A 67321-nucleotide genomic window follows, 5' to 3' on the forward strand; every position below is an offset into this window, starting at 1 on the left:
GTCTGCAAAGACAGCGTAGTAAACGGCGTCCAACTTATGTCAGACTGTACTCGACTCGGAAGACGCTGATGAGCTCTGTATGAAAGATGGGTCAGGGTCATGCACTACGCAACTTAGTACACACATCGTCAAGATTTCGTAGGCGTAAACGCAAATTGACGAGCAAATGCGCGGCCATTTCTTGCGGCCGACGCGGCTCCGCCATTTGTTCAATGCGTAGTTTTGCATGCAAGTCCGGCATCTCCCGATGGATGACACAACTTCGTTACCGAGGCTGTTTAATTACCTGGAAAAATGGCGGCCATAAGTGCCGAAGGCCTGCCAATGCGACAGACATCAGCCTCGATCCTGTTCCAAACTTACGATAATTACAACTACCCATGAGCGTCTATTTGGTGGAATTAAATATCAAGGAACATCACCTTAATATTTATAAAGAAAGTATCGTCATTAATATGCTTCCGCCATTTTAAACCTTAAATCAGTGGCAGGTGAAGAGGGCAACGTTTCCTTAGGCCACCACTCATTAAGGCGATATGAAAGGGTCGTTTTATATATTCCAAACTTACGATAATTACAACTAGCCATGAGCGTCTATTTGATGGAATTAAATATTAAGGAACATCACCTTAATATTTATAACGAAACTATCGTCATTAATATGTTCCCGCCATTTTAAACCAGTGACAGATAAAGAGGGCAACGTTTCCTTAGGCCACCACTCATTAAGGCGATATGAAAGGGTCGTTTTATATATTTAAACATCGAAATATTTATAAATCTTTTCTCCAAACTGAGTGCACCGAATTATCTGAAACATTAACACGTGATTATGGAGGCCCTAAGGAAGAACGCGATGCTCGTGAAATTTCATTTTTCTAAAAAAAAACGTCTTTTTTTATTCTTGTTCAAGATGAGTAGACATTTTTTTCGAAAAATGAAATTTCACGAGCATCGCGTTCTTCCTTAGGCCGTTCGTAATCAGGTGTTAAAATTTCAAACGATTCGGTGCACCCATTTAGGAGAAAAGTTTCATAAATATTTTGACTCTTTGGTGTGTATAGGTGTATCACACTTTCATATCACCTTAACTGTTGAAAGAAAATCTGTACCCAGGTTAGGTGAGTTGTAAGAAGGGCACCCACTCAAGAATTCATACCTTTATGGAATATAGAAGGAAATATTGTCACGGTTTGCGATATTTCTGTTTAATGGGATTAAGGGCCGGTGCAAATGTCGCGTGAATATGAATACTATTGAAAGTGGATTACTTTAAAGGACCACCGGCCATCTTGGACGGTCAAGGCCGGAGGGACGGAGCGATTGCCGTGAACCCTTTAAAGCTTAGGGGTGAACTTAAGGATTCGCTCGATAAAGACGACGCCGACGTCGGAGGACGCCGAATTCATTAGAGGCCAAATCTGGGAGGCTTAAAAATTAAAAGGCTCTCAAACAAAAACTCTGAGGCTTTACCCTTTCCCCCGAGTTCGCCTAATCCTGCCTTCGGCCTCGAGGAGACGCGACCTCCTCGCGACCCCTGTGCCGCCATTTTTTAATTAATCCTTAACATTATTCTCGTTTACTCCTTAAGAAGGCTTCGATCTATATACCACGACGTTTAAACATACAATTAAAAATTTGCTTGGAGGTTGAAAGTTTGATCTAATTGCGACCCCTGCGCCGCCATTTTTTAATTAATCCTTAACATTATTCTCGTTTACTCCTTAATAAACCTTTGATCTATATACCACTACGTTTAAACATATAATTAAACATTTGCTTGCAAGTTAAAAGTTTGATCTAGTCGCAACCCCTGCGCCGCCATTTTTTAATTAATCCTTAACATTATTCTCGTTTACTCCTTAAGAAGGCTTCGATCTATATACCACTACGTTTAAACATACAATTAAACATTTTGCATCAAGGCTTTTTAATGAAAATATATTAAACGAATAAAAGATCAAAAAAAAGTCCTGTACACCCATTTAGATAAAATGTTGAATTTTCAAGACAATAGCAGGAAATTGTCTGAATACGGTAAACTGCATCTTGAAAGATGCGATTTTATGAACATTTTCATTGTTTTTACGTCGCCTAAACAGGCAATTATATATTATATAGTTAATAGTTTAACTCGCTCATGTTCCAACTTCAAATATGTCTTGATAATTGTTTCTTGGTAGACCTAAAACTGATTTCGTCGGGTCTACAACATATGATAAGAGTGCATGCGATAAGGAACGAGCATGCAACAGCACATTCCAAACAGCTGATTGATCAATATTTCGAAATTTCGATGATATCATTTCTTCAGATCTACGTATAAATAATGCCGTCCCTGTGATACTTAAAAACCATTCCAATATAAATTTAACTCATAAAACATTAATTAAAGTAGATTTCCAAAAATCTTGAAAATAAATCCAACCATTAATTCTAACAAGTTCACAAAGCCTCTTTGTGTACTTAAAATGTAAAGAGTAAATTTCGACATTTCTTTCTACCGAATTTAGACGCTTTCCGATGAAAACCCACTGTAAAGAAAATTAACCAGTGTTAATTCCCTCCCCGACAAATATTCGATAAACATTAGAAAATATTGTAACAGGAATGAAATTGGAATTAAAAAAAATCCAAAATCGCTTCCACATTTTAGCCCATTTTCAAAATTGGCGTTGCTAGTCATTTCGTATAAATCACTCAAACTAAAAGGAATAAAAAAAAATAAAGACAACTAATGACCGCAACAGTCGACATCGATATTAAATTAAAGAAAAAAAGAAATTCAAGAAAGGATGACATCGTGGAGACAGGATCTATGGAATTCCCACCAAGATTTAACAACGAAGACATCAGAATCGAAAGCGAGAAAAACTCTTGAGAACTATTTCTTTTTTCTTTTCTTTTTTCCGCCATTCCTCTTTCTTGTCATAAGTGAAACAGTTGCGCAACAAATATGGCGCCGGTTTAACAAGAGAGTGACTTAAATGAAACTTCATTGTCTCCGGAAAAATATGAACAAAATGGCGGATGGTCTCCATATATCCTACGTCCGTGGTTGAACGTAACGACGTACAAGTTTGTTCCTTAAAAACGTTAAAACTTTTATTTACAAAAGATGCATCTTCTACGCGTTCTCCCGCGGCTTAATTCGAAAGGACGCAAAAGTAATCCCTAACAACCTGCGTTATAGATTTTCAAAATTCATTGTTACTGAGCTGATTGGGCATCCCCTTCGCGGTTCCTTTCTATCCTCTGACTTGGATTCGCACTTCCGTTCACTTCCAGCCTTTGATTAGTGTCAAGAATCGTCGGCAGATCTTCCTTCACAAGCCGTCTGCGTCCATCGTCCTCTAATGCGCCGTAGAGATCCAAATCCTTGCCCAAGTAGCATACAACAATGTCGAAAAGAACGCCCAGAAAGGAGAACCCTGAAAGCGGACAAGACAAATGTGTGTATCTGTGTTTTTAAGGTGATATGAAAGAGTGAGCATATATATATGTCTGATAAGTCAAATCGGCGGTGCAAGTAGTCTCCGAATTGGGTGTAACGATTTGTTTCAAATTTCACCATGGGAATATGGAGGCCCTAAAGTAGGTCCTGGAACTCAGGAAATTTCATTTTTCATGAAAAAATTGAGATTGACAGTCAATTGTCTGATGCCGATACTTGGATGCGACGGAATTACCCGTTGCACTGCCAATTGAGCTGTCGATTGCTTATGTCGAGTCATACTGAACAAAGTAGTGCAAAGATCTTGAAGAAAGAAACGCCATAGTCCTAAAGTGTGTAATCCCAGTATGTAATAAAATTGATTTCTGAATAAATTTCACCATTTTCCAAAACGCTCATAAGCCCAAAATGTACAATTTCAATTCCTACAAATCCTTGTATCTGCATCAATTGTCCGATGCCAATACTTGGATTTGCAGGTAATTACTCTTTGCACTCCCAATTTTTGGCTGTCGATTGCTTATGTCGATTGTGTATTCCAAGTATATAATAAAATTGATTTCCAACTAAATTCCAACATTTTCCAAAACGTTCACCGGTCCAAAATGTACGACTTCAATCGCTGCAAATCTAAGTACCGGCATCAGACAATTGTCCGATGCCGATACTTGGATTTGCAAGTAATTACCTGCCGCCGAAACATTCACCAAAAAGCGGAAGTTATCCCGGTGATAGAACCAGCAGTTCCCCCTGGTACCACAGGACTCTTCCCAGATCAGACAAGTAGAGTCGATGATGGCCCCATAGATAATGGGACCTGGTATCAGAGCAAACAGGGAAATGGTCATCAAGGTAACCCCTTGAGCGAAGCTCTTATCCTTCTTATCGACACTTCTGTAGTTGATCAAGACGTTTCCGATCTTCCCTGAGCATGCCAATGTCTGAACGATGCAGGTCAGCACCGTGAAGAGGATGTATGGTGTCCGGCAATCTGATGGACAAGGTCCAGCACTGACTTTGTCCATGACTGGGTCCTGAGGACTACTTTCTGGCAGTAAATAAACGCGTTCATTGGCAGGCCACGAATGGCTGGGATCCCCAGATCCTGGGAGTTCGAAACGACCTCCGAATCCAAAACCAACTTCGGCCATTAGTGGCCGAACGCAGCTGCAGTTTCCAAATTGCTTGTCGTCCAAAATGGTCATGCATCCGGCATGGCAAGCCGAGTAGTATGTCGTTCCTGATGGTTCATGGCAAACTGGAGCATACTTGATGCCCTCGCAGCCACAATTCACGTTGCAAGCTGCTGTCAGGTTCAGTCTGAAAAATCGCATTCTTAGTCAAAAGATGTCGACCAATATTTTGGATACACTAAGGAATTTATGATGACTCGAGAAATGTTGAATTAAATTTAACGTTATTGACGTTATGATGAAAGAAAGTCACCAATGCCCCATGCGGTTCATTTTAACTGTCTAAAAATTCGCAATATGAGTCAAAAGATGTCGCCCAACATTTGGGATACATTAAAGAACTCGTGATAACTCAAGGACTGTTAAATTAAATTTAACGTCATTAGCGTTATGATTAAAGAATGATACCAATGCCCCATATGGTTTATTTTAACAGTCTAAATATTTGCAATCCAAGTGAAAAGATGTCGATCAGTATTTTGGATACTGTAAAGAACTCGTGATGACTCGAAAAATGTTGAATTAAATTTAACGCCATTAACGTTATTATTAAATAATGATATCGATGCCCCATATGGTTTATTTTGACAGTCTAAAAATTCGTAATCTGAGTGAAAAGGTGTCGACCAATATTTTGGATACATTAAAGAACTCGTGATAACTCGAGAAATGTTAAATTAAATTTAACGTCATTGACGTTATGATAAAAAAAAAAGTCGCCAATGCCACATGCGGTTCATTTTAATTGTCAAAAAATTCGCAATCTGAGTGAAAAGATGTCGATCAATATTTTGGATACATTAAAGAACTCGTGATAACTCAAGGACTGTTAAATTAAATTTAACGTCATTAGCGTTATGATTAAATGTTGAATTAAATTTAACGCTATTAACGTTATTATTAAATAATGATACCAATGCCCCATATGGTTTATTTTACCAGTCTAAATATTTGCAATCTAAGTCAAAAAATGTCGATCAATATTATGGATACACCAAATAATTAGTGATGGCTCGAGAAATGCTGAATTAAATTGTTTCAGTTAATTTGTAGTTGAAGTCAGATGTTCATAATGTCATTAACGTCATAACATTACATTCATAATGACAGTAACATTATGATTAATGAATGATACCAATGCCAATGCGGTTCATTGTAACGTTATACGTAATTTGGAACTAGCCTAAATAATTTCTAATTAAGGTGAACTCACTGCTCGGTTTCCAGATTGAGTCCGCTGATTCCAGGATCTGCGCATCCCAGAAATATGAAAAAGATCTGACCAGCAACGAAACAGAAGCCGACCAAGACGTTCCAAGCTAGAAGCGGCCTTGGACCAGGCTTAAATTTGCTTATCACCGCCCCAGATAATAGGAAACCCAGAACCATTCCCACCAGAGATATCGGCCCTGCAAAATGATTAACATACGTAAGAATCTGGTTGAAGGAACCTCATTACATCTAATCACCATCACGTAATGGCATAACGCTTAAAACAGTTCTTGAAGATCCTTATTGATGATGGCGATGAAGATGATGGAATTTATATGATATTCTATAATTACTTCATCGTACTCTATCATCACATTTTCATCTAATTATCTTCAATACTCCTGATAATAATAACGATGATCATTATCGCGACCTCGTAATCATCAAAAAGGATATTCCAAGTCAGTCGGATGAACTCTGAAATCAATGATGAGTATTTGCGGATCTATCGATAGGTCATACCTGCAATTACTGTGCCACCGGCGGCAGACGTACTGTACTGTACTTCAAGGTACTTCGCTAAGAACGTGATGTACGCCGAGGCACCCAGAACGTAAAAGACCGCACTTAAGTTATTGCAGGTCAGCAGCCAATTGGTCAGGAGTCTCTTCATGGCTCTCGGGAAATCTTTCATGGTGGGGACGTGGATCTCTTCAGGGGCGACTTCGGAAATAACCTGACTTATCGACTTCTCCTCGGACTTCTCTTCCAACTGCATGTCCGATTTCAGGGGCAATTCGCCACTGTCCTAATGAACGGGACAAATGAAGTCATCATCTCTTCTATTAAACATACGTATCGTAAAGAAAATGTTAAGTACAATGTAACGAAACTTCCTGAAATGATATTAATTAAGACACGACTTCCAACTGCATGTCCGATTTTAGGGGAAATTCTCCATTGTACTAATGAACGACACAAACAAAGCCATAGTCAACATCCTTTCTATTAAACATACGTACCCGAAAGAAAATGTCAAGAACAAGGTAACGAAACTTCCTGAAATGATATTAATTAAGATACGACTTCCAATTGCATGTCCGATTTTACAGGCAATTCGCCACTGTTCTAATGAACGGAACAAATGAAGTCATCATCCCTTCTATTAAACATACATATCGCAAAGAAAATGTCGAAAACAAGGTAATGAAACTTCCTGAAATGACATCAATTAAGATGATACGACTTCCAACTGCATGTCCGATTTTAGGGGAAATTCTCTATTGCACTAATGAACGACACAAACGAAGCCATAGTCAACATCCTTTCTATTAAACACACGTATCCGAAAGAAAATGTCAAGAACAAGGTAATGAAATTTCCTGAAATGACATCAATTAAGATGATACGACTTCCAACTACATGTCCGATTTCAGGGGCAATTCGCCACTGTCCTAATGAACGGGCCAAATGAAGTCATCGTCCCTTCTATGAAACATACGTATCGTATAGAAAATGTCGAAAACAAGGTAGCGAATTACCTTCGAAATTTCCTGACGAGTTCCTGACTTCGGCAGGTGACGAGGAAACATGGCAATCAGGACCGCGAACATGCTCATGGTGACCCCAAGGATGATCCAGCCCAGCCACCAGGCCCCAAGCCAGCGGGGGTCCTTCTTAGTGATGACTGGATGTAAACTGGGATCAATGTAGAGACTGAGACAGCCATATCCCAGCAGGAACCCAATGGCAGGACCTACCGTTCTCAGGGCAAACGTGAATCCTGCGGAGAAGGTCAAGCCGGCCCTGTAGATTCGCGAAATCGCTCTTTTGCAGGTGCTTTGTCTCACTTTGTTTCCCTCATTAATTCAAAGAATAATTATTTAGCTCAGATAAACTCGAATAAATTGTCACGATTCCAAAGAAACGTTCGAGTTTATTTCAGCCAAATAATTATTCTTTGAATTAAAAATATATATCATTAGTTCAATGTCATTTTTTTCTCAAGGTAGTCTCGGAACAAAGTTGACAAGACGTGTGAATTGAGTCCATTCTATTCAGAATATCCAAAGTCGTGTTTCTTATCGAACTACCCTCGTTGCATCCAATTTATTCCAGTTTATTTTAGCTAAATAATTATTCTTTGAATTAAAAAAACGTATTTTATTAGTTCAATGTCATTTTTTTCTGAGGGTAGTCTCAGAACAAAGTTGACGAGACGAGTGAATTGAGTCCATTCTATTCAGAATATCCAAAGTCGTGTTTCTTATCGAACTACCCTCGTTGCATCCAATTTATTCCAGTTTATTTTAGCTAAATAATTATTCTTTGAATTAAAAAAACGTATTTTATTAGTTCAATGTCATTTTTTTCTGAGGGTAGTCTCAGAACAAAGTTGACGAGACGAGTGAATTGAGTCCATTCTANATGATCCCTGGAAGATCACGTCAGGTCGTTGTTGTATTCTTTGGATCTCGGCTCTTTTTACTAAGGGCCATGTACCATCGTTTTTTCGCCAACGTGCTTAGAACATAAATATCTAGACCTCGCATAGAAGTTGAAAAGGTAAACTCGAATACCACATGGACCACGTGTGACGACGGAACTCGGACCCAATCTGATTTTAGACCATATATTTATGTAGACCGCCTTGTAGGGGAAGGAGTAAACGAGTATACCACTTTTTTCGAAATAAGGAATTTCATGAGCAGCGCGTTATTTCTTAGGGTTTTCATAATCACGTGTTAAAGTTTTAGATAATTTGGTGCACCCAGTTTGGAGAAAAGTTTTATCAATATTTTGACTTTTTTGGTAAGTATATATCACACTTTCATATCACCTTAAGGCCTTAACTTTGATATAATTCCACCTTCGCGAAGACTGATCCATTTAATGATATGGTACACCGGAAGCATTTATAATCTCCATATTCAGAATATCATATTTGAAACAATTTGGTATACCCAGTTCGGAGAAATGTGTCATGAACAATAGTTGGATGCAACTTTCGCACCGCCTTAAGGTCTTAACTTTGGTCTGATCGCACTTTCGCGAAGACTAATCCACTTAAAGATACGGTACACCGAAAGCACTTATAATCTCCATATTCAGAACGTCAAGTTTGAAATAATTTCGTACCCCCAGTTGGCCGAAATGTTTCATGAACGATCGTCGCATGCAACTTTCGCACCACCTTAAGGCCTTAACTTTGGTCTAATCGCACCTTCGCAAAGACTGATCTACTTTAAGATACGGTACACCGGAAGCACATGGTCCAGTTAATCTCCAAACGGTACCGCATCACATCTCTGACATCCTTGTCAGTCTGAATTGCCAATACTGCCATTTCCGAGGTCATTTAGCCCAGCCCACTTGCAGATTTCCCGCGCACTGGAACTGGCGATTCCAGCATCCAACGTTATTACGCTGGGATTGAAACGAGATGTAATTCGGCGGAAGCGTTTTCGCTCCGTTTAGATCCGTAAGAAGATATCTCCGTCAAGAACGTGGACGTTACATCGGACGTGAATGTTCCTCTTCCCCGGTTCGTCGAAGAAAAGAAAAGAGATTAACACCACTCACCAGTGGTCCGGCTGGGGATCTTGAACCTCTTCTCCAAGGTGGTGAGGGTGACCACGATGTAGATGAAGGCCATGGCCTGGACAGTCCCCAGGAGTCCATAAACTGCGATGAAGTTCCTCGGGTTCGCCCTGGAGCGCAGCCAGCCGGGATAGAGACCACACAATCCGCACTCCCCCCTCATGGCATCCACTCTCTGAAACCGATTAACGTGAAACTGGACTATTCGTGTGTGTGGTGGTCTAGGAAGTGGCTACTCCTGTCTGGATCCGATCAAGTGGGGACGAGCAAGTTCATGACCAGGACCAAGACCAAAGACCAGGACCAAGACCAAGGACCAAGACCACGGTGAACTCGGTCTTGGCCTTGTAATTGCTCATTAGTATCATGATTGGTTTAATCTTGGTCTTGCATTTGCTCATCCCTACCATGGAAGTGGTGCTGGACTTGAATTTACTCATCACTGGCATTACAGTCTTGCATTTGCTCATCCCTACCATGGAACTGGTGCTGGACTTGCATTTACTCATCACTGGCATTACAGTCTTGCATTTGCTCATCCCTACCATGGAACTGGTGCTGGACTTGCATTTACTCATCACTGGCATTAAAGTCTTGCATTTACTCGTCACTACTTGGCGATCAAATCCTAGTCTTGATCGTGGTTTTGCACAGTTTTGCAATATTCCTCGTCACTATGGAAATCGCAAGCAAAAATCCCTGGAAATTGTTGGCAATCACGGAAACAGTATCACAATTTGAAGGCCAATTGTCCCTTGTTACCGAATTGCATTGTTTATCACATGCAATCAACAGAAATCGGCTGCCAAAGAAGGAAATCACGGATTTTAATTCCCGAAATCACGTGGAAATCAATTGGAAATCGCAAGCAGAAATCCCTGGAAATCGTTGGAAATCACCGAAACACTATCACAATTTTAAGGCCAATTGTCCCTTGTTACCGAATTGCATTGTTTGTCGTATGAAATCAAAGAGAATCGGCTCTGAAAGAAGGAAATCACAGACTTTAATCCCCAAAATCACGTGGAAATCAGTTGGAAATCGCAAGCAGAAATCCCTGGAAATCGTTGGAAATCACGGAAACAGTATCACAATTTGAAGGCCGACCGTCCCTTGCTACCGAATTGCATTGTTTATCACATAAAATCAAAGGCTCTCAAAAAAGGAAATAATTTTCTCCGATTTTCTCGATTTGGACTGTAGATGTCTTTCTAGGAGACCTCTCGCACCTTATCAATCTATCCGAGGAAATAAACTAAAATCAAAGCCTCGGTTACCTGGACGAAAAGTGGAGGCACACTATCAGTCCGTATTACAGGAGCCTTGAAGATAAATCCTTGTACCCTGGAGAGGGAGATTCCTCGGAGAAAACTTCAGACAAATGCAAGCTTAGGAAGTCAACCTTTGAGATAAGTCATGAGCATCTACGAAAATGCGAGAGCACAAAGTAGCAAAGCCCTCGAGAGCTTACAAGAGCGCACAAGATAACAGAAGATCACGATAATGTCTGCAAAAATGAAGGATCAGGAATTAGGGAGAAGATGGAAAAGTCTAAGAGCAAGATTCTACTTCTAAGAAGCGAAAAATGTATAGGCGAAGAAATGAAGAAGACCTACAGGTAAATCTACAATCTACTGAGGAATCTTCCGAGGGAATTCATAAGTCCACGAGAGCGCAAGGAGAGTACCAGAACGAGTCTCTCTACTTGAAGCGCTGCGCAAGACACATTATAAATTGCGTGCAATTGCCGTGATACAGCACCGAGGAAAAACTCATTGCCTCGGCTTGAATCGAATCGGGCCAAAGCCAGGAACCGAGAACCTAGGAACGTCATAGTAAAACCTATAAGTCGTTAAAAAGAAAAAGAAAAAATGACGCCGACTAATTTCGGCAATTTCGACAACTTCGACACCCTCTTCGTCAGTTCTCGCGTCGTATCGAGATGTTCCTAAAAAACATTACGATGTTTAACAAGAATACTCAGCATTGTTAAGGTGAAGTGAAACCCCCCTCTAATCAGTCGATTCGAATAAGACTTTTTTTCAAGGGTATTGGATAGAACCGTCTGAAACTTTGACACATGACACGTGAACACCTAGGAATTATCCTGACACTTACAAATTTTGGATTTTCAAAGAAAATTTGTTAACTTAACTTGCTCCTCGACGTGTTTCACTTCACCTTAAGTCTATGTCTGAGCTGCGACGTTGACATTGTTATCAGTGTCGCAGCTTACAAGATACTCATTCTTTTCATACCTTTCTTCTTAATCTCTGCATACACGAATTCTATTTTCTTCGACATCCACGTGGAAGAAATCGCGATTCGGAATGATTAAATGAACAATTCCTCCTTAAACGTTATTTGCATAAATGCTTTAAAGTTTTGCAATTAAAGGGAAAAATTTCAACGGGCAAATTTTTCGAAGAAAATCACTCTAAATGTTGAATAATTAAATAAACAACAGACTAAGACAAAGTATTTCCATTTCCTTTCTCAGGGATCTCAGAAAAACTTTACCGAGTAGGATTGCCAAATTTATTTTCATTTTTATCAATACTTATTCGGTGATTTGTTTTACTCTCAGACTTTCAAGAGCACTTCCGTGTACATCGAGTGCGACACATTGCGGGGAATTAATTTCGCTAAAAATGGCTCTTTGCTAATCTCGAAGGAACGAGGTGATCTCTTGATCACCCTTGACCATTTGCCATTGGAATACCTGATAAGAGTCGCCGCGAATAGTCGATATCGCTGTCATGTACTCCGACGTACTTGCACCATGCAAGTATGTTGAACCCAACACGGTACGCTGGTCGAATCTTTAAACATTACCGTGCAAGAATACCAAGTATGCGAATACTAACTAACCAAATGAGCATGCCGGATACTCGAAATTCCTGCGTTGACGCGCGCCTACCGAATGCAAAACATTTACATAATTAAGGTGATATGAAAGGGTCATTCTATATATATCAAATGTTATAATATTTATAAAACTTTTCGCCAAATTCGGTGCGCCGAATCATTTGCGACTTCAGCACGTGATTATGAAGGCCCTAAGGAAGAACGCGATGCTCGTGAAATATCATTTTTCGATTTAAAAAAGCCCTTCTTTTGGTTTTTCTCCGAATTAAATACACATTAAAAAAAAATGAAATTTCAAGGACATCGCGTTCTTCCTTAAGGCCTTCATAATCTCATGATAAAGTTTTAAATGATTCGGTGCACCCAATTTGGAGGAAAGTTTTATAATTATTTTGATTTTTTCGTGTGTATATATATGACACTTTTGTATGTATATATGACACTTTGGTATGTATATATGACACTTTGGTATGTATATATGACACTACATATGAAAATGGTGTTTAGTCGAGGGACCAGTCGTTTATGAAATCTTTTCTCCAAATCTGAAGCACTGAATCGTGGGAAATTTTACCAGGTTAATAGGAAGGACTAAAGGAAGGTCTTAACACTCATGAAATTCTATTTTTCAAATTCGTTACTAAACGTTTTATAAATTTCGCACAAAAAATGAACATAAACTCGTTCAGTGAAAAATATTATAAACGATCGACTCCTCGAATGGCACTTTCATACGACCTTAATTGTCTCTTCGCTTTCATTGATTAAATTTAATCTTGATAAATAAATTCATACCTTTCAATGACGTAGGTATCCGAAAAGGCGCAATGACGTTTTCCACAAGGAGGCTTGCGTAGTTAGTGATTACGATCATGCATTAAGGTGACATGGAAATCTCACATATACATACCAAAATGTCAAAATACTTGTAAAACTTTTCAAATTACTTGCACCGAATCATTTGAAATTTCATCGCGAGACTATGGAGGACCTAAGGAAGAACGCGATGTTCATGAAGTTTAATTTTTCGGGAAAAAGAAAATTGGTATTTATTTCGGACAAGAACGAAGACATTTTTTTTTTCGAAAAGTGAAATTTCACGAACATTGAGTTATTCCTTAGAGCCTCCATAATCATGTGTTAAAGTTTCAGATAATTCGGTGCACCGACTTTGGAGAAAAGTTGCAGATATATGTTGACTTTTTGGTACGTATATATCACGCTTTCATATCACCTTAAGGATCAGCCATTTCCCCAGATTATAAGGTTCATTTTTAACAATTTTACGCGCAATTATCAGTGCTCATTTCTGCATTTAGACCACTGCATGCGATTACGGAAAACAGTGGGCGAAAGACTCGAGGTCGAGACAAGATTGACGTTCGCCAGCGGAAACTTGTAATCGCATTTCGGTTAATCGGTGACCGGTCGTTATCGTTCATACATCTCGCCGTTATCGGCAGAGACGAGCGAGGGCGAGCGGAACTTGGAGGAGACGGCGATATGTGAATATGGACGACTAAAAACAAGTCAGAAGAAGGCGAACAAAGGCAGTGGAGATGACATTGATAAGGAAACGCAAGAAGAAACGATCGAAATGATGAATTATGCGGTGTAGATAAGGAACAACTAGAGATAATGGTATTGGAAAGAGAGAGGACGAAATGAAGAAGAGAAACCAAGGGAAAGCATTGAAGACGGCAGAAAGCCAATATTAACCCTTATCTCTCCGAGAATTTTAGAATTAATAATAGAAAATGAATTTAGAATTATTAGAAGTGTATTAGAAGTTGGCAGCATTACTGCCGGTTGGAGTGATAAGGGTTAACGAGCAAAGATCAAACAAGAAACAATCTCGGCACACGACGCTGCGAATTTCTCGCTCAAAAATGTATTTGACTCGAAACTCTATCGAGTTTCTTGATAAGGTACCTCGGATAACTCGGAAAATGGAAATCACAAGAAACATGAAGATTAAGAGACAAAAAAGATCGTCGAGACTAAAAGGTAACGTATAAGGTAGAAAAACAAAATGGTAGAAGTCGAGCAAAGACAAATAGATATGGGCAGAATATAGTGAAAACTGGAAGTAACCTAAAGTCGAGAGATAATGAAGATCAGCGAGATTAGAAGACAACATATAAGGTACAGAAGCAAAATGACGAAAATGAAACAAAACCGAAGCTAACCTAAAAATGAAGAAAATCGAGAGATAAAGAAGATCGTCGAGATTAGAAAATAACGCATAAAGTACAGAAGCAAAATGGCGGAAATAAAGCAAAACCGTAGCTAACCTAAAAACGAAAAGAACCGAGAGATAAAGAAGATCGTCGAGATTAGAAAATAACGCATAAAGTACAGAAGCAAAATGGCGGAAATAAAGCAAAACCGTAGCTAACCTAAAAACGAAAAGAACCGAGAGATAAAGAAGATCGTCGAGATTAGAAAATAACGCATAAAGTACAGAAGCAAAATGGCGGAAATAAAGCAAAACCGTAGCTAACCTAAAAACGAAGAGAACCGAGAGATAAAGAACATCGTCGAGATTAGAAAACAACGTATAAGGTACAGAAGCAAAATGGCGGACATGAAACAAAACCGAAACTAACCTAAAAACGAAGAGAACCGAGAGATAAAGAAGATCGTCGAGATCAGAAGGCGACGCGGAAGGAGGTCTAGGAGTCTCCATTCGACCTCCGATTCGAAAGCGGGTCATCTCGCGTCTCCTCCTCTCTATCTCTCCTTCCCCTCTTCACTGCTCATTGCAGCTTGGAAGGTGTTCTTTACTCGTTCCACCTCACGTGACTCTCGTGATAACGGAGGAGGTATTGGCGGCCCCGCCACCTATGCGGCCAACAACGATCATCCTCAAGATGAATATCAAACGAGGACTAGTGGCTATGGACTTCAACAAGCCGCCAGAAAAATAATGCTAAATAATGAAAAAAAAAAGAAATTACGTAAAATTATCCAACGTTTAACCAAATAAAACTGTTTAACCTAACAAAACTTAAGGTAATGTGAAAGAGTGGTGTCAAAGAGGTGTTTATGAAACCTTCCTCGTTACAACCTACATATAGAGGCAATAAAAAAAGGTCCTGACCCCCGTGAAATTTAAATATTTATAAAATATGTTTATGGAGATTTAAAAATGAATTTTATAAAAAATGAAATGAAGGGAACAAGACCCAGACCCGAGAACAACAACATGAGTATCGCCCAGCCCGTCACAACTTGTTGACAAAAGAATACTTGCGATAAACGATGCCTATTAAAAGATGCAGCTGCGCGATAAGCTGCGCGAGAATCGAAGTCTAATCAATTAATGGATAAAGCGGTTGTAAACTATATAAGCCAGGTTGTTAATCCCCTCGGGTTTGTTCCTACCCACAGGCACGAAAAGTAGAGTCCCCAGGACCACCTTCGGTATAGAACACTTCGCACCAAGTACATTTCGGCGCGGGGTTTCTTTACGTGAACCTACCCAGGAGTAGATGCATTGATAATTTTAAACTCCCCAAAAGTAGTGGGGTGCAAAAACTCTCGCCAAGTACATTTAGACCGGGGATTACATTTTACAAAGTAATTTTTCTCGGTAAAAGTAATTCAGGCAATTTTCCGTCGCTTCTTGTATTGCCACCTCGTGTCTTGGCTATGAGTATTACTCAATCCCTCAGGTTTCTTCCCACCCAAAGGCACGAAAAGTAGAGTCCCCAGAACCACCTTCGGTATAGAACACTTCGCACCAAGTACATTTCGACGCAGGGTTGCTTTACATGAACCTACCCAGGAATAAATGCGTTAGTAATTTTAAACTCAACGAAAGTAGTGGGGTGCAAAAACTCTCGCCAAGTACATTTAGACCGGGGATTACATTTTACAAAGTAATTTTTCTTGGTAAAAGTAATTCAGGTAAATTTGCGCCACTCCTTGTATTGCCACCTCGTGTCTTGGCTATGAGTATTACTCAATCATTGCTGATCGCGAAGTAGATCATTGCTGTTTGGAACAGATCGTATTTCCCTTCGTCCCAGCGTACGAGTCGCATTATTAGTGGTCTCGTTAGTCGTAATTACAATGTGGACTCATGCCGTTTACCTTGTGTCCCTGGACGTTGCATCACGAGTTTCGTACAGTGCATGACCAGGATAGGTCATGAACGATTAACCTCGATTTGCGATTCAAAGGGGTCCTAAAAATCCATCTTTAAAGATGTATCCGGTGCCCACGTAAGATAAGCATTACATGAAAATGAAGAAAAACCGGCCGAAATATGAAAAATGAAGTTCACGGCGTGATATACTAATTCCCCGTTAAATTTATGATAACGCACGATATTTCGCACTTTTTTTTTCACATTATAGTCAATATTTTATACCTTTTACCAATGTTAAAGTGATATGAAAGGGTCATTATATTATGAAATTGCATATGGAGACTATAAGAAAAGTCCTGAAATTCATGAAATTTCTTCATAGATGTTCCTAAAATTTGTTATAAAAAATTAAATTCTACTAAGAGCGCCTAAAGGCGCCCGACGTTTGGTCCAATATTGCCTGCACGGTCAGACGAATTTCGACCGTATGTCGAAATGGCTCCGTGTTCAAAGGGTTAAGGTGTACAATTTTACGTGGATGAAGAGTAGAAAAGAACATAGCCCCATAAGGCACTTCTACAAATCAAGTGACGAGGCTATTAGATAGAACGTGGATGTCAACCTATCAAAGTAGCGTCGCGACGCCAACACGTGCGACAAGACGAGACGACACGATATGAGACAAAAAACAAAGAGATAAACGGGTCCCCGGGATATCGAATGAACTCGATCTGTAGATCACGAAGACCTTCGTTTTACGGATTCGATAAACTTTACTCGAGCCAAAATGGCGGCAGGTCAAGCGAAAGCATTTTGGTGCCACTCGTACATTAAGCGAAAGTTTATTTTCCAGGCGAGAGTTATTTGCATATCTAAATGCATTTCTTACCAGGTAAATTCCTTGGCTCCAGGGAAATTAATTCCCTGAGAATCGTGCCGCGTCTATGTGACAATTTTCTATAAAATGGAGACGATTTAGCGAAAAAAAAAATTTTTCACGTATTGAGTTGGTTTCAGATATTGAAAGTATTAACGGAGATTATATAACTTTTTTTGTAAGAAATGTTGCGTCTAACTCGAACGACTTGATGCTTGGTATAAACATTAATTAACGACAAATAAATATAATTGCTAGGATTCAAAAGTAACCGACCGAGTTTGAAAGAAAACATCTAATTTACCCCATAAATCTATGAAATTCTACTTTGGTTCAAGATTAAAACCTCTAATTTATCAAATCTATGAGATCTAATCAGACGCTAACTGAGAGATTTGTCGTAAGAAATCCTATCTCCAAGAAACTACTAACATTCTGCACTGTAATCACAATAAGAGCTGATTGCGCTAATACTCGAGTTAAAATCCCTAATCGGAGATCACTGAACTCGCGATTAGAGTTTGACCGCGGGTTTGAATCATCGATTAGGAATAACTTAATCATAATAGATCCAGGAATTAGACCATTAGATCCAGGAATAACTTAATCATAATAAAATCATACTTAATTCCAACAATTAGAATTACAATTCCACGCAATTCCAAGGTAATCACCACCGGCGTAAACGCACTAATAACGTAAAATATTTTTAAACATTCTTTATACCAAACTCTTTCGTTATATCCAGCCCACACGAAGTATAAAGATCTTAAATCGAGCCAAACGCCACGTTCTATTTAATATCAATAATAAATCTCGCAGAACCCTAAATTTCAAGATATTAGGTTAAATAAAATATTCCAGGCATTTGTAATGCAACGTAACGTAATTAAAACGGTGTGAACACATTCTTGAACCTAATATATCGAGTCGATTTTGAAATCGGGGACCGGAAGTGATTACTCGAGAGGAACATTCTATTTAATATCAATAATAAATCTCGCAGAACCCTAAATTTCAAGATATTAGGTTGAATAAAAAATTGCCGAAATTTGTAACGCAACTTAATGTAATTTAAACGGTGTGAACACATTCTTTAACCTAATACATGAGATCGGTTTTGGAAATCGGGGACCGGAAGAGATCACTCGGGAGGAACGGCGTCCAAGGTCAGAAGCCCTAACTCGATTCGCTCCTTCCATCAAAGCAAGACAGTAATCTGAACTAAATTCAGTAATAGACTCTCCGTCGTGTACTTATGTACCCTAATCCGTGATACTACTATATAACAGATGCACGCCTTTCGATACGAGGAGATATTTTCGAAGAGCACTGATACCACGTGGACGTAAAGAGACTCGGTCGCCCCACGTCGACGCACCTTGTCGAAAATGACGGAAAGGCTGGTCAAAACGATTTGTCTGCCTGAACGTCAAATTATAGTATTTCTATATTACATTTCATCAGTCCTACCTTGAATTATTCACCATTCAGGTATTAAAAATTAATAACTGAAAAACTAGCCGAAGAACACCCTAACGTGATGTATCGATATTTAAAGTCCTTCTAACGTTCTTTTAATTTCACACCTTAAATTGATATATTATAATACCTTGTAATGTAATATAATACCTTATGAGACCTTAAATATTTTCTTTGGCACATTTTTCAGTTCCACGATAGATATTTCATTTTTGACATTTTCCTAAGCTTTTCCGTGATTTTCGACACTGTGCGACGCCAACGCCAGTGCGGCACTTCGCAGAACCATCCACCGCGTTTCCGGACAATTGGATTGGACTTCTTTTTCCGATAATTGCGCATAAAGAAATCTCTGATTTGAAAACCCGCGACCAGAAGGTGTCGTTCGGCGGGAAATACGTCCAAGGTCTTGGTCCTTGGTGTAGGTTTGTTCGGGTTACCTGCACTTCTACACTCGAGGGTAACGAGGGTACTACACTTTTCTTGAAAGGTGCAGAAGGGTAGATACACTTTCGACGACGTCCCGAACGCCAGGAAGCTCAAGAAAGTACAAGATGGCGGATATAGCGGGACAGTGTGCGGTTTTTGAGCCATTCGAATCGGATTACGATGAAAATGAAGATGTAACGCTTCCTTCGTTACATCTTCTAGCAAATTATGATGCACTTTCTGCACTTTGTACTCTCGAGGGTAACGAGGGTACTACACTTTTCTTGAAAGGTGCAGAAGGGTAGATAGACTTTCGTCGACGACCCGAACGCCAGGAAGCTGAAGAAAGTACAAGATGGCGGATATAGCGGGATAGTGTGCGGTTTTTGAGCCATTCGAATCGGATTATGATGAAAATGAAGATGTAACGCTTTCTTCATTACATCTTCTAGTAAATTATGATGCACTTTCGGTACTTTCTATCCTCGAGGGTAACGAGGGTACTACACTTTTCTTGAAAGGTGCAGAAGGGTAGATACACTTTCGTCGACGTCCCGAACGCCAGGAAGCTCAAGAAAGTACAAAATGGCGGATTTAGCGGGATAGTATGCAATTTTGGAGCCATTCGAATCGGATTATGATGAAAATGAAGATGTAACGCTTTCTTCATTACATCTTCTAGTAAATAACGACGATAACGATAATACATGATGCAGGAATACATAACAATTGTAAATAAATAAAATGCAAATCAATACATAATTTGTAATAAACAACGATCGTACAATTTTTCAAAGGCCACGTAGAAAATTAAATCGCTAAACCGTTCCATACACGGCGAAAATGTATTGATAATTATTTCTATCTACATTACGTTGTAATCTTGGAAGAAACTTTGTACTTTCCTGTTTGTCGGTCTTTTCAATTCTTCAAATTTCCCGCCGAATTCACGACCTACACTTTTATAACGTCTTGCCCTCGCTCTGGATCGAGGGTTGAAAGTTTAGAGAAAGTGTACACTCGGGGTAGATGCCCTCGCAAAATGAACGGCGACGTCTGCGTAACTTCCGTCAAAACGAACGCCAAAGTGTACACTTTTCCGTTAAAGTGTAGAAAGTCTAGGCAAAACGAACAAACCTTGTGAGAGATCGGTCGAGTCAAACTAGACGTATAATTATTGGCTGCGGCATGGACGCCGGTTCCCGCCGAGCCCGAGCGCAGGCTTAGCGCGGATCGTCGAAACTGAAGCTCCCTTTTTGCCGTGCCGTCGGAAAGCCCGAAGCGGCCAGGGAGTTTGATTGCGCGAATAATCGCGGGATAACTGAGCGGTACCTATAGCGCCGCTTAATGTACTCCCCTACTCTCTGAGAGAGGTGAATCGAACGATGCGCGGCCTCGCGTAGCTTCCGAGGTACGCGGCGACGCCGCTCCTGGCGCCATCTCTCTGCGACTGATAGACCCACCTACTCAACGCCGGTAACGTTACTAGCAGCTCTCGAGAGATGGCGCGAGTGTGGCCTAGCATTGGCTCATAAAGGTTCTGTAAAACACCTAGTGTTTTTAAGGTGAAGTGAAACACGTCGAGGAACTTGATCGACGTCTACAAAGGTTTTTCTAAATGCCAACGTTGCGTTCGTTTTTATGTTGACAGCTGGGTCGAATTATATTGGGTATTGTACCAAATGGCATACTCCACCTGTCGCTTTCGTACAATAATTATAAAGAAATCGAAGTAAAACTCCGAAACCCTCTGGGTTCGTGCTTTCTGGGGCCCTAATTGACTGCAGAGGGACCCCCTGCGCCATCTGTGATTTCCAGGTGAATTAAATTTTCCCTCCAAGACGTCGTATTACCATCGTTTTAGCATAGAAGCGCATACAACACTTTTTTTGCCTTTATCCCGTTCAAATGCGAATTTATCGATTACCAGAGTGTTCTAAATTGTCGTAAAATTACCCTGACCCTTTCGTCTCTCATATTAGAGCCTTCAATAATTGTATATTGATCGAAATATCAGAGCTCGACGCCATTTTGGTTCTAGGCTGAGCAGAGTTAACATTTTTTTAAAAAAATCCAAATTTTGAACGTGTCAGGACAATTCTGAGATGATCAGGAGTGATGTGTCAAAGTTTCGGACAGTTTGGTCTAATACCCATAAAAAAAAAGTGTTGTATTCGAATCGACTGGTTTGAATGGGGTTTCACTTCACCTTAAATCCTTTAGAATTTATACTCAAGTAATATAACCGGAGATGATGGACGGATGTCCGTCGACAACACGACAAAACACCGACACAGGGAATAAACAGAGGAGTCAATCACGCTTTTTAACGTAGACTGTAAAAGGTATCAACATAAATATTAATGTCGGTAATGGGACGCGCCATCTTATGTTACCACTTGAGTGTTCAAAACGGCCCCTCACCAAAAAGGGTATAGATGAATTTAACTTTACTAAGGTCGATTCAATTTCATAGCGTCTTTCATATCCCCTTAGTTCCGCACATTAGAGAATGGAAACACGAGTCGATTTTGCAGGGCACTTACCACGCCATCTTGGTCTTGAAATTAACAGGGGATTCCCGCAGCTCGAAAGTGAAACGTCCGTTCTCCCTCGAGATTATTCGGTAATAATATATTGTAGGGTAATAATGAATATAACAGAGACAGTATTTTACAGAAACTAATACTAGGAGTATAGGACAGGTCCCGAGGGAAGCGCAGAGCCTTCCCTGAGAACCGAGTCATGTTTTCATCCCTAACTTTTCTCCCGAGGGCCACGACGGCGATAGATTAGCAATCTCCCTAATTCCACGTCGGGCATCGAACAATAGATAAACAGCGACAACAGGGACTCAGGGACATCGATACAGGTATTAATGGTACCTCTAATATTACCGGTAATAATANTTTATTTATAGGTATTTTAAAAATTGTTTATAAAAAAATGAAATTTTATAGGTGTCAGGACCTTCCTTAAAGCCTTAATATCCACGTAATGAAGTTTGACATGATTCGGTACTCCCAGATAGGAGAAAAGTTTCATAAACGAGAACCCTTTGACGCCACTTTCACATCGCCTTAAATTATCGAGTTAAGTGGCGTCAAAGGGATTTCATTTATGAAACTTTTCATCGAATTGGGTATATCGAATCGTTCCAAACTTTACAATATCAATGTGAAGGCTGTAAGGAAGGTCCTGACACCCACGAATTTTCGATTCTATTCAAATTTGTTTATAGACATTTTTACATTTTTTATATAAAATGTGACGTTTTAAGGATGTCGGGACCTTCAATGGGGCCTTCGTATTCACGTGGCAGAGTTAGAAACGATTTGGTACACCTAGTTCCGATGAAAGTGTCATAAACGAGACCTCTTTGACGCCACTTTTACATCGCCTTAAGACTTGCGCTACTTTCGAGTTTTTAGACGAAAGACTTGCGCAGGTCGAACTGCCTGAAATGTCTATTTTCAGTTTTGGAGTAAAAGATGACAATTCGTTGTTTTCACCTTGGACCATCCCGCTCTAAGTGCGCTCAGGGAAACAAACCCCTTTTCGTGGCCGAATGATTTCGTCAAGTTGGTACAAACTCGCGGATGAACATCGAGACCTCGTCGATGCCTTCGGTTAAGACACTTTGTGACGGATTTTTAAAAGGCAACGACTCGGATAACGAAACTATCGTCATTAATAATCGACTTTCCTCAAGCTCCCTCCATTTTAAACCTTAGACCAGTGGCAGACGAAGAGAGCAACGTTTCGCCACTTAGGCCACCACTCATTAAGGGGATGTGAAAGTGGCATCCGAGAAACCAATAGTTCATGACACTTTTCTCCGGACTGGGTGTCCCGAATCGTTCCAAACCTTACAACGTGAATATGGAGGCTATAAGGAAGGTTCCGACACCCATGAAATTTCATTTTTTATAAAAAAAATGCCAAGATATCTATAAACGAATTTTTAAAAAATTGAAATTTCGCTATTGTCAGGACCTTCCTTGCAGCCTCCATATACAAGGTGTAGTTTTACCCGTCTCGGTACACCCAGTTGGGAGAAATATTTCAAAAAACGAGACCGCTCTGACCTCACTTTCCCATCGCCTTAAGGCTATGTGCACCTCCTAGATTTAAACGCCTATCCAATGGACTCGTGTGTGGTTGCCGAAATGAACACACCGGAATTTCATAAATCACTCCGTCTAGCAATTGAACATCACTTAGCGGTCAGCTGTTTAACAACCGCAGGTGTAATGGCAACTACCTGAGAATGGTTAATTGTCTAATTACAGCTTAAAGATGAAGAGGAACGTTTGATGCAGTGTATAGTTGGGGTCGCATGCTCTTTGGGGAGATTATAGTCGTCATGGTGGATAGAAACACGGAATACCGTCTTCCTAAAATAGTAAACGGTGCGCCGAGTTTGCAAACCACACACTAGTACCAATTGCGCGTTCATACCACACAATTCTTTCACCCCGTGATGGACATTGATGGTTAAATGTCTAATTACAGCTTAAAGATGAAGAGGAACGTTTGATGTAGTGTATAGTTGGTGTCGCATGCTCTTCGGGGAGATTATAGTCGTCATGGTGGATAGAAACACGGAATACCGTCTTCCTAAAATAGTAAACGGTTCGCCGAGTTTGCAAACCACACACTAGTACCAATTGCGCGTTCATACCACACAATTCTTTCATCCTGTGATGGACATTGATGGTTAATTGTCTAATTACAGCTTAAAGGTGAAGAGGAACGTTTGATGTAGTGTATAGTTGGTGTCGCATGCTCTTCGGGGAGAATATAGTCGTCATGGTGGATAGAAACACGGAATACCGTCTTCCTAAAATAGTAAACGGTGCGCCGAGTTTGCAAACCACACACTAGTACCAATTGCGCGTTCATACCACACAATTCTTTCATCCCGTGATAGACATGATCGCCTCATTGTCACCTATCACCATTGTCGCCTCCACCGTTGAGTTCCACGTGTCCAAAGCATCAGGTCCAACTGTTTCCAGCTGCCGTCCACCACGCTTGCGGAATCCGTCCACTCTGATATATTCTAGGAAGGAAGCAACCGGTGGATAAGAAATCCCGCGAGCGTGAGGAAGGTAAAACCTTATCAACATGCTTCAACCTTAGGACTCGAGGCACCATGGCGAACCAAAATAAATGAGAGAGCAGTCTGGACGGCGGACTACCACCCTGAGAAAAAAAAAAGACCTGTCACTGAACCATAGAAATATTGGGTGCAAAAGAAATTTCTATCGCTTTTGAACACATACTTAGAAAAGAAAAAACGACATAACTTTCCCATAAACCTAATCTTCCTTTGAACAGCACCAAAGGAATACCTTGTAAGTTCAAAGAATAATTGGCTCGCATGAACTGCAATTAATTGGATGTAACGTTTCTTCAGAATTTATTCACGTTATTTTCTGTTAAGGCGAAGTGAATGTGGCGTGGAGAGGATTATAAAATTATGAAACTTTTCGCCGAAGAGAGTTTATAGAATTGTTTCAAACTCGACAACGTGAATATGGAAGCTATAAAAAAGATCCTGACGTCTATAAAATTCTCAATTTTTTGTAAATTTGTTTATAGATGTTTTCAAAGTTGTTTATAAAAAAATCAAGTTTCATGAGTTTCAGGACCTACCCTAGGGTCTCCGCATTCACGTTGTAAAGTTTTAAACGATTTGGTAGACCCAGGTCGTAGAAAAGTTGCATGAACGATTGACGCCACTTTGACATCCCCTTAAAACAGCGGGAACTTATTCCTTAACCTAATATCTTCGGTACTATTCCCAGGAATATTTCTTTGGTTCCGTGAATTCCTTTTTTTTTCCGTTTCGCAGTGCCTCGATGCAATTAAACAAGTAATGGTGTTTCAACCCGTGTAAACGGTTGGGCAGAAACACCAATCAAGGCGACCAGCGAGGAACAAAATCGGCTTTGGTCTTGCAGTCTTGATCTCGGGTAAAAAGTACAACAACCAAGACGAAGACCAAGACTCGAACGTGCAAGATCAAGACCAACACCAAGACCCTGGTACCGTTGGTCTCGCTCTATCATTTGCCCATCACCATCGCCCAACCCTGGCAAACTCCTCTACTTGGTTCCCAGTCCCCGCTCCAACGGTGCGTCCACGTTTTCGCTTACCGTACAATACTAGCCTAGTATTTTACATAAATAGTATAACTAGTTTCTCTCTTTGGAGGCGATTGGCAGCGACGCAGTCCAAACCGAGGCGCACGCACCGCGAAAGCGCCAATTTTGGCTCCTACGGAAGAGAACAGGGAAGACAGGTGTCGGATAAGAAGGTAACCGAGGCGTTTCTCGCCTATCTCTAATCGACATCTTCGAAAGATCACGCGAAGACTCGCCTTCGGCTCCGACAAGGGCGTTCCCCGGTTCTTCCAAAGAAGGTATCTAAAAGTGTTCCTGTTTCGGAAACCGCGAGCCTATCCGACGGCTCCAAACCCGAGACATCGACCTCGCAGAACGAACGGGCTGGTACACTCTTCGTATCCACCATGGCTGCCTTTTTTCCGGGTCTTGTGTGGCTCTTCTGCCGTTCCTTCGGTATAGACAGCGCCACCGGTGGCGGCGCGCGGTACTAAACGGCAAGTGTACCAAAGGCGCGCTACGAGGCCGCAGCTACAGTCGGGATCCCTCGGATGGCTCGTTGTCTCTTCTACTGGAGCCTCGCCTCCTGGGGCGTCGTTTGGTAAGGTAGACCCGGAAAAGCGGCTCCTGCTGCCGTGGCTCCTGGCAAACCTGCCGCACCTGGCAGGGTGGCGTAGGTGTAAGGTGTTACGTAACTCGCCGCTGCGGCTGCATTCGCTGAAAATCAATTTTTATTTTTTTTTTTTCATTTTTAAACAGTAATAAAGGATTGAGGGAAAGCAAAACCTCTCTTATCATTAAGGCTAAGTACAATATAAAATCATGCGATTCCGTTGGTTCATTGTGCAGGAAAGAAAGGTTAAGAACCACTGAAAAGGGGGAGCCAAACGGTAGGAATGCTTTTCTGGATGATCAGAAGCCAAAAGTCTCCTTATTAACGTTCTTTTTATCTCCGAGCACCCATAACCTCCAAAGAACTTTCCCATAAACAAACCGCGGAAAGGAAACGACGCCGCCGTTGCAACATCCATCCCACTACGCAAACGGAACCTCTAATTTGCAATCATTACAAAATCTACTCATTGTAAGAGTCATGCGAAAGAGAAATGACGAGTACCGCCATGAAAAGTGGACCCAAGGCTTGAAATATGTACAATATATTGTATGAAAAAATTCACTTTCTAAACAATTACTAAAGAAATTAATTACTTGCGACCATTTAAATGTTTCCCGCTAGAGAAACGTCTTAAGGAGATATGAAAGTGTGACATATACATACCAGAAAGTCAAAAGATTTATAAGACTTTTCTGCAAACTAGGTGCAACAAATTATCTAAAACTTTAACCCGTGATTATGGAAACTCTAAGGAAGAACGCGCTGTCCGTGAGATTTCATTTATCGAAAATAAAAAAAATATCTTTTTGGTTCTTATCTGAAATAAATCCGAATTTTTTTTTTTTTTGTAAAAAAAATGAAATTTCACGAGCATCGCGTTCTTCCTTAGGGCCCAATCTCCTGATGAAATTTCAAATAATTCGGTGCCCCCAATTTGGATAAAAGTAATATAAATATTTTCACGTTTCCTCGTGTATATGTCACACTTTCATATCACCTTAATACCACTTCTCCCCGTGAAAAGCTTCAATCTACATCGTAAGTCTCATCTCTGGGTGTACCGTTGTTGCGGAGCGCGGACACGAACGGCGGCGGTAGTACTTTCTGGGGTCGGTGCGGCGTCGCGGCAGGACTTTCGAAACACCTACCGGCGGCCGCTGCGCTGCCGTACGGGTAGGCCTCGGCAAAGTTGTACCCTGCTCCGGGGTAGGAGGCCGCGGCCGCCGCGGCGTTCTGGTACTCGTAGAACTGGGACGCTGCTGCGACGGCCGCGGCGTGACTGAGCTGCGTCGCTGTAGCCGGCAGTGGCACCAGACCTCCCGGGGCGGCAGCCGCCAGATACGGCGACTGGTACACGTAACCCGGTGGTACCCTGAAACAGAAGCCATCAAGATCAGTCGCCGTTTTCCCACTCCCCGTCGACTTCCCTCCTGGTGATCCTCGACTCCCGCTCCCTTAAGGGCGACTTAAGGCTGTACGATAGTGACGTCAGAGGTCTCGTTTATGAAACTTTTCTCCGAATTGAGCCTACCGAATTGTTTCAAACTTTACAACGTGAACTTGGAGGCTGTAAGGAAGGTTCTAACATCCAAGAAATTTCAATTTCTTTTGTTTATAGATTTTTTCCAAAATCTTTCATAAAAAATGAAATCTCACGGGTGTCGGGACCTTACTTATGGTCTTTATGATCACGTTGTAAAGTTTCAAACGATTCGATACACCCAGTTCGTGAAAATGTTTCATGAACGATTGAGCTTTCGGATGACACTTTCACATCCCCTTAAGGCTGTACGAAATGATGCTTTTCTCCGAACTGGATGTACCGATTCGACTGAAACTTCACCACGTGAATATGGGGACCCTAAGGGAAGTCCTTACACCCAGGAAATGTCAATTCTAAATTCCCTTGTTATTTTATCTCGTGTGAAAAAAAATTTAAAAATTTCCTGCCTACCGGGAACGCTCCTCAGGGCGTTTGCATTCTGGTGGTGTAATTCCAAATGATGCGGTATATTCGGTTTGAAAAGGAAAATGTTTCTTGTTCGATTTGTCTCTTCGATGCCACTTTCGTATAACCTTAAGGTTCCTTTTCAATTGCTGCATCGATGCGAAATTGAACGCGGTGGAACGAGCCGATTGGGAGGAAATGGACAGATTGCCATTGTGGATGGTTAATAAAGAATTAAGACCTAATCGGTGCTTCTTTATGCCGATTCAACTTTGTGGCGATGCAACAAATGATAAGATAATTGCACTCCGCGCGTTTTCACCGCGTCTGCACGTAGGATAACATTTGGTTGAATCAAGGAAAATTCATCGGTGGGTCAACTATGGAATAACTAAACATTCGACATGAGAAAATTCTTTGGTTAATAACTTTTGGTTGATCGTGTAAAATGTTGCGGTAGTTCATATGAAATATATCATGAAATACCGAAATTTTACCAAAATATTTGGACTGCCGACTAAAATATATTTCTATGTGGAATCAAGAGAATTATTTAAACCGAGAAGATTTATTCGACACGACAAAATTCATTGGTTAATCAATTTTGGTTGATCGTGTAAAATGTTGCGGTAGTTCATATGAAATATATCATGAAATACGGTACCGTTTTACCGAAATATTTGGACTGTCGACTAAAATATATTTCTATGTGGAACCAAGATAATTATTTAAGCCGAGACGATTTTGTTGATCGGGGCTATTAGGTTTGCTCGAGTTAATTAAAATTCGCGTAACTCGAACCGATGAGGTTCTATGAAATTGACCTAAACGATTTTGTTGAATAAACCAAATTTCTTTTCCTGCGTGCTGAAGTTGCGAGTGCGAACCAAGATGGAGGCCAGAACTTTCTTCTGCACTTTTTAGGGACGGAAAATGTGGCGAATCGGTGCGTATAGAACTTATATTGTAGATAGAGAAGATGTCTTTTTTGAGATGTCTTTTAGAGAAGACATCTTATTTGACGTTTCTTCCTCATTTATTCTCTAAATACTATTCTCGCCGGGTTTTCAATGTTCAAATTAACTAATTGAAATCATTCTTTTTTCGTCTTAAGGGAAGATGCAAAAATGAACGGCCGGATATTTTTCTCGACTTCGATCTTTCAAGAAAAAGAAATTATTCGGATCTCTAGGAGACTTCAAATTAAAAATACATTTTTTTTTTTTTCGAAAAATTTATGCAAAAATTACTTATAGCCTTCTGGAAGTCACTTTGCAGAAGTTGTGGTGAAAGAAGAGGAAAAACGATATTTTAACATTAAGGAGAATGTTAATTAAAAATCAGTCGAAGTCAAACCTCCGAAACGTCACTTTCCCTCGGGCTAAAGTTTATATGCAACTAATTGCAACATTTTACGTCGTGATTTCATCGAAAAAGGAAACTTCTCGTCCCATCTTAGTGCGTTTGCGCGAACTCGTGCAAATATTGAAACGCCCGAAAAACTTGGAGTGTTCCGGGAACGGGGTTTCCATAATTTAAAAAATTCTTACATTTACATTGTTAATTTAATATACCACTCGAAATGCTCTGCGAGCTGCACTGACAAACAAATACTCGTGACTAAGGCAATGATACACATTTTTGCGATACGATAAGTGGATGAATGGGAAAAAAAAAAAGGAATTCAAAATATAAACGTGAAAACTGGAAAACGCGTCTTTGGAACAATCCAAATTTCCACGGCGTGGCACTAGCCGACATGTCGACTTCCCCGGAAAACCAAATAACCAATGACGGTACTTTTGCCATTTTCCCGGCAACGGCTCGCACGAAATTCCGGAAAATTCAGTATAAATTCAGTATAAATTCAATTAAATTAACAACATACATTTTCCAGGTTATCGACGCGTTCTTACCTCCCAGGGAAATTCGGAAATTATATGGAAAAATTACTAACACGAAGACTCTCAATTCCACCCAGGAATTAGTATCGAATTTAATTCCACTACTATTTTCCTAATATACGTTTTCCCCGATTTTTCTATTTTTTTTTTTCCAATGTTCTCGATATCCCGAATTTTCTTCCAACTTTCCTCCGCATGAATTGAATTCCGTCATAGGTTTTCAAATTTTCCCGGGAAGTGTCGAGGTAGAAAAGAAAAATAGTGCGTGAAAGTGCCGCGATTGGTCGCGTGCGTCGCGAGCACTCCGGCGACCTCTTGGCGGCCTAGGGAACTCTTTATCTAGGGAGAAATCCCCCAGAAAAAGTAACTATCGGAGTGCCCGCGGCTTATCCCTCCCGAGTCTACCAAAACCAAACACGCAACACATCAAAAGACAAAATCGGCGAGGGACCGATAACGAAAGCCCGTCAAATCCACCGACGAGGAGGAGCGAAAGCGATTCAATTGTCTTTTCAACTATTTCGTTGACAACAATGGCGAGATGATAAGAAACAACATTTTTCTCAATTTCCAAACACCCGCAGTATGCATATACCAGTTGACATGCACATTTTTAAAATACCGTCAAAATTATTCAGAGACAAAAAAGAATCATTTCAGTTGCCTTTTCAACTATTTCGTTGACAACAATGGCAAGATGATAAGAGACTCAAAATTTTTCTCAATTTCCAAAGACCCGCAATATGCATATACCGGTTGACATGCACATTTTTAAAATACCGTCAAAATTATTCAGAAACAAAAAAGAATCATTTCAGTTGCCTTTTCAACTATTTCATTGACAACAATGGCAAGATGATAAGAAACTCAGCATTTTTCTCAATTTCCAAAGGCCCGCAGTATGCATATACCGGTTAACATGCACATTAAAATACCGTAAAAATTATTCAGAGACAAGAAAAGAATCATGTAAAAGGTTAATCTGCAACCATTGTCAGAGTAGACCTGCATTGTGATATGAAAATGGCGTGAGACACCTTTATGAAACTTTCCTCCGAACTGGGTGTACAGAGTCATTTCAAATTTTACAACTTTAATCTGGAAGGCAAATGAAAGGTCCCTCCACCCATAAAATTTCAATTTTTTTTAAATTTCTTATGAAATATGAAATTTCACAGGTGGAGGGACTTTTCATTTGACTTCCATATCCAAGTTGTAAAATTTGAAACTATACGGGGCATCCAGCACGAAGAAAAGTTTCATAAACAATTGATGATCCTCTCATGCCACTTTCACATCCCCTTAATGAAAAGACAATTGGAAGGTTAATTCGTGACATGTTAAGAAATCTCGAAATTGAAATGACTGGTAGATGCATCAAGCGGTCTCAGTTTTCTCTAAACATTGTTTCAGTTGACAACAATTGAACCCTTTTCTCCGTGTGTGCGGTACGTGAGGATGTGTCGGACAATCCGGCACACTGCAAAGATGATAATGAGATTACACAATCAAAAAATTAACCGCGCATTTTTACAGTGCATGGACCGGAAGTAGGTCTCTCGCAAAGACCTCCGGGGTGTGGAGGGAAGCGGAAGGAAGCATCGATGGAATTAAGGCGATATGAAAGGGTCATATTCTGTATACATAAAACGTCAAAATATTTATATCTTTTCTCCAAATTGGGTGCACCGAATCATTTGAAACTTCACCACGTGATTATAAAAGCCCTAAGGATGAGCCCGTGAAATTTCATTTTTCATACAAAAATGTGGTTTTGTTCTAATCTGGGATAAGTAAAAAAACGAAAACTTTTTTTTTTTTTTATGAAATGTGCATCGCGTTCTTCCTTAGAGCCTTCATAATCACGTGTTAAAGTTTTGATATTATTCGGTGCACCCAGTTTGAAGAAAAGTTTTATAAATATTTTCACTTTTTGATATATAGATTGACCCTTTCGTATCACCTTAAGGTGATATGAAAGAGTCACTCACCATACATACCCTTTCATCCCACCTTAAGGTGACATAGAAGTGTCATATACACCTACCAAAAAGTCAAAATATTTACAAAGCTTTTTTCGAAACTTTGCGCACCGAATCATTTGAAACTTCATCACGAGATTATGGAGGCCCTGAGGAAGAACGCGATGCACGTAAAATTTCATTTTTCGGAAAAAAAAAAAATGTATTTATCTCGGACAAGAATGGAATAACACCTTTTTTTTTTTTTTCGAAAAATGAAATCTCACGAGCGTTCTTCCTTAGAGCCTCCATAATCGCGTGTTAAAGTTTCCGATAATTCGGTGTACCCAGTTTGGAGAAAAGTTGTACCAATATTTTCACTTTTTGATATATATATTTATTGAGTGACTCTTTCATATCACCTTAAGTCGATCGGTGACGTCGAACTCATATCAGGCGATTTAACGATCAAGAGACTCGCAGTGTCGCCAATGCAACAACAAACCAAAAACGGTATAGGTATACGTATACTTCTCGCACACGACACACCGTTAACTGACACCAACGTTAGTACTCAAGGTGCAAAAAGAGCCCCTCGGCCCCCCAAGGTCCGTCTCCTTGCTACAAGGAAGAAAGAGAGAGAGATAGTGAGAGGGAGAAAGAGAGAGACTAAAAAAGTATGCACACAGCTGAGCGTCGTTGAGAAAAATCCCGAAAAACGTTTGCACTTGCCCGGAACGAAATAACGAAATAACGAGATAATAACAAGATAATGCGATAATAATGAAATAATAACGAGATAACGAAATAATAACGGAAGAATTAAAACCGCGTTGAAATTTTCTAGATTCCCAGGGATTGTTCTATAACTATGAAACTTCTTTGTTTGTGTTGAAAATTTTGAAATTAAAAACCATAAAACAATTGACAGTATTGTTATCAAAAGATTGGCAAATTCTTCCCGAGTTTGCAATATCCCTTTTTTGTATGTATATATGACACTTTCATATCACCTTAAGGGGATATGAAAGTGCCATTCGAGGGGTCAATGATACTTTTCTTTGAATTGGCTTTATCGAATCATATCAAACTTGTCAACGTGAACATGATATAAATAAAGTGAAAAGTGATATAAATATTTTGACTTTTCGGTATGTATATATATCACTTTCATATCACCTTAAGGGGATGTGAAAGTGCCATTCGAAGGGTCAATGATACTTTTCTTTGAACTGGGTGCACCGAATCATTTCAAATTTGTCAACGTGAACATGATATAAATAAAGTGAAAAGTTTTATAAACATTCTGACTTTTTCATATGTATATATCACACTTTCATATCACCTTAACAAGTCATCTAGCGAGTGCCTCTACTTTATTAGTTGGCAATACTGTTCGCGTAATTGGTCAACAATTACAAGTCTGTCCTCGAAACTGTGAATTTCGGATACGAAAGTCGATCGTATGAACTCGGTAATTGGCTCCCAGGATCGGGACCGATTCGGACCCCCTTAAAAAAATCGAAGGCAAGCAATTGTCGCTTCCTGGACAGCCCTGAACTTTCCAGCTGGTCGATAATAGCCGGTGTCCGGTCTGCGAAGGAAATCAATATGTCCTGCGGCCTCCAGTTCCGACTCCACGGAAATGGATTAGCGGCGAAAGCGGCGGCGAAGTCGCTGCCGGTTTCGGCCTTCGCCAACCCCTTGCCAAGGTTCCCGAGAGCACCGAGGGGCGCAACCGAGGTTCCACGAGGGGCCTGTAGACCTTCGGGGGTAAGAATTACCTAGGTTTCGTGACGGAAGCGAGTAACCACCCCTGATTTCCGACGCAAAGTGGCCGCCCGTCCGATTACGATCTCGACCGCCCTCTTGGGGGTCGATTGTCGCGGCGAGGCGACACTTTTATCAACGGCGATCCTACCCCAGAACTCGGGATGAAGACTTTCGCCCCATTTCTCTTACGGGACTAGTTATATGCATCTTGGTTAAAATTTCAACCCCTCTTTGAACTTACTGCGCCTAAACAATGCTTCTCTTGGTCCAATTTCCCTCAAAAGTCAAAATATTTATACAACTTTTTTCCAAAAGGTGCGCTGAATTATTTCAATTTTTGGCGCGTGATTATGAAGGTCCTAAAGGTGATTAGGAAGATCTTGAGAATTGCGAAAGTTTATATTTTAAAGAAAAAATTGTTTATCTACCCCGGATAAGAAGGAAAAAGAGATTTTATTATCAACGGCAATCCAACCCCAGGACTCGGCATGAAGACTTTCGCCCCATTTCTCTTACGGGACTAGTTATATGCATCTTGGTAAAAATTTCAACCCCTCTTTGACCCTACTTCGCCTAAACAATGCTTCTCTTAGTCCAATTTCCCTCAAAAGTCAAAATATTTATACAACTTTTTTCCAAAAGGTGCGCTGAATTATTTCAATTTTTGGCGCGTGATTATGAAGGTCTTGAGAATTGCGAAAGTTTATATTTTAAAGAAAAAATTATTTATCTATCCCGGATAAGAAGGCAAAACAAACGTTTTTTATCAACGGCGATACTACCCCAGAACTCGGGATGAAGACTTTCGCCCCATTTCTCTTACGGGACTAGTTATATGCATCTTGGTTAAAATTTCAACCCCTCTTTGAACTTACTGCGCCTAAACAATGCTTCTCTTGGTCCAATTTCCCTCAAAAGTCAAAATATTTATTCAACTTTTTCCCAAAAGGTGCGCCGAATAGTTTCAAATTTTGGCGCGTGATTATGAAGGTCCTAAAGGTGATTAGGAAGATCTTGAGAATTGCGAAAGTTTATATTTTAAAGAAAAAATTGTTTATCTACCCCGGATAAGAAGGAAAAAGAGATTTTATTATCAACGGCAATCCAACCCCAGGACTCGGCATGAAGACTTTCGCCCCATTTCTCTTACGGGACTAGTTATATGCATCTTGGTCAAAATTTTAACCCTTCTTTGAACCTACTTCGCCTAAACAATGCTTCTCTTAGTTCAATTTCCCTCAAAAGTCAAAATATTTATTCAACATTTTTCCAAAGGGTGCGCTGATTTATTTTAAACTTTGACGCGTGATTATGGAGGTCCTAATGAAAGTCATGAAACTCACGAAATTTCATGTTTCATGTTGACAAAAATTGTTTATTTACCCCGGACAAGAAGCAACAAAAGACATTTGTTTATGTCAAAAGATGAAATTTCACGAATGTCAAGACCTTTATTAGGACCTTCGTAGTTAAAAATTATACGATGCGCCCAGTTTAGAGAAAAGTTGTATAAATATTATGACGTTTCGATATACCGTATAGAATGACCCTTTCATAACCCCTTCAAATGATAATTTATATATATATTCTATACGGATAACCCATTTCCGGTGGTTACACATCTTTTGTGAGTTCTCATGGATTCACTCATAAGACGTATGGAATAATTTTAGACTATTTTAAAATCGGCCATTTGATCGGCGAGGTAGCTTTAATGTTAACAATGTTACGTGCAATGTGGAAAAAGGATACCTTCCTAATCAGAGAGCTAATCGGATCTTTTCGCGGTGTCGCCGTGACAAGAGACATCCGGCCTCCGTGTCCGGCACGGCACGGAAGACGGTCGTTAAGGGTACATCGGGGTGAATGGGGTGAATGGGGGTGAAAAAAAGGGAAAACAGGATATACAAGAGTGGACGATGGGGTACAATGGTATACACCATAACCTGGTGAAGCGGATAAAGTTGACCGAGCCGGAACTGCCCGACTTTCCGGCGGGGTTTCCGCAAGCAATTACCGCTCCGTTAGGGGTAGAACTACTCTTATGAACGTCCATCAGGGAAGAATACAAAATACTGGCGATTGTATAATTCCGTAATTGTTTCGAGACGAGCTTCTAATTAGAGAGGAGGCATATATGGTTTTCGCGATCCTTTGTTATCCGTTGAATCGATAAAATTGTTCCAATGAAAACAACCCCCTCGATATCACTTAAAGGTGCATTTTTCTCTTATGAACAAAATGTATTGTATTCTTCGGATTGTATAATTCCGTAATTGCCTTGAGACGAGTTTTTAATTAGAGAGGACGCATATATGGTTTTCGCGATCCTTTGTTATCCGTTGAATCGATAAAATTGTTCCAATGAAAACAACCCCCTCGATATCACTTAAACGCGCAACGCTGAACAGCTGATTTCTCTATTATGAACATTCATAAGGGAAAAATACAAAATACTGGCGGTTGTATAATTCCGTAATTGTCTCGGGACGAGTTCATAATTAGAGAGGACGCATATATGGTTTTCGCGATCCTTTGTTATACGTTGAATCGATAAAATTGTTCCAATGAAAATAACCCCCTCGATATCACTTAAACGTGCATCGCTGAACAGCTGATTCCCCTCTTATGAACATCCATCAGGGTAGAATACAAAATACTGGCGGTTGTATAATTCCGTAATTGTTTCGAGATGAGTTTCTAATTAGAGAGGACGCATATACGGTTTTCGCGGTCCTTTGTTATCCGTTGAATCGATAAAATTGTCCCAATGAAAACAACCCCCTCGATATCACTTAAAGGTGCATCGATTAACAGCTGATTTTTCTCTTATGAACAATATGTATTGTATTCTTCGGATTGTATAATTCCGTAATTGTTTCGAGACGAGTTTCTAATTAGAGAGGACGCATATATGGTTTTCGCGGTCCTTTGTTATCCATCGAATCGATAAAATTGTCCCAATGAAAACAACCCCCTCGATATCCCTTAAACGCGTATCGCTGAACAGCTGATTCCCCTCTTATGAACATCCATCAGGGAAGAATACAATATACTGGCGGTTGTATAATTCCGTAATTGTCTCGAGACGAGTTCATGTTTAGAGGGAACTCGTGTATGGTTTCCGCGATCCTTTCTTATCCGTTGAATCGATAAAATTGTCCCAATGACCCCCTCGATATCACTTAAACGCGCATCGATTAACAGCTGATTTCCCTCGATTCCGCCTAATAAAGATGACAAATGCAATACTAATTATGGAGATGCATCGATTAATGTTAAACTCCACCCAATTATTGTTGCCGAAAACGATCCCGTCAAGGCTATCTAGACTAGCATTGATTAGCAACTAATTATTGACTCGATTCCTTCAAATGAAAATGATCAATGCAAAATTAATTAGAAATGCATCGATACTACCAAAATCGACCCAATTGTTGTTGACGAATACGATCCCTTTCAAAACCATTTAAACTAGCAGCGATTCCTTCAAATGAAAATGATCAATGCAATATTAATTAGAGATGCATCGATCAATACCAAACTCGGCCCAATTGTTAACGAAAACGATCTCGTCAAACCCATTTAAATCATTGACAATTAACTTCTCTCGATTCCTCCAAATGAAAATGATAAATAGAAAGTTAATTAGAGATGCATCGATTAACGAGAAACGTCTCACGAGGAGCGTCGCGATGCGCGCGCACGGGGGTCGCGGCACTCGGCCAAGCCACGCGAGACTTGCGCTCTCGGGAGCGTCGCGACGGCGTCGACGCCACTTCACGTGGCCCTGGATAATCCAATGGGATGATCCACCAATCCCGACTAAGCTAGCTCTGCCAATGAGGAATCTCGAGGGGTGGTTCCGCCGCGGGTGGGAATTTTTCTCGCGGCCACGTGGCACCCTTGGTCCACCCCCGTCCGAGTTTCGACGCCCCGAAAAGAACGTCATTTCCGGGCCGAAGGACGCCCGCTGGCAAAAAACTCCTCGGGACAAAGTTCCTCCTTGATCCGTTGCCAACAACTTTTGTAGAGATCAATTTAATGCAGGATGCATATTCTTCGCGGTAATCTATCTAAAGGCCTTGCAAGTGCATCAATCGCTGTTCTCGAGGTTGACTCCTGACATCTCCCTTCTTTTCCTTTTTCTCTTTTTTTTTCTTTTCAAGGTAATGGACCATTTCCCTTTGACGAGATGTAGAGGAGCCGGCCGGAGAAACATTTTAATTTTTATGTCGGCCGTTTTACAGAGCCCTGTACTCATCCAGGGATCTAAATTTATCCCCGCCGTGAACATCCCCTGATCTAAAAGTGCATCTTCCACTTCTCGCGGGCGTTCCGACAATAACCCTTTACGTGTCAATTCTTCGAGTGATTCTCACTCGTCGTCCTCGAGGAAAGATGGACATCGACTTTCTACCCCACTCTGGAAACACTTCGAGTTAAATGGGCCCTCTACAAAAAAAAGGGGATAAATAAACGTTCCATTTCCAGCAACGTAGTTCTACTTTAATTTTATGCTGAACTAACCTAAAAGTGAATTTACGACTTTGCGGAATAAATCCCCCTCTCACTTAAAATCTCTTCCTAAACATGAAACAAAGAAATAATTTTCTGCAACTTTCATTCCTAAAGCGACGTCGCTTAACCGCCCAAAATTAGCATTGCCAATAACCCAAGATAACAACTAACGTATAAACAAGATTTTCGAAGCAATGCAGTAAATCAACAAAACATTAATTAAATAAAAATTAATTTCGATTTGTTATAGTCTATCCCTCCTTTATATCATCCCATTAAATAAATATTTTCCTACAACAATAGATCCGAACGCGGCGTCGCTTTTGCCAAAGATCGACATTGTCTTTTAACCCAAGATCAACGTCGACACGTGAACAAGATTTTTGAAGAAATGGCGAAAATGTGCGAAACATTAATTAAATAAAAATTAATTTCGATTTGTTATAGTCTATCCCTTCTTTATATCATCCCATTAAATAAATATTTTCCTACAACAATAGATCCGAACGCGGCGTCGCTTTTGCCAAAGATCGACATTGTCTTTTAACCCAAGATCAACGTCGACAGGTGGACGGAGGAGGGTCGGAGCAATGGCGGAAATAGACGAAGCTCAAGAAGCGACCTTATATCTCGGCTCCTCTTCTCCGAGCGGAGGCGCGGGGGTTGACACAAGAGACAGGTGGATCTAAATAAAGTCTGGACCGACGCCAACCAAGATGGCCGCCCGCGACGCCGAGCGTCGCCCGGGCTTGCGACACCAGAAATATATATGCATATATTTATACACATATACGTACGCATATGTATAAAATACGTATATACAAGTCTAGACGGTAAACGATCTTAAGCCCACCTTCTCCTAATACAGAGTATAATTACTTTTCGCCTGATTACGACTCCGTGGAGTAAAGTACCGGCGAAAGTTTCTAAAAATGGACTCGCTGGTCTTTATCTTTAGAGTACAGATTTATATATATATGTATATATTTGGTGCGTGTACACATATGTGCATACACATTTAGGTGCTCGGCCGACGCCGAGCGCCGGTGTTGGGTTTCACTTTGTCGCTCAAATACCGAGACCTGGGACGATGGGGTGTCAAAGAACTCCGATTGGTCGACCAAAATGGCTGCGATTAGTCGACTTTGAAATCGCAAGCGAGTATTCAATTTACGCGAAATATAATTACGGGCCTAATTAAACAATGGCGGGGTTTCCATCTAAACGTGGCGAATCTCCGCGCGACAAAAAACTCTTATCGTATCCTCCGTGAGAAAATTTTTTCCAAATTTCCCGACAAATTTCAAAACACTTTTGAAGTTATCGTTAGTAAACTTCGCGACAACGCCGTGGTTGCATTTCCCGTTGAATGTTCATCGGATATTAGACACTTTCTATAAAGTGAAATTTTCAGGCTACGCGTAAATTATTCAATGATAATTGATTTAAGTAGATCAGTATTTTTTTTTTTGAGATGTTTGGCTTTACGACTCCCCGTAATGTTAGATTTGCCGAAAAAGGGGAGGATATTTAATGGTATTTCCGATTTCTGGCTACTGCAAGATGGCCGCCAAAGAGGTGGCGACGCTTCTCTTAATAAAATTTATCAAAAAGGATGGACAAATGTAATGTTATTTCCGAATTTCCGTCTATTGCAAGATGGCCGCCAAAGAGGTGGCAGCGTTTCACGGAATAAAATTTGCCAAGAAGGGAGGAAAAGTTTAATGTAATTTCCGAATTTCGAATTTCCGTTTATTCCAAGATGGCCGCCAAAAAGATGGGGACGCTTCTCGAAATAAAAATGGACGCTCGTCTCTCGCCGACGTACATCTTTCACCCCCTTCGGAGCCGGAGGGCTCCTCTACCGCTGTGTGTAAAATGTTATATGAAAAATATCCAAAAAATCACCACGAACAACACCAAAAGTACAACACCAATAGCGACACCAAGTGTAGTGTAAGCCTTCACCACACACACAAGGTTATTGCGGTTAATTAAACTCCTACACCCTAAAATTAAGAGCCGGGCGAAGTACTAAACAAATTGGCACACCCTGCGGATAACAATTGGGCCAAGTACCATTTTTAAATAGTGTTTCACCCAGTTCTAATTAATTTCGCGGCCACCGAGCCGCGGACCGTAATTCCAGAGTAATAAAAAGAAATTCTCGAGATTTCATTACGAGATAATCGTCCAATTTCTCAGAGTTTGTGAAATTATTCCACAATTCCAACAATGAGAATTAATTGCCACGCAAGGAAGTATCGTGCCGTGTTCTTTTTAACTTGATCGATTCGATTTACCGCCGATTTGTCGAGAGTTTTCACTAGGGAACGATTTTTCCTAATGGACTCTATACAAAAAAACTCAAAATCAAAATTCGCCCAGCGCGTCTCAAAAAGAAACAATTAATCGTTACTCAATGAAGAATCGTACCGTGGTCTATTATCTTAATCGATTCGATTTACCGTCGATTTGTCAAGATTTATCACTGGGGAACGATTTTTCCTAATGGCCTCTATACAAAAAAAAGCTCAAAATGAAATTTCGCCCAGCGCGTCTAAAAAAAAACAATCGTTACTCAATGAAGAATCGTACGGTGCTCTATTTTTCATACTCAATTCGATTTACCTCCGATTTGTCAAGATTTATCACTAGGGATCGATTTTTCCTAATGGCCTCAATGAACACTCGAAACCAAAATTAACATAGCACGTCTCAAAAAAAAAGTAAAAAAAAAACAGAAGTCTTCCGAACGTCTCTCCGTCTTTTAACATTTCTATTGACTTTCTATTAACAGTAATTTTCATCCCTCTGCCGACCTACCGATATCATTATCACTGTCCTCACTGGGTCCACCACCGTGGAAAAAAAAAGAAAAAAGAAAACTAGAAAACCGTGGAAAAAGGAAAGTCACTTTTTAAAAAACAATTGAAAAAGCAGGAAAAACTACTTCTCGTTAACACTCTCGGTATGTAGGTAAAAAAGAGAGAGGGAAGGGGAGGAGAAAAAAAAAACGAAGACGCAACTTCAAAGGGCACAAAAGTAGGCGAGAAAGGAAAAGAGACAGAGAGGAGGAAGTGTCGGGGAAAATAACCAGATAAAAGTAACTAGGGAGGCTTCTCGCCGTTGATCGGTCGGCAAAAGGATCGACAAGATCGCCCGAAATCCGGGAAATGTTAACAATTAAAATCGAACACGGGCAATGTTTAACGTTCAGCTACTACAAACAATGAGAAAACTCGACCGAAGATTGTTTATTAAAGCGTCCGGCTCTTTTTTTCATTAACTCGATTCCTCTCCACGGTTCGATTTGATGCAGCTTATGGGGAGCCGTGAAATCCTCTTATCATAATTAATTTCTTATCAATTGTATATCGCGATATACCATTTCGAGTATAAATCAGCGAATAAAGAGTGTGCATTGTTGAAAAAATTCTCAGGATAAATGATTCGCGTTGTTCCCTCTGCCTGGCATATTATTTCTCGTAAAAACGTTCAATTTGATAAGAGCATAGATTACGTGCTTATCAATAATATACGAGGAGTCTAACATTACCTATTAACGATTCCCTTCTTCCCGGTAATTCATCTGCGCGATATATCGATTAATCCCTACTCAAGAAACAAAAACCGCATTTATTCCCACCCTTTCAACAATGCCAATTCTCAGCAAGAGTGATTAAGCCTTATCACCCCAAGAATACGAGGGATAACTTTTAATCCCGACAAAGGGCTCGTTCCGATAATCAAGAACTAAATCCCATTGTTAATCAATCCCGAAAAACCCACCTTAAGCTGCACCAACAAATGCAAACCAGTAAAAACTCCAGCAAACAATGGCCAAGATAACTGAAAAGAAAAAGGTAAACGAGAAAGAGAAAAGTAAAAGGGAACACCATTAAAAAGTGAAACCAACCAAAGAACAATAAAAAAAAAAACGATCGGCGGCGGTGGTGGCGGTGCTCTAACATGGTCTACCAATTAACGTAAATCGATTAATGGTCGTTATTAATGTGATTATTACGCTGATGAAGAATAATTAAAAAAGTAAGAAGTAAAGGCCCAAAAACACGGGAGACGAAGAAACCAAATGAAGAGAAAAGGAAGAGAGAGAAAAAAAAATAAAATAAAAAACATAAAAAAAGAAGAAGACGTACCAGACGAGAAAAGAAACACGAAGAACCGGTAAACAAACACCTGGCAAAACCTTCAACATCGGCAAAATCATCATCAACCTCATCGTCATCACCATCATCATCACTGGCAAAGAGCAAAGTAACAAAGTAGAAAAAAGAAACAAAACAACCAAAGGTGCCGACCCTGAGCAGGACCGCGCACCTGATACTCTCGTACTCTCGTGGGTCCTACGTGCGTGAGTGTGTGTGTGAACCTGCGCGTTCTCTCTTTGCAACTTAAAGAGTTGGGTCTCTCTCTCTTTGTCACTGTACAGTCTCTCTTACAGTCCGGTAAGGGATCCTTACAAAGAACCGCGTCTAGGCCGAGATGAGGCCCATTAAGGACCTCTCCTTCGCTAAGTAGGACAGTCGTCCAGAACTCGTCACTCTCTCTCTCATTTCTCTCGAATCCGACTCTGAACCGACTGTTCCTCGGGCCTTACTGTCGCAACGCGCGGCAGCATGCTGAAAATTCAGGTTTTAAGGGTGGCAGGTTACTCCATATCCGATATATATATATATATACTCCTATCGAGATATCTTAATTAAGGTCTAGGCCGAGGGTGCAAACCCCTCGATGTGTGCAGAGGATCCGCGCAAAATTCACAGGGGTCGACAAGAGCCCCGGATATCGATCTGCGATCACTCCTTATATCTCCTGGATTTTGCAGATTTTTTATACCGCCGATTTACGAGGGATTTGCAGCTACTCGAGTTTCGCCTTCCTTCGGGATCGTTAAATGTCTTCGAGCCTAATTTCTGGTTTCTGATGACGAACTCCTGTCATGTGGTCGAAGGAACCAGGTTATTTTTTTTCGATCATTCGGTCACTGCTGATCGGGTATCAAATGGTTGTGTATGTACCAGAAAGACAGGATATAATGATTGTGGCCTAACTGGAGGCACTGAATAATTCGATACTTTTACTCGTCATGGTGGAGGTCTTGAAACTCCCGAGATTTCATTTCTCGAAAACTAATGTTGTATGTATCCTGCCTATTTCCCAGTATTTACGGATTTATTCATCCGTCGTAATGGTACGCAGTAATTTCCGCTCACTTTGAACCGTCAAATAACTCTAAAACACGAATTTATTCACCTGTATACGTTCTACACATGGCTACACATAACACACACTAGGTACACATGGTCTCTGAGAGTTCAAAAATTATGTTGTTGCAATTTGGATTATTCCGGCCGTTTCCCATCAAGTACTGATTTACGTATCCATCCTGATGTTGCATATTAATTTTTTTTTACTTTGAACCTTGAAATCCCTCTAAAACACGAATTTATCCAACTGTATACATTCTAGATACACATGGACTCTGAGAGTTCCAAAATTAAATTGTTGCAATTTGAATAATTCCGGCCATTTCCCATCAAGTACTAATTTACAAATCCATCAAAATATTCCATAATAATTTTTGTTAACTCTGAACCTTCAAACCTCCCTAAAACACGAATTTATCCACCTGTATACGTTCTAGACACACACGATCTCCGAGAGTTCCAATGTTAAACCTATCATAAATGTAAAATGTAAAACAAATGTAAAATTTATCACGAATGTATACTAATTCGCCTCTTAAGACGTCAAATGAATAATTATATTGCAACGTTATGTACTAAAAGTGTATGTAAATTTTATGAATTTTCTTTAACGGTGTGCACACGATCTCCGGGAGTTCCAGTATTAACCCATTGAACAGGGAGCCATTTCGCCATACGGGCGAGATTCCTCTGACCGTGCGGGGAATATTGGACCAAACGTCGGGCGCTCTCAGTAGCCGAAGGGTTAAGACGTTACAGTTCGGCTCATTCCATCCATTCCCCCTTATTAAATGATTTATTAATTCCCGTATCAATCCCGCTTAATTCCAGTCGACGATTCGATCGAAAGGAGAACCGTCCACCCGGACAGGACATTCGACAACCATCCCCGACACGAAGACATCAGCAATGAAGGTAACCTGGTTCCGTCGATCGATCGACCCCCGTGGCCGACCTCTCTTCGGGATCGATACTCGATCCAATCGTCCCCACTCGAGATAGCAATAGTGCGCGGCCCAGCTCGTCTCTTTAATTCTTAAATCCTGAATATTTAACGATCCCTGCAGGAGGCAAAGGCGCCCGTCAAAGGACGAGCCACGCGACTCGGACCTCCCAGGGGGTGGTTTCGGGCAATCAGAGCCAGCCCTTATCAGAACCCCGAAACCACCCCCGAACCCTTATCGGATTAACCCCAAACCCCTAATTCTTAACTGTCTTACAAAAAACCAAGGCGAATACTCACCCGTACTGTCCAGGAAGGACCGCCGGATATCCGGCTCGGATGCCGGCCGCAAAAGGGAATGCTGAAATCAGAACGGATAGTTTAGATAGGGTGAATCTTCCAAATTTGATAAGAACGACATACGAGACCCCTTGATAACACCAAGGGGAACATTAGGTCTGCTGAAGTGATACCTACATGGACTCGAGAGCAGGTGGCAGAACATGGAACCGCCCTCTAGAAAGGGAAACGAATTTCTATGCAATTTTTTTTCCCATTATTTTGCATATACATATATGATATTTTCGAGGTTGATATATATGTATGTAGCAAATTGTCGGAGATGAAGATATATATAGGCAAAAGAGCGTAGTAGATTTTAATGAACGTGGAATTTATGAAGTCGCATTTAAATGAACAATGGAACATTTTATGGCACTGATAACGGGTTAGGTCGTACAAAAAATTCAATTGCTTCTTGCCGACACCTTTTGTTTCTACTGATTTTAATCAGGTTATTGTCTTGAATTAATTAATGTCACTTCAATGTGTACCAATGAGGCGAATCGAATTTTTGGAACGATCTAGTAATTTGTATGCTGGTCAATGTAACTAAGAATAATCGAATTCTGGTTTTATTTATGCGTATTACATAAGTTAGGGAACATTGTAGGAAAAGTCAAATCTTTGTTTCCTCGGAATCGAAAAAGTCCCCCGATTAAAAGGAAATCAAATTGAATTTCTTTCACCTGTACGAATTAACATAATTAAGGAGAATGGCATTCTAATTAGTCCTAATGATAGATTACACCGAACAATTATTACATTGTATAATTTCAATAAATTCCAATTTCGAGGAAAACATCAAGAAATTTCAAGATGTTCCATCGAACAACACTCGCATATATAAAAATCCGAAATACGGAGAATGTCCATGAGATCGTTCGCCTAAGATTACGAAACATGTTAATAAATGTTACGAAAAAAAATAAAAAATAAAAACGGGAAAAAAAGAAAGAACCTTAGAAAGAATTACACTAAAGGTGAAATTTCTTTCGCGTTAAATCGAGAAATGGAGAAAAATTGGAAAATTCAGAAGCAGCCACGTTTCGATGGCATTAACGTCAATGAGTGACGTCTTGTCTAGTTTCAGACATGTCCGACAAGGACATAAGCAGTCTATTTCTAGGTAATATCGAATGGCGCTGCGATCGCGCAAGAGTTTCTACTTTTATGACACGTGCCTCAACGATTCCGGTATTGACTAATATACGAGAGAAATGACGGTGCCAACTTCGATCCGAAAATAAAAGGAAAGTATTACCAGAGAAAGCAGAATCATTGCCAATAAACCTCTTGAAAAAGAAAAAAAAGTCTAAGTAAATATTAGAGGCACCCATAAGCGATCAATTTCTTTTACGTCTTATACACCTCTTTGAAAATAATTGATTACTTATGAATACCCCTAATATATATCTAGGAGATTAATAACTTCTTGAAAAAAAAAAAAAAACAATGTAAGTAAATATTAGGGGTACCCATAAGTGATCAACTTCTTTGACGTCTAAAACACCTCTTTGAAAATAATTGATTACTTATGGGTACCCCTAATATATATCTAGGAGATTAATAACTTCTTGATATATCTAGAAAATTAATGAACTTCTTGAAAAAAAAAAAGTAAGTAAATATCAGGAGTACCCATAAGCGATCAATTTCTTTGACGTCTAAAACACCTCTTTAAAAATAATTAATTACTTATGGGTATCCCTAATATATTTCTAGGAAATTAACGCTGATATATGCACTCTTCACATATCACTTAAATAAAAAAAAAATTAAATAGAAGGAAACAACAAGGCCAACAATACTATCATTGGACACTTTGCTGGGTACCATTTTTTTTTCCTGGCTTTATTCGCTCAGCAATTGTAATTCGTCCAATTGTAAAACTTACTAAAATTAGTTTAAATCTCGGTTTTAATTTTGGCTAACAATAAGAAATATGGTATTTTGACTTTCACGGTTTTGTCTTCCGTCGCCGAAATCGTCGGAATTCTTGAAAATCTTTCAAGTCGCATCCTCGGATGGCGGTTTGTTCTTTCTCATTGTCAATACAGGAGGTTAAAAAGTATGTTAAACGACCGACAGGACACAGCGATACGTCGCAACTATCCAATCCCCTTTTTTTTCATATTCGATACGACACGTACGGTTGCCTCGTGGCACGCGAAACGTGAAAATCGATCGGGAAAACTATCTCTCGGCTGATCAACGTGCGAAGAATTTCCCTATTCATTGGTCAGGCACAGAATTTGTTTAGCAACAAATAAATCGACGCACTCGGATTATTTCTCACGGACAACCTCGTAGGCGGTTATCTGCCATTAAAATCGCTAACTAGAGCGTATAAAAAAATACGGGTCTCTTAATTTTCGATGTACTTCAACATATTTCGGAACCAACGAAATCGGCGAAGTACACCTAACATACATCTCTTGTAGGTTTGCAACGTATCCTACGCATCTCGCCTGTTGGCCAGTTTCCGTTTTTGAAGGCGGTTATCTGCCATTATAATTGCTAACCAGAGCGTATAAAAAAATACGGGTCTCTTAATTTTCGATGTACTTCAACATATATCGGAACCAACGAAATCGGCGAGGTACATCTGGCATACATCCCCTGTACGTTTGCAACGCATCCTACGCATCTCTCCTGTTGGCTAGTCTTCCCTTTGACACCGAAACGCGGGCATTCGGCCTTCGCGGGAAACGTCCTCCTCGAATTGCGCCGAAAGTGAGAAATTGATCGTAAAAGCCATCCGCGGGGTAATGAATGGAGAGCCGACGAAACCGGGACTACGCATTTCTGCGTCGAGGGGGATATATCGTGGCCGTCAAGTGAGGGGAGAACTGTCGCGCGGGGTGCGGAATTTTTCTTTCACAACGAAAAGACATTTCCACGGCACTGAATCAATCGTCGCTTTTCCTACAATGACCACAACGACAAATCTGCGCCAAGAAGTGTAAAATGGTTTAAGCAGAACTCAATTCTGAGACAATAAAAAAGAAGAAAAAAATTTGATATACAAAGCTTGTACACTGGGAGACATCAATGCCCTCCCATCCTGCACAGGCGATGCCGTATCTGCAGGGGAGGCATTCATGTCCGCCATTGTACAATGGAATTGGTATTTGATGTAACGTCGACATAGACAATTGCTATTCGTTTTTTAAGCTGCCTCATAAAGATGGTGCATAAGCGACTACCTGGCGCATTTTACGAAACAATTTTCACTCCTACGCTTCTTTTCCCTCATTTTACTCACATGCGCATGACGCATTTCCGCCACGCATCTCGCAAACGGAAATGATGTAGATTACACAACGACAAATCTGCACCAAGACGCGGAAGGTGGTTTAAGCAAAGCTCAATTCTGAGACAATAAAAAAGAAGACAAAAATTTGATATACAAAGCTTGTGCACTGGGAGACATCAATGCCCTCCCATCCTGCACAGGCGATGCCGTATCTGCAGGGTAGGCATTCATGTCCGCCATTGTACAATGGAATTGGTATTTGATGTAACGTCGACATAGACAATTGCTATTCGTTTTTTAAGCTGCCTCATAAAGATGGTGCATAAGCGACTACCTGGCGCATTTTACGAAACAATTTTCACTCCTACGCTTCTTTTCCCTCATTTTACTCACATGCGCATGACACATTTCCGCCACGCATCTCGCAAACGGAAATGATGTAGATTACACAACGACAAATCTGCACCAAGACGCGGAAGTTGGTTTAAGCAAAGCTCAATTCTGAGACAATAAAAAAGAAGACAAAAATTTGATATACAAAGCTTGTGCACTGGGAGACATCAATGCCCTCTCATCCTGCACAGGCGATGTCGTATCTGCAGGGGAGGCAATCATGTCCGCCATTGTACATACAAGGGAACTGGTATTTGGTGTAACGTCGACATAGACAATTGCTGTTGGTTTTTTAAGCTGCCTCGTACAGACGGTGCATATCCCGTAAGGTCGGTAACCCTTTTGCCAAAGCGACCTAGCGTTCACCCTATCAGCGAAATCCGCGCTCCCAGTTATCACGTCGCAGTTTGGCGAAAATCTCCCCCTCCCCCCGAGAGGCGGGCTTTGCTGCGAATCGCGACAAAACGAGGAGAGCTTGGCTCTCCGAGGCAATTTTAGACTCTACGAGGACCGAGATCCAAGCTATGTTGGCTTCGGTCCATGAAGCTCGTTTTCAGGGAGGAGCTTCGAGTCGGGCCACTCGAATGACTCACGTGGCGACGCAAATCGCACCCCTCGGTACGCATCTCGGATATCTCGGATGCACCAAACTGCAAGTACCACCTCTACCCGTGGAAAAGGAAAATAAGACTCGGTTCATCTACTAAAACCGACCGACCTAACACACAAGAATAGTGTTAAGGTGATATGAAAGGCGCTGAGAAATTTAATCCAGGTCGATAAATTAATATTCATCTATGCCCTTTTTGGTGGAAACGTCATTTTTAATACTCAAGTGGTAACATTAGCTGGAACATCACGTTTTATATTTATGTTGCAGAATTTCACATTTATATTTATGTTGAACAATTTTTGCATTTATATTTATGTTGAAGAATTTTACATTTATATTTATGTTGAAGAATTTTTGCATTTATATTTATGTTGAAGAATTTTACATTTATATTTATGTTGAACAATTTTTGCATTTATATTTATGTTGAAGAATTTTACATTTATATTTATGTTGAAGAAATTTACATTTATATTTATGTTGAAGAATTTTTGCATTTATATTTATGTTGCAGAATTTTACATTTGTATTTATATTGAAGAATTTCACATTTATATTCATGTTGCAGAATTTTACATTTATATTTATATTGAAGAACTTCACATTTATATTTATATTGAAGAATTTTACAGTCTACGTTAAGGATTATACGAACTGAAGAGCGTTCCGTACGTCATTTCAGTAAAGTAATGATGAAGATATCGATATAGAACGAGCCTTTCATATCACCTTTGAACACGGAGCCATTTCGACATATGGGCGAAATTCGTCTGACCGTGCAGGCAATATTGGACGAAACGTCGGGCGCCTTTAGGCGTTCTTAGTAGCCAAAGGGTTAAGGCGTTTCCTTCCCTTTAGGGCTGCATTATCCAAACTTCTCATATCGAAAGCTCCTAAGCACCTCCATAGATAATTAGGTAGAAATTAAACCGCATCATCGGACAAAAGCTGATTTGAGACCAGCGTCTCAAGATTTCGAACGATCTGAATTCTCCAATCTTTCCCTGACTGCTTTAATTGATAAGGATGATAAAAAAAAAAGAAAGGAATCTTCTACGACGAGCAGCAACTCACCGGCTTGAAGGTTCCCTCTGGGTTTCGCCCCAAGGATCGCCAGATTGACGTTGGCCTTTCTCCCATCGATTATGGGGTTGGGGTCCTTGCAGGCCCTCTCAGCCGCGGGCTTATCTCCCATTATCACCTGTAAGTAAAGCGCAAAAGGAACCGTGAATTAGCCAAAACTGGGTCTCCAAAATTGAAGCCAACCGCGAAGATTGTCCCCTGTCGGAAATTGTTGCAAAGAAAAAAAGAAAAAAGAAACTAAGTAACCCGGATAAACGTCGACCTACGGAGGAAGAGCGATTGTCGGTATCGAGGCAATAAGTCGTTTGTCAGCCGATAAAAAACAAATGCAGTTCGCACGAAATCGTCCCCGATACACGGGGAAGACACGTCGTGCTTTCCGGTTTCGAACCGACGATAACGAGTAATTCTTTATTCTTTTTATTCCTTCTTTCACGCGGCGTCTTTTCTCGTCACGCAACCGCCTTATCCTGGGGCACGTTGGCCTGATAACGTGGAAATTTACAGGCAGAAGAGAGGACTCCAACCAACAAAGTACGAAAATGGAATAGGCCGAAATGCCGTATTCTAGGAACTCGATTAAACGTTACATTTTATTTATTGAAAATTGGCGCTACGGTTTTTCACTTGATTCTTATCATCACTCCATTACTTTGATCTTGCGATCGTCAAAGTTAATACTGGGCAAATTTACTGACAAAAAAGAGGCCTGCTACCAACAAAGTCAGAAAATGGAATAGGCCGAAATGCCGACTTCTTCGATCTCGATTAAACGTTGCATTTTATTTATTGAAAATTGGCACTACGGTTTTTCACTTGATTTTTCTAATCACTTCATTACTTTGATCTTGAGATCGTCAAAGTTATTGCAATATCTATGGCGTGTTATAGGAAATCGTGCTGTATGGGACTTGTTCCTCGTATAACGCGCATAAAATATCTTGTTATTTGGCGTGTTGTACGAATAATCGCGTTATATGAAAATAGTAATAGCAATATCTATGGCGTGTTATAGGAAATCATGCCATACAGAAATTGTTCTCGTATAACGCGCATAACATGTCTTGTCATTTAGCGCATTGTACAAAGAATCGCGTTATATGAGAACAATAATTGCAATATCTTGTCGCGTTATAGGAAATCGTGCCATACAGAAATTGTTCTCATACAACGCGCGTAATGTCTCATTATTTGGCGCGTTGTGCGAAGAATCGCGTTATATGAAAACAATTATTGCAATATCTTGTCGCGTTATAGGAAATCGTGCCATACAAAAAATGTTCTCGTATAACGCGCATGTCTCATTATTTGGCGCGTTGTGCGAAGAATCGCGTTATACGAAAGCAGTAGTCGCAACATCTACAGGGCGTTATGGAAATGCGCGTTATACGGAAGTCCACTATATCTAACTTCCGCCATACTCACAAATCCGTATCCCCTACTCTTGCCGGTCTGCCGGTCGGTAATGACGACCGCCTCCTCGATGTCGCCGTAGACGTTGAAGTGTTCCCTGAGGCTCTTGTCGGTGGTGTGGTAGGGCAGTCCGCCGACGAAGAGCTTGGTCCAGGTGGTGTCCTTCTGCTGGGGGGTGGCCCCCGCGAGGGCGCCGAGGCCGGAGACGAGGTCCTCGGGGCCGGGGGCCCCCACCGCCCCCACGGCCCCCAGGCCGGCCGCTCCCGGCATCAGCATCTTCAGGATCCTGCCCAACTCGCTCGGCGGGACTTGCCTCGGACCGCTAGCCACCCTTTGGCCGGTTTTCTTCCCCGGGTATCAGGAACCGGTCGCACTGACCATCTACTTCCCCCGCGAGGCCGCTTCCTCCCTGAAAATGTACAATTTCAACCCTGAGAAAAGTTTCATTGATCCTAAAAAAGTGATTCCTTTAAGGTGATACGAAAGGGTCATTCTGTATATATTAAAACGGGGACGTGTTTATAAAACTTTTCTCAAATATACAATTACAACCCTGAGGTAAGTTTCATTGGTCCTAAGAAATCGACTCCTTTAAGGTGGTACGAAAGGGTCATTCTGTATATATTAAAACGGGGACATGTTTATAAAACTTTTCTCAAATGTACAATTACAACCCTGAGGTAAGTTTCACTGATCCTAAGAAATTGACTCCTTTAAGGTAATACGAAAGGATCATTCTGTATATATTAAAACGGGGACGTGTTTATAAAACTTTTCTCAAATATACAATTACAACCCTGAGGTAAGTTTCATTGATCCTAAGAAATTGACTCCTTTAAGGTAATACGAAAGGATCATTCTGTATATATTAAAACGAGGACATGTTTATAAAACTTTTCTCAAATGTACAATTACAACCCTGAAAAAAGTTTCCTAAGAAATTGGCTCCTTTAAGGTGATACGAAAGGGTCATTCTGTATATATTAAAACGGGGACATGTTAATAAAACTTTTCTCAAATGTACAATTACAACCCTGAAAAAAGTTTCCTAAGAAATTGGCTCCTTTAAGGTGATACGAAAGGGTCATTCTGTATATATTAAAACGGGGACATGTTAATAAAACTTTTCTCAAATGTACAATTACAACCCCGAGAAAAGTTTCCAAAGAAATTGGCTCCTTTAAGGTGATACGAAAGGGTCATTCTGTATATATTAAAACGGGGACATGTTTATAAACCTTTTCTTAAATGTGCAATTACAACCCTAAGGAAAGTTTCATTGATCCTAAGAAATTGATTCCTTTAAGATGTTACGAAAGGGTCATTCCATATAGATTAAACGGCGAACATGTTTATAAAACGACGATATATCGTTGTCGGTAATAAAAGGGTTAAATGACGCTCATTTGAGTCAAGTAACAGCGTTTTAATATAAGGAACATGTAATTACCCCGATGAAATATCTATTTTATCGTTAAAAAAAAGAAAAGAGAATAATATTCTGGGAATTTCTTTATAACCGTAGCGCAAGTAGCAGCGTTTGACGGTCCTCATTTTTCAGGAATCACCCCCCGAGGAACGAATTACGCCACGGCCATTTTGACACGCTAAGTGTAAAATGTGTTCGAGTATTCAAGTTTTCTGGCCGACCACCCCATAAAGGGCTAATCCATCTCAAGTTCTCGACCAACTGCAATTTCTGCACGCGAGGGCACCTCGGCAACAAGTAACGGCCGGTCTTCCTTTACCTCGCCTCTTCGAAACAGCTGTTCAGAAAACCCGCATTCATCGGCAACTGAGTCCTTGTCACGATAAAATAGTTGCCACAACGAGCCTATAAATGCATACAAAAATAGTACTCGACAAAGGGGACCGACATTTTAAACGAACCTTGGTTCGTGATCCACGAACTACTAAACCCGACATCGAAGTCACCAAGTTTCTCCAGAAAGGGATGATCTTCAATTGTCAGCCCAAAGAAAGTATACATTCTTAAAGAATTATATCTAACAAGGAAACCAATACTTCAACCTAATTCATTTAATGATAATGATGATCCCGTTCATAAGAAATTATATCCGGGGAAATTCACACATTATCTGATTTATTCAATAATATGTGAATAACTAAACCCGGCATCGAAGTCACCAAGTTTTTCTAGAAAGGGATGATCTTCAAAAGGGAATTGTCAGCCCAAAGGAAGTATACATTCTTAAAAAAATTATATCTAACAAGGATACTAATTCTTTAACCTAATTTATTTATGATATGTGAATTATTAAACCCGGCATCGAAGTCACCAAGTTTTTCCAGAAAGGGATGATCTTTAAGAGGGAATTATCAGCCCAAAGAAACTATACATTCTTAAAGAATTATATTTAACAAGGAAACTAATACTTCAACCTAATTCATTTAATGATAATGATGATCCCATTCATAAGAAATTATATCCGGGGAAACACACATTTACCTAATTTATTTGATGATACGTGGATAATTAAACCCGGCATCGAAGTCACCAAGTCCCTGAAAAACCCGATGACTTTCTAGAGGAAATTGTCAGCCCGAAAAACCGATAAATTCATAAAAAATTATATCCGACAAGGGAACGAACACTTTACCCTAATTTGATTATCGATACATGAACGACCGAACCCAGCATCGAAATCCCCAAGTTTTACAAGAAATCATCCGCATAAATTCATGATAAATTTCCAGTTACTAACGTTCTTAACACTCTTATTAATAACATGTGATAGTGTCTGAATTTCTGGATTTTAATTTTCTCACTATGGATATTCCGACCAGCGGGGTAAATTCGAGATTCCTCCCCCCAGGGCTGACAGGAGCAGTTCCTTCCAGGGCTGCCAAAGGACCTCGACACGCAAGGGGTCCCCTCGCAACAAGTAACGGGCGTTTTTCCTCCAAAACTGACGGGACCGCTAGGAACAGCTGTCCTGGGGTGCGCGCGCACGCGTCTGGCGCACAAGAGCGGACACATGCGCCCAAAGAGTTCCAAGCCATCCCGAAGGATGAGAGATCATTGCCAGAAGAAAGCAGAAATAAACGCCGATGACGGTGTTTTATTACTGCCACGTCCGTGACGTATCAACGTGCACGGATGAAAACTTACAATTTGACTTACATCATCCTATACATACATTTCCATATCGGTAATGCATGGATACAAAGAACAAATTGCGACATTTCGTCGCTAAACCCCACAAAATTAAAAAAGAAAAAATATATATATATGTCAATCACAAAAGGAAATTACGTGTTCTCCGCCATTTCCCCCAATTGCTGGAATTTCTTGTATACCTTAAGGTGATGTCAAAGTGAAGCTTTTCTCCAAACTGAGGGTACCGAATTGTTCGAAGTTTTACCCCGTGAACTATAAGAAAAATCCTGACGCCTATGAAAGTTGATCACATTTTTTTTTTTTTTTCCTTGTGAAAAATGAAATTTCACGAGCTTCGCGTTCTTTTCTAGGGTGTACATAATCATGTGTCAAAGTTTCAAATTATTCGGCGCGCCCAGTTTGGAGAAAAGTTTCATAAACATTTTCACTTTTTCTTGTGTATATATTACCTTAAGACTCGTGATACGCATTCTAACCTCCAATGCCTATCTAACCTCGTCAGGACACTTGAACATCCGCCCTGCAGTACTGCCCTCTACGTTTCAACAAGCCCTATGACACCATCGAGTCTCGTCCCGCAGGTAGGACTCTAATTCCAGGGCAGGCAAGATGGCGGCCGAGTTTTCGCACCGAAGGGTCCCGGTCCCTCTCCCACCCCCTCGGCGATCCTCCCCATTGTCCAGAGGCCCTCCTCCCTCCGGGCCGCCCCCCATTGGGCCGTAGGGCCTGGGGTCCCCGCCGACCCCGGCGTCCCCCTCCGTCCCCCGCCGACCCCGACAGCCTCACAACCCGCGGGGCCCGAAACGGCAGCTGCAGAACCGGTGCACGGCGTATAATCACATTGTGTTGTGTGTATATACGTGGCCCTGCACCGCGGTGCCTTACCGTGCGCATGCGCCCCTCGCATAAAGGCTGCTTTTCAAACAGGACTCAACGAACTCGCCGGAAAATCGGAACGGGTCTCTCCCTCTCTCTCTTTTTCTCTTTTTCTCTTTTTCTCTCTCCCCACAGAAAGGGAGGATCGCACACCCGGCGACGTGTCCGGAAAAATGGCCGCCGGAGAAAAACGGTCGATATATCAGCACAAGGCTCATCTTCGCGTGTTACGAGACCCTGGATTAAGGGGACACGAAAGCGAGGAATCGATCGTTTATGCAATTTTTTCCTGAATTTAGCGAACCGATTCGTTCCAATTCTTACTACGTGATTGCAGGGACCCTTAAGAAGGTCCCGACACTCGTACATTTCAATTTCTAAATTGTTTAGTAGTTTCTTTTTATAAACAATTAAATTTCTCGCGGTTTGGGGGGCTCCTTCTTCGACGAACGCGAGCAATCGATCGTACTTTTCTAGGATCTTAAACGTTCCTGCCACTTTCATACACAAATTAAGATGATGTGAAAGTGGCGTCGAAGAGGTTTTGTTTATAAAACTTTTCTCCCAACTCGATTTACCGAATAATTTGAAACTTTACAACGTGAATAGGGAGACTATAAGAAAGGTCCTGAAGCTCATGAAATGTCAATTCTATTCAAATTTGTTTGTAGGTATTTTAAAAATAATTTAGAAAAATTGAAATTTTGCGAGTTTCAGGACCTACCTTAGGGTCTCCATATTCACGTTTTAAAGTATGAAACGATTTGAGACACCCAGTTCAGAGAAAAGTTTCATGAACGATTGAGCTTTCGGGTGCCACTTTCACATCCCCTTAAGGGGGCACGAAAGCGAAGATTCGATCGTTTATATCCAACTTTTCCCCGAATTGAGCGAACCAATTCGTTCCAATTCTTACTACGTGATTACAGGAACCCTTAGGAAGGTCCCGACACTCGTACATTTCAATTTCTAAATTGTTTAATAGTTCCTTTTTATAAACAATGAAATTTCTCGCGGTCTGGGGCGCTCCTTGGCTCTCTTCGACGAATGCGAAAAATCGATCGTTCTTCTCTAGGGTGTTCAACGTTCCTCCCTCTTTTATGCTCTTTCGTTTATGTTGTCATTGTTTATACGTTATGCAAGTGTCAAAATGATCGCGGCACTCTTCGAGCAGGACTCAATAAACTGGCAGGAAAAGCAAAAGGAGTCTAAAAGGATAAGAGGGGACGCAGAACTCGCACCCGGAGAAACGGTCGCAGGTTTTTGCCCGATAGAATTAGACTCCCAAATGCGCACTAATACTTGTCTCTGCCCAGTGTCGGTGTAAAACTGCTATTCCGTATAAATTGCAACGTAAGATGACGAATATTACCGGCCGCGTATTTTGGAACAGGTTAAAACTTATAAATGTCGTACAAGGGACGAATGGGTTAAAGATACGACCGTTCTCTATCAGATGTAAAAGGAAATAAACTGCGAAAGGTATACTGGTAAATGACTAAACGACACGAATGACTAGTCAAACGCATCGTCACCTGTCTACCTAGTGATAACCCAGCAGGCCCACGCAGCGTCGGAAAGGTGAAATGCTCGTGAAAAAAATGAAAAAAAGTTTAAAAATTTACGTTTAAAAATTTACGTTTAAAAATTCATCAGACATCCAACATCAAAATAACCTACCAATACCCTGATAACCTAGTACCCCAAATCCCCTAAATGCATCAACATCCCGTTCTTATCGATAGGCGGTCTGTCGAATGCACTTCCACTATCCGAAGCAACTTTTAAACCTCACTTTGCCACCTTCGGCCCTAAATATTAATGAAAAGACTGCGTTAAACCTGCCAACATATGTTCAAATAACGAAAATAAAAAAAAAACTACCAGCACTCCAATTCCCCTAGATGCATCAACATCCCGTTCTTATCGATGAGCGGTCTGTCGAATGCACTTCCACTGTCCGAAGCAACTTTTCAACCTCATTTTCCCACCTTCAGCCCTAAATCCTGTACACCTAAATATTAATGAAAAGACTGCGTTAAACCTGCCAACATTTGCTCAAACAACGAAATGAAAAAAAAAGGCTATCAACACCCCTATTCCCTTAGATGCATCAACATCCCATTTTTTGTCGATGAGCGGTCTGTCGAATGCACTTCCACTATCCGAAGCAACTTTTCAACCTCATTTTCCTAACTTCAGCCCTAAATCTTGTACACCTAAATATTAATAAAAAGACTGCGTTAAACCTGCCAACATTTGCTCAAACAACGAAATGAAAAAAAGGCTATCAACACCCCTATTCCCCTAGATGCATCAACATCCCGTTCTTATCGATGAGCGGTCTGTCGAATGCACTTCCACTATCCGAAGCAACTTTTCAACCTCATTTTCCCACCTTCAGCCCTAAATCCTGGTACACCTAAATATTAATGAAAAGGCTGCATTAAACTTGCTAACATTTGCTCAAACGACCAAATAAAAAGAAAAAACCCGGCACCCTAACTCCCCGAGATGCATTGAACATCCCAATTCCCTAAGATGCATAAAAATCCCGTTCTTACCAATGAGCGAAGATATAAATTCTTTTCCACTATCCGTATAAACTTTTCAACCTCATTTTCCCACCTTCTGCCTTAAATCCTCTACACCTAAATATATTCATAAAAATGCACGATTCGTATCAACTTTTCAACCGCACTTTCCCACCTTCTTAACTCCTATACACTTAAATATTCGTAAAAATGCATCAAACTACCAAATTCATTAATCACTTCACTCACAATATTGTGTGAGAGACGTGATACATCAGTCGGGCCAAACGTGAACAAAACGTGTAAGAGATGTGGTATGTCAATCGGGCCAAACGTAAACAAAACATATGAGAGACTTTGAACGTTCAGCCAAACCGTGAAATGGCCCAATGTATGTATGACCGACATTTTTCTTGTTTATGGCACGCGCTATTGGAATTTAAATCATAAGACAAGGGGTTAAAAGACCTACCAACAGACTAATAACCCAGTACCCTAACTCCTCAAGATGTAGGAACATCCTAATTCCCTACAATGGATCGACATCCCAAATCCCTAAGATGCATAAAAATCCCATTCTTACCGATGAGCGATGTGACAAATCCTCTTCCACAATCCGTATCAATTTTTCAACCGCATTTTCCGACCTTTTGCCGACCACGACACGTGTATATCCTTCGCATGCATCAAAATCCCGTTCTTACCAATGAGCGACGTGATAAATCCTCTTCCACAATCCGTATCAACTTTTCAACCGCATTTTCCGACCTTCTGCCGACCACGACACGGTATATCCTTCGCATGCATCAAAACCCCCTTCTTACNTAAAATAATAATAATTCAATTTTCTTGTTACAGGGTGGGACTCAAATAGTCCCACCGTGCATATTCACGCATTAAAAAGGTGGGACATTTAATACCACCGTGCCTCAAAGAGTCAAAATGAGAGCTATTCCGACCAGCAGACTAATTACCTGCAAGGGATACGAAAACTTCTGGAAACGCCCGATTCACCTGCCGATCCCTATTTCACCCCATTTAAGAAAACCCGAGATGCCGCACTCCTCACTTGTACGTACCCCATAAATATAAAGCACGTATCCCATAAAGATTTCCCATATACCGAGGGGTAGTCGCTCACCTGGCTGGGAACTGCGTCTACTGCAACGATCGCGCCAACTGTTGCGGTCCTGTTCCTCTCGCTTCCGGTAATCCCGAGCGTCGCGTTTCCACGTTCCGCCACGACGTCGCGCGGACCTCGATCAGGTCGTCGAGGACGGAACGGCTGCCACGAGGACGCACACACGACGCACGGTCCACTGCGACGCGGGGGTCTCGCCGGTACGGGGGACGCAACTGACGAGAGGGTCGCGCGTGCATGCGCCACTGGCGACGGTCCACGTGCGAGTGGCCGACCGATGCCGATCCCCCTTCGGCGCGGCCGCGGGCGCGCGCTCGCCGCCGCTGATTGGCTCGCCGCCGCGGCCCACGCTGCGCGCCATTGGCTGCCCGCCGCACTGCGCAGGCCCGTGCCCAAGCGCGCCGAAACCCACGCCGAGTCGACCCTCTCTCTCGCGCCGATACCCACGCCTGTCGGTACGGTTTTTTAATTATCGAGAATTTCAATTCAAGATATATAAGTCGTGAGCAAGTAAGTATAATCTAGTAATATAGGTTCTAGTGTTTTTAGGGTATTACTCTGGTAGTATAACCGAGAATGAGAATATAACCGACGGTTATATTCATCAGAATTTAAATTTAAGTAATATAACTAGGGTTTTCGTAACTAGTAATATAGATAGGGGACGCCTGTTGGTAGGGTTTTTTAATTGTCGAGAATTTCAATTCAAGCAATGTAAGTCGTGAGCAAGTAAGTATAATCTAGTAATATAGGTTCTAGTGTTTTTAGGGTATAACCCTGGTAATATTACCCAGCACGAGAATATAACCGACGATTACATTCATCAGAATTTAAATTTAAGTAATATAACTATGGCTTGTAGTGCGTTATGTTACCCTGGTAATATAACCGAGAACAAGAATATAACCGACGTTGACATTTTTGAGAATTTAAATTTAAGTAATATAACTATGGCTTTTAATGCGTTAGATTACAATGGTAATATAACCGAGAACAAAAATATAACCGACGATTAAATTCCCGACAAATTTATGACTATTTGAGAATTAAGTTGTTTTAATAACATTCAAGTTAGTCCTAAGAATTCTATCAAGAGTAACCTAACCTCCTTGTTTGTGCCTCTTGAATTAGAGTGGCAACACAACCTGCGGAAATAAAACAATCATCGCAAGCAAGAAAGGAATCAGAAAGAGACACTATAAAAAGTACCTCGACTTTATCAATGCTGCTTAATAAAAGTAATAAATTATTTTCATAAGTTAATTTAACCGTAAATTCTCCTAGTTCCCTTGAATTCTCTCAAATACCCCAGAGATTTTTAAATCACCGTAACATTCTCAATTACATTTAGTGTATATTAATATTACTGAAAATAACTTGAATATTATATTAAAAAAAGGTTTCTCAATTTTTGTAAGTTTCCAGGGAGTTTAATCTTTGGTTATATTGCCATACTAACATAGAATATTAAAAACTAAAGACTGCATCCTAATCACATTCTACACCCCGAATTAAAGTTCCCGTCCTTAACTAATCTAAGCGTCTCAATTCTCAAAACGTCCACGACTCGTAAATATTTAAGTCCTACAGTTTCAGACAATTTTATGCAGCGGTTGTGGAGTCTAGTTAACATCTGTAAAGAGTAAAGCTCGGTCTGAAAATAGCACGTCTCACGCCTTAAGTGCTTGCGACAGTACAGGTGCTGCCCTCCAGAAACTAAACGAAAACGATCTTCCACCGAATGTACATTTGGATGCACTCAGGCAAATTAATCCCTGCAGAATATAAACAAAAACCATTTTTATACCCAGCAAAGTTACTCAAACAGACAAGTAACAAAACGTTTAAAATGCGTGAACGTTTAAAACGCGTAAAATGCGTGCGCAAAAAAATAAAATGCAAAATAAAACGTTTACTTTACAAAACTTCGAGTATCCCACTTGGGTAGAAAACGACATCGACAAATGTCTCCATGCAGCTACTAAATATCTCTCTGAATAAAATTTACCGAATAAAGACCTACCCTTACCTCGTATTCCGCATATTTTTCTTAAATTTACATAAGTATTCTCGTATCAGTCTCCGATTAACTCCCTAACCTCAACTATTTTAATATCTTGATAAAAATCGATGTAAACTTACCTATACTGTAACCCGCCTCATAACCTCGTTTCACATAAAAGAGGGTAAAATGTAAAAATGACAAATTACAAAACAAACACCCCCGACATTGTATACTTACCGTATTATCGCATTTACACTTGAATTAAACGTAACATTACGTTGTAACTTTTTATAACTTACCTTGAATATGACATTACAGAGGCAATTTTATCGCAATTCACTTTGTGGCATCGGAATAACCAATGTCTGAATATGTTTTTCTTTTTTACATGGACATTTTTTATCAGTGAATATCCAAGTATGATTTATACAAGCCTCAGGGCTAGGTATTCCAAAGAAATTCTTATTTCAACGAGTTAAGGTGATATGAGAGTGTGATATATGCATATAAAAATTCAAAATATTTATAAAACCTCTCCTAAATGGGTGCACCGAATTATCTGAAACTTTAACACGTAATTATGGAGTCCCTAAGGAATAACGCGCCGCTCATGAAATTTCCTGTCTCGAAAAAAATGTTGTATTTATCTCGACCAAGAAGCAAAAAAAAATATTATTTTGTCGAAAAATGAAATCTCACGTTCTTCCTTAGAGCCTCCATAATCGCGTGTTAAAGTTTGAAATAATTCGGTGCACCCAGTTTGGAGAAAAGTTTTATAAATATTTTAACTTCTTTGTATATTGTATATCGCACTTTCATATTACCTTAAATCAATTTTTCAAATCGAGGGGCGCAATCGATATTAAAAATCGAAGTTCGTTCGACTCGGTCGCAGGGTGCTTCGGCCGGTGACGAGTGCGCAGCCGCGGCGTGCAGAGACCCCATAGGTTCACGGCACGCGCTGCCAGCTGCCCCACAGCTGTCTCCGCGTCCCCCATCTTGCACGCGCGCTTGCCCGGCACATGCACGCTGCCCGCGCGCCTGTGTGGACGCGACCCGCACGGACGCACACGTGCGCCGACGCGATGCGACGAGACGGTTTTCCCGGCAAGCGCGCGTCCTCTCCGCAAGAAGAGGCCCTTCCGCGACCTGCTCGTCCGCAGTGCCGCTCATATCGAGCCGTTAACTCGGAAATCAGGAAAAATAATTGTTTTAATGAAAGACCTTTGATTTCATATGACAAATGAAACGCGGCTGGGTAAGTAGTGACGTTCGGTCTTAAAACCGAGACTCTAGGGGTCTATTCCGTAAAGCAAATTGAACGAAAATGTGAAAAATGAGTAGCTCACGGTATTACGGAGCGCTTTTAGTAGTGAAAATACGAGACCATTCATATGAACTGGCTCGGCACAAATTTTTAATGAATAAAAAATAACATGTCTTTCTTCTAGGATCGTCATAGAAGTTTCATAAATCCTTAAGGATCAAGTACTAATAACCTCCGAAAATATTTTTTACAGTACAAAGGAACTTAGGTAGGAAATGTGTCTATAATATTCCTCCGAAATGCCCAATTTTACGGTATGCATGTTTACGAGTCGCCTACTGAAGAACAATATCCTTTGTTGTAGGACGATCTTGTAAGTGGAGGAGCAGGACCTCCTCTTGGAACTACCCCACACCGGAGTGCACCGACATTTTTCCTGTACGTAATGCATCGCAACGGATGTTGCGGATTATCGACGATTCCCCATCAGTAGTTACTACAAAAGATGGCTCCTTCGATAACGAGGGATCCGATAAAGGGGAGGAGACGTTACGAAAAAGGACGCCAGCCGACCTGTTCCTGTTCTCTCGCCGGACGTCCAGGACACTCTGCGGTCTCCCATCCGGCACGTCGCGAGCTCGAACAGGAAACGGTCCTGCAGGAATACGTGTCCTAGAGCCTCCGAGAGGCTATTAGGTTTCGGTGTCGAGTAAAGAGGGACGAGAAAGAGGGAAAGCGTGAAAGTAAGAAAAAAGGGAAGGAATAAGGAGACAGGAAGTCCGGGACGTTCAACCCAACGCTGTATATTTAGAGTTAAAGGGACTCCTGGCCCTAATTTACGTAAAGACGCCTCCCAGGGGTCTTCAAGGACCGACCCTTAAGGTGAAGTGAAACACGTCGAGGAACTTCATCGACGCCGGTAAAGAAGGTTTTTCTAAATACCTATATCGCCGACGATGATTTCATATTGACATCTGTGTCGAATTATATAAGGTATTGTACTAAATGGCATACTCCATCTGTCATTTTTATGCAATAAGTGTAAAGAAATCCAAGTAAAACTCCAGAAATCCTCTGGATTTGTGGTTTCCGAGGCCCTAATTGACTGCAGAGGGACCCCTTGCGCCATCTGTGAATTCCGAGTCAACTACATTTTCACTCCCAGACCTTGTATTACCATCGTTTTAGCATAGTAGAGCATAAGACACTTATTTGCCTTTATCCCGTTCAAATGCGAGTTTCTCATATCAGAGCCTGCAATAATTGTATATCGATCGAAATATTCTGGTATGGGCTAGGTTAAACAATTTTTGTCGATAGTCCAAATTTTCAAAGTATCAGGGTAATTCCTAGGTGCTCACGAGTCATGTGTCAAAGTTTCAGACGGGTCGGTTCAATACTCTTAAAGAGAAGTGTCTTATTTGGATCGACTGATTTGAGGGGGGTGTCACTTCACCTTAAGGATCTTCCTAACCGTCGAGATGCAAAACCGTCTCGGACTGTCTCGGGCGAGCGAACGAGACACAATGGCGCTGGTGGCCTTCTTGAAATAACCGGACCCTGCTCCCCGGATCCCAGAATAAAGTCCCTCGCTCCTTCTAACCCTCTCGCTCATCGAAACGTCGACTTGCATCTAGCTGTAATATTTATCTCAGGATGCGACGTCGATATAATATGAACATATAATTCCCTATTTTTAAGAAAGATCTTTTCCTCGATTTGTTAAGTCCATTGGACGTTCGTTTCTTTTTCTGTCGCAATGGCAGAATTATATTTCTATGTCGTGAGCTCCCGAAATGTCGATCCTTGACGTAAAGAAACTCTGTAGCATCTCGTTTGACCTGAACTGTGGTCGGACAGGATGAGACGTCGATATATAAACATATAATTCCCTATTTTTAAGAAAGATCTTTTCCTCGATTTGTTAAGTCCATTGGACGTTTCTTGTTCTGTAGCAATGGCAGAATTATATTTCCATTTTGAGAACTCCCGAAATGTCGATCCTTGACGTAAAGAAATTCTGTAGCATCTCGATTGACCTGAACCGTGGTCGTACAGGATGCGATGTCGATATAATATAAACATGTAATTCCCTATTTTTAAGAAAGATCTTTTCCTCGATTTGTTAAGTTCATTAGACGTTCGTTTCTTTTCTGTACCAATAGCAAAATTATATTTTTATTTTGGGAACTCCCGAAATGTCGATCCTTGACGTAAAGAAACTCTGTAACATCTGGTTCGACTTGAAGCGTTGTCGGACAAGATACGACGTCGATTTAATATGAACATATAATTCCCTATTTTTAAGAAAGGTCTTTTCCTCGATTTGTTAAGTCCATTGGACGTTTATTTCTTATTCTGTAGCAATGGCAGAATTATATTTCTATTTCGTGAGCTACCGAAATGTCGATCCTTGACGTAAAGAAACTCTGTAACATCTCGTTCGACCTGAACCGTTGTCGGACAGGATGCGACGTCGATATAATATAAACGTATAATTCCCTATCTCACGTACCTAGAAGTTAAAAGTTACGTCCTCTTAGCAATGAAATTTAAGTGCGTCTTCTTTGGGATTGCCCTGTACCGAGGCAGCGCCGATCCGCCGTAGCGAAAAAGTTAACGTGAATACGTGGAGTTGCGTAAACCATCGCACGCCATCTGTGCAATCCGCAAGCAATTGTTCAAACGAAAACGAAGCGTCAACGAAGCGAGCGTGCGTAGAGAGAAAATAGAAGAACGTTTGTTATTTAGGGAGCCGTTCCATTCAATGTCGGCTAAAATATCGGACGATCGTTAAGGGCACTGATTATAAAAGAAATAGCTTTTTTTTATGAATTTTAGCAACGCCCATGCAACAAGTAGGTGAATAAGTGTTACTATTAGGTGATGTACAGAATGAATGAGTCCTGTTTATTTTTTATTTATTACGTTACTTTAATCCTTTGAACACGGAGCCATTTCGACATATGGGCGAAATTCGTCTCACCGTGCAGGCAATATTGGACGTAACGTCGGGCGCCTTTAGACGCTCTTAGTAGCCAAAGGGTTAAAAATCGCGGGAGCTTATTCTTCGACCTAGTACATGGAATTAGTCATCTTTTGGGCTGTTGGAAATTATTTGTTGGAGTCGTTAATGTCAAATAACCATTTTTAGCGGCTTTACGGACGTCAGGAAAAATTGTCAATAACTAACAATTGTTTGGATTTTCGACAAAAATTTGTTAACTTAGTCCTGACCAGAATTCAAAATACCGTCGAGCTCTCATATTCGATCGATATACAATTATTTAATGCTCTGATATGAGAAACGAAAGTGTCAGGACAATTGTACGACAATTTAGAACAGTCTGATAATCAAGAAACTCGTATATGAACGGCATAACATAAAAAAAGGTGTCTTATACGCTACTGTGTTAAACCGTCGGTAATACGAGGCCTCAAAGTGAAAATTTAGTTGACACGGAAATCACAGATGGCGCAGGGGATCCCTCCGCAGCCAATTAGGGCCTCAGAAACCACGAATCAAGAGGATTTCCTTTTGCTTCGATTTCTTTATAATTATTATGAATATTATTACTTTAAAATATTGTACGAAAACGACAGGTGGAGTATGCCATTCGGTACAATACCCAATATAATTCGACACAGCTGTCAATATAAAAACCAACGTCGGCAATGTATGCATTTCGGAAAATGCTTCTTTACCGACGTCTATCAAGTTCCTCGAGATGTTTCACTTCGTCGTCCAAGAGTATCTACCTGTTGGAATAAAATATCGGGCGCGTGCAAATATTTTGGCACCAGGTTGGAATTCAAGAATACGTGCTTGGCTGCCAATGAGATGGATCGGATCCGTTAATTAGACTTACTTTAAATTTAATTTCTTGTAATTAAGCAACGTTAGACAGCTCCTCGCTGGAAAATTTGCCGACTCGAACGTTGCCGAGGTTGCGCGCTTTTCATGCTAGCAAGTATTATTAATAAGCGTGGTGCCGCTGGCGAGCAATATTTGTCTCAGCAATTTATGCTCGAACCTGTTCCGCAATAACTCAGGCGACAAACACTATTTAAGCCTCCCAACTCGTCTAGGCAAACTTATGAGCTTGCACATCCGTTTAGCAGCATTTGCACTGTTTACTTGAAATCTGCGTTAAGAGATCTATTTCCACTACTGGCACGTTTCATGACGAAAAAATTCATAATTGACTCCGGGTTGACATATTAAGGTGATATGAAAGGGTCATTCTACATGCACATACATATATATGGCATATATAGAATGGCAATAAAGCATAAAAATATTTATGAAAATTTTCTCCAAACTGGATGCATCGAATTATCTGAAACTTTAACACGTGATTATGGAGGCTCTAAAGAAGAACGTGATGTACGTGAAATTTCATTTTTTTACAAAAAAATGTGACATTGATTGTAGTCTGAGATATATGTGCCCATAATTATGATAGTGGTCTAAGTCAAAATTAAAAAAAAATGAGTTTATCAGTTATTTCACGCCATATTATTTCAAACGAAATTAATTCAATGCAATTTCGAAACAAAAAATATATGACTTAGACCACTTTCATAATTATGGGCACATATAAAAACATGAAATCTGCGTTAAGTAATCTATTTCCAAGGCTGGCACGTTTCATTACGAAAAAATTCATAATTGACTCCGGGTTGACACATTAAGGTGATATGAAAGGGTCATTCTATATATTTGTAATGACCCTTATATATATATACACTTTGTATAAAGCGTCAAAATGTTTATAAAACTTTTTGTTCAAACTGGATGAACCGAATCATTTAAACTTCAGCACGTGACTATGAAGGCCCTAAGGAAGAAAGCGATGCCCGTGAAATTTCATTTTTCCGAAAAAATGCAATCCTGGCTTTAGTCTAGGCTAAATAAAAAAAATGTTTCTTGAAAGGCGAAATTTCACGAGTATCGCATTTTTCCTTATGGCTTCCATAATCACGTGATGAAGTTTCAAATGATTCGGTGCACCCA

At 40.6% G+C, this 67321-nt stretch overlaps 2 protein-coding genes across 3 annotated transcripts; both read right to left on the reverse strand.

Annotated features, from left to right (window-relative positions):
- Positions 1-3079: 3079 nt before the first annotated feature.
- LOC105702238 (solute carrier organic anion transporter family member 5A1) lies at positions 3080-10357 on the reverse strand. Its single transcript, XM_023432011.1, has 7 exons — positions 9867-10357; positions 9442-9634; positions 7401-7642; positions 6382-6667; positions 5861-6056; positions 4143-4774; positions 3080-3431 (listed from the first exon to the last, which is right to left on the reverse strand). The coding sequence occupies exons 1-7, from the start codon at positions 10044-10046 to the stop codon at positions 3211-3213; spliced, it is 1950 nt and encodes a 649-aa protein (XP_023287779.1). The 5' UTR covers positions 10047-10357; the 3' UTR covers positions 3080-3210.
- Positions 10358-22379: 12022 nt separating this feature from the next.
- On the reverse strand, positions 22380-59281 carry LOC105702240 (RNA-binding protein 24). 2 transcript variants are annotated; one of them, XM_023432008.1, is made up of 7 exons: positions 59033-59281; positions 51352-51748; positions 49918-50044; positions 44717-44755; positions 44540-44600; positions 27107-27330; positions 22380-26059 (listed from the first exon to the last, which is right to left on the reverse strand). In XM_023432008.1, the coding sequence occupies exons 2-7, from the start codon at positions 51613-51615 to the stop codon at positions 25911-25913; spliced, it is 864 nt and encodes a 287-aa protein (XP_023287776.1). In that variant the 5' UTR covers positions 51616-51748; positions 59033-59281; the 3' UTR covers positions 22380-25910. The 2 variants fall into 2 exon arrangements, with proteins under 2 accessions (XP_023287776.1, XP_023287777.1); XM_023432009.1 differs by lacking the exon at positions 44717-44755.
- Positions 59282-67321: the final 8040 nt, after the last annotated feature.

Source organism: Orussus abietinus, unplaced genomic scaffold, assembly GCF_000612105.2.
Source record: "Orussus abietinus isolate OABI.00-Male unplaced genomic scaffold, Oabi_2.0 scaffold217, whole genome shotgun sequence".
Lineage (NCBI taxonomy): Eukaryota > Metazoa > Arthropoda > Insecta > Hymenoptera > Orussidae > Orussus > Orussus abietinus.

Excerpts from the sequence above, each read along its gene's own strand:
- LOC105702240 (XM_023432008.1), bottom strand. The coding sequence starts at position 51,615 with ATGCTGATGCCGGGAGCGGCCGGCCTGGGGGCCGTGGGGGCGGTGGGG. Across the intron at positions 44,756-49,917 it reads CAGAGGGAACCTTCAAGCCG|AGGGCGGTTCCATGTTCTGC; the intron begins GTGAGTTGCTGC and ends TTCCCTTTCTAG. Across the intron at positions 44,601-44,716 it reads CCACCTGCTCTCGAGTCCAT|CATTCCCTTTTGCGGCCGGC; the intron begins GTAGGTATCACT and ends TTCTGATTTCAG.
- LOC105702238 (XM_023432011.1), bottom strand. The coding sequence starts at position 10,046 with ATGCCAGTGATGAGTAAATGCAAGTCCAGCACCAGTTCCATGGTAGGG. Across the intron at positions 9,635-9,866 it reads AGTCCAGCACCACTTCCATG|AGAGTGGATGCCATGAGGGG; the intron begins GTAGGGATGAGC and ends AATCGGTTTCAG. Across the intron at positions 3,432-4,142 it reads GGTGAATGTTTCGGCGGCAG|GGTTCTCCTTTCTGGGCGTT; the intron begins GTAATTACTTGC and ends GTCCGCTTTCAG.